The 70,304-nt window shown below is 42.4% G+C and overlaps 2 protein-coding genes and 1 long non-coding RNA gene across 4 annotated transcripts; all 3 read left to right on the forward strand.

Annotated features, from left to right (window-relative positions):
• Window positions 1–9,276: 9,276 nt before the first annotated feature.
• Window positions 9,277–15,569, forward strand: LOC127603965 (small integral membrane protein 32-like). Of its 2 annotated transcripts, none has more exons than XM_052070721.1 (3): window positions 9,277–9,839; window positions 9,947–10,096; window positions 14,245–15,569. In XM_052070721.1, the coding sequence occupies exon 3, from the start codon at window positions 14,269–14,271 to the stop codon at window positions 14,605–14,607; it is 339 nt and encodes a 112-aa protein (XP_051926681.1). In that variant the 5' UTR covers window positions 9,277–9,839; window positions 9,947–10,096; window positions 14,245–14,268; the 3' UTR covers window positions 14,608–15,569. The 2 variants fall into 2 exon arrangements, with proteins under 2 accessions (XP_051926681.1, XP_051926690.1); XM_052070730.1 differs by having other exon boundaries at window positions 9,277–9,773.
• Window positions 15,570–20,185: 4,616 nt separating this feature from the next.
• Window positions 20,186–52,124, forward strand: LOC127597872 (protein diaphanous homolog 1; the record flags this gene model as incomplete). Its single annotated transcript, XM_052061261.1, has 16 exons — window positions 20,186–20,999; window positions 34,954–34,980; window positions 35,538–35,702; window positions 35,906–36,007; window positions 38,267–38,397; window positions 38,520–38,603; window positions 38,677–38,740; window positions 39,326–39,465; window positions 39,628–39,733; window positions 39,853–39,963; window positions 40,106–40,224; window positions 42,210–42,326; window positions 44,840–44,955; window positions 47,384–47,448; window positions 48,296–48,475; window positions 51,693–52,124. Coding segments are annotated over exons 1-16 (2,058 nt in total), but the record flags the coding sequence as incomplete, so codon positions are not given.
• LOC127603981 (uncharacterized) lies at window positions 52,125–60,631 on the forward strand. The gene is made up of 3 exons (XR_007963168.1): window positions 52,125–52,262; window positions 54,714–54,828; window positions 54,985–60,631. It is a non-coding gene; the product is annotated as an uncharacterized LOC127603981 (long non-coding RNA).
• Window positions 60,632–70,304: the final 9,673 nt, after the last annotated feature.

Here is a 70,304-nt window from a genome sequence, read left to right on the forward strand (position 1 = left end):
TAATGATTTCATGTGGGCCACTAAATGGGAGAGTTCTGTTATTTGGAGTGCACACCGTTGTTTTGTCTCAGACTTCATAACTTCTATTTCTGTAACAATCAGCAGGTTTTTATTTTTTATTTTTTCTTCCTTTTGCTGCAATGTGCATGTCTGTGTGGAAAGTGTAAGTGCCCTTGCAGAGTGCCTGCTCAACCTTCTGTTGAGACACAGCAGGTGCAAATGAATATGAAACAGGCCACCTGTGCTTTTAGGGTCGGCCCCTTTTGTGTCCACGCTCATGTCCAAAGCGTCATGGAAGAAAAGTGAGCCTGGCTTCTTTGTGTCAATTAGCACTCATCCATCCATCCATCCATCCATCATCTACCGCTTATCCGGGGCCGGGTCGCGGGGGCAACAGCTTTAGCAGGGAAGCCAAGACTTCCCTCTCCCTAGCTACTTCTTCCAGCTCTCCCCGGGGGATCCCGAGTCGTTCCCAGGCAAGCTAGGTGACATAGTCTCTCCAGCGTGTCCTGGGTCTTCCTCTGGGTCTCCTCCCGGTGGGACATGACCGGAACACCTCACCGGGGAGGCGCTCAGGAGGCATCCGAATCAGATGCCCAAGCCACCTCATCTGGCTCCTCTCGATGTGGAGGAGAAGCGGCTCGACTCTGAGCCCCTCCCGGATGACTGAGCTTCTCACCTTATCTCTAAGGGAGAGCCTGGACAGCCTGCGGAGAAAACTCATTTCAGCCGCTTGTATCCGGGATCTCGTTCTTTCGGTCACGACCCATAGCTGGTGACCATAGGAGAGGGTTGGGACGTAGATCGACCGGTAAATTGAGAGCTTCGCCCTTTGGCTTAGCTCCTTCTTCACCACGACAGACCGATACAACATCCGCATCACAGCAGACGCTGCACCGATCCGCCTGTCGATCTCCCGCTCCCTCCTGCCCCCACTTGTGAACAAGACCCCAAGATACTTGAACTCCTCCACTTGGGGCAAGATCTCCTCCCCGACCCGGAGGGGGCACTGCACCCTTTTCCGACTGAGGACCATGGTTTCAGATTTGGAGGTGCTGATTTTCATCCCAACCGCTTCACACTCTGCTGCGAAACGCTCCAGTGAGAGTTGGAGAGCCCCGTTTGAAGGAGCCAACAGCACCACATCATCTGCAAAAAGCAGGGATGCAATACTGAGGCCCCCGCCTGGAAATTCTGTCCATAAAGGTTATGAACAGAATCGGCGACAAAGGGCAGCCTTGGCGGAGTCCTACCCCCACTGGAAATGATTCCGACTTACTGCCGGCAATGCGAACCAAACTCTGACATCGGTGGTATAGTACCGAACAGCCCGTATCAGGGTGTTCGGTACCCCATACCCACGAAGCGCCCCCCACAGAACTCCCCGAGGGACACGGTCAAACCCCTTCTCCAAGTCCACAAAACACATGTAGACTGGTTGGGCGAATTCCCACATACACTCAAGGACCTTGCCAAGGGTGTAGAGCTGGTCCACTGTTCCACGGCCGGGACGAAAACCACACTGCTCCTCCTCAATCTGAGGCTCGACTTCCTCTCCAGCACCCCTGAATAGACCTTAGCAGGGAGGCTGAGGAGTGTGATCCCTCTGTAGTTGGAAAACACCCTCCAAAACAAAGGGGGACCCCCTTTTTAAAAAGAGGGACTACCACCCCGGTCTGCCAATCCAGAGGCACTCTCCCTGTTGACCATGCAATGTTGCAGAGGCGTGTCAACCAGGACAGCCCCACAACATCCAGAGCCTTGAGGAACTCCGGGCGGATCTCATCCACCCCTGGGGCCTTGCCACCGAGGAGCTTTTTAACCACATCGGTGACTTCAACCACAGAGATAGGAGAGCCCACCTCAGAGTCCCCAGGCTCTGCTTCCTCCAAGGAAGGCATGTTGGTGGAGTTGAGGAGTTCTTCGAAGTACTCTGCCCACCGGTTCACAACGTCCCGAGTCGAAGTCAGCAGCGCCCCATCCGCACTGTACAGTGTTATTGGTGCACTGCTTCCCCCTCCTGAGACGTCGGAGGGTGGACCAGAATTTCCTCGAAGCCGTCCAGAAGTCGGCTTCCATGGCCTCACCGAACTCGTCCCACGCTCTGGTTTTTGCCTCGGCGACCACCGAAGCCGCGGTCCGCTTGGCCAGTCGATACCCGTCAGCTGCCTCTGGGGTCCCACAGGCCATAAAGGCTCGATAGGACTCCTTCTTCAGCTTGACGGCATCCCTTACTGCTGGTGTCCACCAGCGAGTACGGGGGTTGCCGCCACGACAGGCACCAACCACCTTGCGGCCACAACTCAGATTGGCCGCCTCAACAATAGAGGCACAGAACATGGTCCACTCGGGCTCAATGTCCCCCGCGTCCCCCGGAACATGGGAAAAGCTCTGTCGGAGGTGGGAGTTGAAACTCCTTCTGACAGGGGATTCCGCCAGACGCTCCCAACAAACCCTCACTATACGTTTGGGTCTGCCAGGACGGACCGGCATCTTCCCCCACCATCGGAGCCTACTCACCACCAGGTGGTGATCAGTTGACAGCTCCGCCCCTCTCTTCAACCGAGTGTCCAGAACATGCGGCCGCAAATCCGATGATACAACTACAAAGTCGATCATCGAACTGCGGCCTAGGGTGTCCTGGTGCCAAGTGCACATATGGACACCCTTATGTTTGAACAAGGTGTTCGTTATGGACAGTCCGTGACGAGCACAGAAGTCCAATAACAAAACACCATTCGGGTTCTGATCGGGGGGGCCGTTCCTCCCAATCACGCCCCTCCAGGTCTCACTGTCATTGCCCACATGAGCATTGAAGTCCCCCAGCAGAACAAGGGAGTCCCCAGCAGGAGAACTCTCCAGCACACCCTCCAAGGACTCCAAAAAGGGTGGGTATGCTGAGCTGCTGTTTGGTGCATATGCACAAACAACAGTCAGGACCCGTCCACCCACCCGAAGGCGGAGGGAGGCAACCCTCTTGTCTACCGGTGTGAACCCCAATGTACAGGCACTGAGCCGGGGGGCAATGAGTATGCCAACACCTGCTCTGCGCCTCTCACCGTGAGCAACTTCAGAGTGGAAAGAGTCCAACGCCTCTCGAGAGAACTGGTACCAGAACCCAGGCTGTGTGTGGAGGCAAGTCCGACTATATCCAGTCGGAAATTCTCTGCCTCACACACCTGCTCGGGCTCCTTCCCTGCCAGAGAGGTGACATTCCATGTCCCAAGAGCTAGCTTCTGCAGCCGAGGATCGGACCACCAGGGTCCCCGCCTTTGGCTGCCGTCCAGCTCACATGGCACCCGACCCCTTTGGCCCCTCTCATGGGTGGTGAGCCCATGGGAAGGGGGACCCACGTTGCCTCTTCGGGCTGTGCACGGCCGGGCCCCATGGGTGTAGGCCCGGCCACCGCTTGCCAACGAGCCCCACCTCCAGGCCTGGCTCCAGAGGGGGGCCCCGGTGACCTAGATCCATTTATTGCAATCATCATTGGGGTCTTTGAGCCGTGCTTTGACTGGCCCCTCACCTAGAACCTGTTTGCCATGGGTGACCCTGCCAGGGGCATAAAGCCCCAGACAACTTAGCTTCTAGGATCATTGGGACACACAAACCCCTCCACCACGGTAAGGTGACGACTCACGGAGGGGCAATTAGCACTCATGTCAAATCAAATGCACACCCGGAGAGAAACAACATCACAGTATGATGGACCCCAAAAATGTGAACATTTCCACTGACTTACACAAAGCCACTGGCGGTTCTAGATTGTTTTAATTTGGGGTGACGAGAGGTTCAGTTGAAAGGTCCGAGGCTATAACCCCCACATGCACACGCATGCATACGCAAACACACGCATGTACGCATGTCTAATTCCGGATTCATTTTCTGCATCCTCTGGCAAGTTTTATGCATGTCAAGTGAATAACATGTTAAAGTTGAGCATTAACCCAGTCTTTGTGGGCTATGCAATAACAGTTCTTAAATAGGGCTGCCACAAGTGATTATTTCTCTTGTCGACTAGTCCCCAATCGTAGTTTCAATAAGGAGACTAATCGGATCATATGTAAATCATAGCATATGACAGCAACAAACAGCTGCTCTTATATAACCCTCACTAGCTTACTGCTCAAATTATTTACGATATATACAATTAAGAATGTATTATATTCATTTGCGATTAAACTATTCAGCTTGTACCAGCATCACTGAAATGTTTATAACTTAAATGGTGGTGCAACTAAAATTGAAGGCGATACAGGTACTGTGATTAAATATGTTATGTAATATGTAAATGTTCAGTATATTTTAAAATGGAACCATGTAACTATTCACTACACATGTCTATGAATCTCTTTTCAGGTATCAAGCATTTTTTTTATGTCAGAGACAGTGAAATCGTTCAGTCATTCATTCATTTTCCCAACCTCTTTATCCTCACTCGGGTCGCGGGGGAGTACTGGAGCCTATCCCAGCTGTCTTCGGGCAGTAGGCGGGGGACACCCTGAATCGGTTGCCAGCCAATCGCAGACAGTGAAATCATATGAGCGGTGCTAATGAAAACTAAAATAAACACTTGCATTGGTGTAGCTACGCTTGTCCAACAAAAAAGGCCACGACCCAGACCGATGTCATGATTTTCTCTTGATTTCTCCTTCTCCACCAATGATGTCAAGAAATCACAAGATCCTGTGAAAACTACAAGTAAAACCAAGGCCCCAATGAGTCACCGGGGCCGGTGCTAACAGTGTACAATCAATCACAAATCATGTTTCAACAATAAGTCCAAAGTATATTGTAATCAATAAATATAAAATACTAATAAACAAAATAACAATTACCATATGCACGTCCTGAACATGATGTATATATTTCTCTGATGATGTAACGTGTGATCCTGTTACAGTATGTCTATCCCATTCTCTCCACCACTCCTTAATTTAGGTCTTCTCTTGTATTTTTATTCAAATTATTTACCTGTTTGATGACTTAATGACTTAAATCGATTCGTGTTCAAAAAAATTAGAAACAAATGTTCATCAATTTGCTGAAATCTGTCAAACTCACAGTAGTTTGATTGTAGTTCATGTTATGGTTTTTTTTTAATGATGTAATCTCTATTCATCCAAAACGTTTTGCTTTGGGTAAGATTTTGAAGATTGGAACTTGTTTTGGGCTAAAGTCATGTAATGCTCCGTAATCCACAAGTACTGTTGCAGGTCAGGGATGCTCACACTCAATTGCTGTTACAAGCCACAATTCACACAGGTCAGAGAACACAAACCCTTGATTCTGGCCAATCTTCACTGTCTGCCTTCAGGGTCGCCTTTACCAAAGGGCTTACTGGGCTGTAGCCCGGGTACCGACGGTACTCAAGGGCCGATCAGTTAAAAAAACAAAAGAAAAGTTGGCTGCTGCAAAAGGTGACAAAGAACCCCACTCTACAGGAGCCTATAGGGCCGTTCACACGGCACACATTTGCTCCGGTGCTGCACCGAGATATTTTGTTGCGGGATATTTTGCACCGCAGCAAATTGTGTGGAGCGTTCACACGTACAAAGCCGCTGAGCGGGGCTGCCCCACTTGCGTTCACACGGCAGTTTCTGCAGCAGAGCAAAACGACAGAAAACAAACGAGCTGTCGTGTTGGTTCTTTTTAAAACGTACTGTATATACACAACTCAAGCGACTACTGGACCGGCACGTCCTTCTCCTTCTCGGTCTCCGTGCCTTCTGCTCGAGAGTGACCGCCCAAGAAAACGTAAATGAACGATGACTTCAATGACACTCAGAAAAGCAAACACTAATGCGCCAAACTGAAAATCAAGAGAGGAAATCACAAAATAAATTATATGGGGGGTGGGTGGTTGTGAACAAACAACAAAGGAACAAACAACTCCGAGACAGTCCAGTCTCCTAAAAAAGGAAAGATGTCACTAGCCAAGTCTTGTGTCGTTATGAATCAACACATTACGGAAGTCCGACAAAGCACGAAAGCAACGCATTCTCGCCTTATGTACTCTTCACAAGCATTTGCTCTGGAGCTAATTTAATCCAGTTGCGTTCACACGTGCAAATTTACACCGGTGCTGCTTTGCAAATGAGCATTTTGAGCAAATATTATATATCTTATCTATTATATATAATATCTCTGAGGTGGGTCAAATTTGGTCCGGTATAAGCTCTTTTCCGGGGCTACGCCGGAGCTAATTTGCACGTGTGAACGGTCTACTGGGGCAGCCCCGGTGCAGCACCGGACCAAATCTTGCCGTGTGAACAGCCCTTATATCTTTGTGCCAAATGGCCCATTGGAGGATTAAATTCCACATTATTCTGCCATTTGTTTATTTATCAGTCAGTCATGGCATTGCAGCATCTGTGGCCCAATCACACACCTATACCGTAGACTCTGGACATCAAGTGACTGCATTTATTTACGCAGCCATGTTGACAGGACTGTAGCAACGGCAGTGTATCAGTCAATATTCTGTCCAAGTGAATTCACAATTCACTTTGATGAAAAGGTCAGAATGAGATACATGTGAAAGCCGAAATGGTTGGATTTCACAGATCCAGTGATCCCTCGCTATTTCGCGGTTCGTTTATTGCGGCTTCAGTGCATCGCAGATTTTTTATGTTACTCTATGTGACTCGCTGTTGTTTTGCAGCTTCTCGCAGACCGTTTGCGGACTTTTTGCGGACGTCAAATGTATGTATTTATTTATTTTCAGTTTTTATTTTTTAACTTAACCTGTATATGTTTATTGGTTGCTACTTCGCAGATTTTCGTTTAACGTGGGTGGTTTTGATCCGCATTAACCGCGATAAACGAGGGATTACTGTACATCAAGAGTGCTTTTTACAGTTTTTACAATGGCTGATGAGGAGAATTCTGGTGAGACCTGACGATCATGGTCAGGCTTGGAAGGAACAAGTTTCGGTTGCGGGCGGTGTATACTTCGAATCTTTTCATCTTTGAGCGGGCAGGTGGCTGTGGTGCTATTTTGTATTTTACTTTATTCATTACCTTTTTTTTTATTCATTACCTGTTTTGGTCTGAGCAAGGATTGTCGGCGCATGAGTGTACTACTTGTGCTAATTTGGTTAAGTGTAGTTCTTTGTTATCTAAATGTAATACTATTAAAATCTATTCATCGGGTCATAAAAATTCTAGTGTGTGAAACTTTTGATTTGTTGGCGTGTTTATTTAAAAATTGATGAAATGCATAATCACGTGTGCTGATCTGTTCATCAACGATAAATTAGTTGAGCATCTCAGGTTTGGGGCCCAAATTTGGTGGTTAGCCCTGTGGCCTGTGAGTCTGTAAAGGCGGCCCGAGCTCCCTGTACATTTTAACATTCATTTTTGGCTTTAAATCTTTCAATGGTTTTGCCTCTCCTAACCACTCTGCGTCCATTTTAAAAACTCATCCTAAAACACATTTTTATTCTTTGGTTATCGACTCAATGTGAGACTCTGCATTGTTTTAGTGTTTTATGGTGTTTACTCTTCAACTGTCTGCTTTAACTGTCTAATTCTTAGTCCCAGTACAGCAATTTGTATGCAGCGATGGTTATTTATAAAGTGCGCTATGAATAAAGCTGAGTTGAGTATTCATAAACCAACTGCCCCCAAATGGGTTGTTTGCCTATACTGTACTGTATGTGCCCTGCGACTGACTGAAGACAATTCCATCGTGTACCCACCCTCGACTTCAACTCAACTGTAGCTCAAATGAGGACAAGCGATTTAGAACCATTTTCAGTTTGTAAACAAAGCGGATGTCATCAGGATGAGCGCACATTGCTGAAGGAGAAAGAATGGCAGGGTTTGTTATTATGTGCACAAGCTGACTGACTGCGATAGATCGCAAAAATTACTTGAAAAAAACTAAAAACTTTCCGATTCTTATGACCAGATATTCATCTTTACACCCGCGAAATAATTGCAAGCCCTGCTTCGGCCATCGTCAACATAGAGGAGAAATACATCGTCAGAGCTAAATCTACTTGCAAGGCAGGGGGAGAGGTGCTGGTAATAAAGGACCAGGCCAAAACTACACAAACCAAAAATGCTTGCAAAAGGCAGGGACAAAAGATAAACGTAAATTGCTTGTCACAAATGGACAAGAAAAATGCAATTACGGTATGTGAAACAAGGAAAAACCCCAAGTTTAACATGATGACAAAATTGTACATAGGAGAACAGGATACAATATACAAAACGTGACTAGAGGACTACGAAGCAAGCTCACGGACGTCTAGAAAATATAAGCACTTGGTACAAGAGTCGTGAACAAGGCTGAATCATCCAACGTAGAGCTGTCGGCTTGGCGGCCCTTTTAAAGGCAGATGATGATGATGATGCAATACAGGGTGCAGCACTGGAGGAGACACCCAGCGATCCCACCCTACTCAGAGACAAAAAAAGCAGAATCATTACACATAAGAGAACTTTTAATTTGCTGAATCATTCTACGATTCCCAGGGGAAAACTGTCAAAGTAAATATCACAAACAATAATGCAAACGAATTAAGAGCTCAAGTTATACGGAGCGAGTGTGCACTGAAGCTCATAGCTGAGTGAGTGAGCTACGAGTTACCCACTAGCAATAATAGCAAACACCTTGCCATTATTCCATAATTCCTGACAACTTTCTCAGCATTTCAAGGCAGAAGTCAAGCTAAATGGCCACAAGAACCAGATGTGACATACACACAGCAAATGCGGGCATTCCTGATTAGGTCCATGCTCCAGTATGTGCGTTTAATCACACACAGCCATTTGCGCCTCCATTGTTTCAAAAATAATAATAGTAGTCATAATAATGCATCACATGGATTTTGCGTCTTTCTGGACACTCAAAGACGCTTTACAATGGAAACATTATGGCCTGTTGGGAATTGAGAAACACTTTGGCACATTGATATTGTTTGAAACAAGGGCTAGCCACTCCATGCTGAAAAGAACAAATCTTCACAACCACACTCATAAGTGCCTTTTGTTTTGAGTCAGTGATGCACGCATAATTTGATGATGTCAAACGGAAAATGGTCTATTGAAAATGGTGATAGGTTAAGACTTGAGACTGTCACGTATTCATAATGGCATTTATGCATGGCCATTTTTTTAGCTCTTGCTTTTAAAAAACTGCTCTTTCACTTTCTCTCTCTCTCTTTCTATCTCTATTCTTTTAATATTTTGTGTTTGCCATTTTTTTGTAAACTGTAATAACAACTCCATGATCACTACAGAACCGAAAACTCACAGCATTCCTCAATGTTTCCTCTCTCCTCACTGCAGTGTGATGCATTCCCTTTCATGGCCCCATTACAAATAGCTCTTTCAACATCCTCTCATTATTTTGGAGAGCGAACAATTTATGTCTACTTTATAACTTTCCTGTGGCACATCCCTGTCAGGTGACACGCCCCCCGGCACAAACGCACCGATCTGCTCTCTCCCCTGAGTCACAGACATGCAGAACATGGCGAAGATATCGGAGCAGTCCTCCTGCTACTCCACGTATTTTTGCTTTATTAATTTCACTGCTCTCCGCGTTCGGACCTCACCGGAGCATTCATCACATCCACGTGTCTCTGGTTGTACAGCCGTTACTGGAGGAGTAAAACGCAGGTTTGGATAGAGGCAAGATTCGGCGTGTCCTTCCTCCGCGCTCCGAATCCTTCACGCGCTCTAAAGCGCATGCTGGCTTGTTGTGATGCACGCTACGACGCACAAGAAGAAATACGCGCGATCACACATAGAAGGAGCTTCAAGTCAGTTCAAGATCACGACTACAATTTTTAATAACCGTAATTCCTACATATTAGTCGGATTCTTTGGTGGTTAATTGTTGCTCCTGAAAGGAACCTGGATTTTGAAGTCCAGTTTGGTAGGTGTCTGTGCGTTTTTCCTTTTAATCCGACGCAGATACATATGGACTGTGCAGAGCGCAGCCGACAAGCAGTCGCACAGCTGCTTTTCCACAACGCGCCCTCGGCGAGGCTTGTCGGCATCCAACAGCGACCCGACAGGAATGCGGAGCCCGGATTTGTCCTATCCACAATCACCTGTGACACTCCCAGCAGTGCGCACCCACGTAAGTCTTTCTCGTGACGATTGTTATTACAGTATTGTTATAATCTAAGTATTGACGACAATGACGTTTCATAAAGAGTAAAGTCACATGGTGTACAAATCTAGGTCATGGTCCTACAGAATTAAACCTAATATTTGATAGCAAAGCCTGGTTTGTCCATAGCAATTGTTATGAAGTTTAACATTGACCTTGAAATACATTTTGTGTCGTTTTAGCCCTTTTCTTAAGGTAACATTGGGTAAAAAAAAAATATAAATACAGTAAACTGATGCTAGCCTTGGAGGGCAATGAACTATAAACTGAAAAAGGTAGAGCCATGTGGGTGCTCCTGCCAATCAGGGGTCAAATTTAACGATAACTTCTTGAAAAGACTACTGACAAATGATATTGTCCTTGTATACCTGCATGCAGCACCTGGATGTAGTTGTTAGCTCATCGACCTCTCGGTTTTGATGTGCCGGCTTGGAATCGTGTGCAGATTTTGCATGTTCCCTCAGTGCTTGTGTGGGGTGTGTCCAATTATCCAGCTTCCTCTCACTTTCCAAAAAGACCAATCGAAATCAGATATTCTCAAAAGTGTGGTAAACTAGGCCTACACCTAGTGATACTTGAGTACCCTCTAGTGGTATGTAAAGAATCACTGAATTAATTGTTGGTCATGTTTCAGTATCTTCAAGATTTTCTCAATCCAGTACAGTACATTTGTTGAGTACAGTTCAGCTGCATTTGAATTAAATTTTACAGTATGTGCATTTACTTTTTTAGAACTGTTTGTTTTCAAATATTTGAGTTTTATTTTCCTATGTTTAAGCACATTGTTGATTTTCAAATGCCGCACAATGTTACAGTTATATTTATTAGACACACATACCATAGGTGAGTAGATGGAAAAAAGAAATTGCATTGTCTAAAAATTTAGGGGGAAAATGCCACCCTTTCTGGGCAGACTCGAGCCCTGCGTTTCAAAACAAAAATGTTTCCCTTCACTTTCTGCTGTCTGTTTCTAGGTGTACTTTGTAATTTGATTTGAACATATCACATTGATGAGTGATAAAGATCCTCAAGTAAACACTGCATTAAAAATGGTCATCTTATTACAGATTAGTCTTGTTTTGATTCTGAGTGTGAAGTTATGCTCAGTTCAGGGGCAGACTCATTCTAGTGGGGCACAGGGTTGCAGTACACCACAAAATCATCCGGCCATCCATTTTGTAATCCGCTTCTCCCAACGAGGATCATGGGCATGCTGGAGCCTATCCCAGCTGACTTCGGGCAGTAGGCGAGAGACACCCTGAACCGGTTGCCAGCCAATTGCAGGGCACTCATATACAAATAACCATTTGTGCTCACATTCACACCTAAGGACAATTCAGAGTGTTCCATTAACCTGCCATGCATGTTTTTGGAATGTGGGAGGAAACCGGAGTACTTGTCTTGTTTCTGATCATACTTAGCCTTACAGCACTAATGTATTTTAACGTGCATGATGATGGTACTTGGAGAGCTCAGTCTTTTTTGATGGTGTAAAACGTTTGAGAATGCTTGTTTATCTGTCCTTGCCCTGCTATTAACTGGTGACCAGGAAAGATGAACCTTGCCCTTACACTTGGGTAGGTTCCAGCATACCTGTGTTGGGTGATTATAATTATATATGATAAGTTATATATCATACTGCAGTATACTGTAGTGGTAAAAACTTTTACGCGTCAATGTGAATGTTTTCTTTTTTCAATTTGAGTGAATACACAATAGGGTGGGTTTCATCATCAGGTACGCTACATTTATAAATATTCAGTATAGTATATCAAAACCACTAGCAAGATTTGATTGTAGTCATGGGCACAGCCAGAAATTCTTCGGTGGGGTGGCTAAGGTGACAGAAAAGCTCAGTGCTGGTAGCCTCGCATGTGTCCATTATTCTTTATCATACCATCCAAGGTTATGGTTACATGAAATAAAACTTGCACATATCCACAACAATCAGCCCATCACGCTCATAATCAAGCAGGGACAGACCTGAGTAAAAAGCAACATAAATGGTAAATGATAAAAATGGTAAAAATGGTAAAAAAATCTCAGACATCAAAAATTTAGTTTTGGAGTGGGGGTGGCCAGGAGTGCCCTCAAACATGGCCATTCATAATAACATGCATGGTGTGGTCGTGACAAATGGTGACAGGGAACGCTTATCCAGTTTCACCAATGCTAACCCAGTATTAAAACAGCCGATGTAAGCCACAGCTGCTCCATGGACCGCAGATTTAAGATTAAAATTAAGATATCCTTTATTTGTCCCGCACTGGGGAAATTTACAGTCTACAGCAGTAAGATTGTGGGTAGAAAGAAGAAAGAAGAAAAACAAACAAACACCGTTCAATTAAGTGCAATATAAATACAAATATGGATAAGGTTGCAGTGCTATTTACAATTGTTTTTCACATCATTTAATTATTATTATTATTTTTTTTTTTATTCAGCAGCCTGACAGCAGTCGGTAGGAACGAGCGGCAGTATCTCTCCTTCTTGCAGTGCGGGTGTAAGAGTCTCTGTCTATCGGGCAGCGGTGTTCAAACTACAGCCATTTGCCCCCCATCGTGCATCTCTTAGCAGCCTGCAGCAAATACATGATGCATTTTCATATGGCCTGTAATCTTATGGTGTGTGGGTGTTGAAGCGGTGGGGGCTTGCAACATTCACATCCCCTTAACTGCTACGACTGTTTCTACTAATACTGTAAATTGGACCTAACAGAGCTTTTCTAGAAATGCAGAGAAACCACTTACAACTAAAATAGAAACAATATTTCACTTCAAAATGTCTCCTCAGGGATCCAGATCATCTTCTTTTCAAGGAGAACAGTAGCCCTGGCATTAAAATTATTGAAAATGTAAGGGTGCACATCAATCATAAATTCACTACAAAAAAGAGCTAAAATAACCATCATACATAATTGCTTGTTTGATTGGTTTTAGTGTGTTCAGTAAAGTCAGATATGTCAAAGTGGCCCTTTAATTTTTCTGTATGCTGCCCTCAGTAAAAAAAGTTTTGACACACCTGGTGTCAGGATTCTATTTTTGTGACTGTGCGGCACGTTGGGTACCCTGCATAGAGGCGGGTTAGACCCAATGCTGATAATTTTACATCCCCAAGACATATCTTCTGCTGCGCCGTACTGCACAACTAGGAGAATGGTCTGCTAAATTGCAAACAGGAAGTGCATGGAAGCCTTGCACTGATATGTAATCAAGGTCATCATCCGAAATCTGAGCCATAACACAGATTCGCTGTCTATGAAAATAGTGTTATTTGTTTGAATGTTAATTTTTTGGAATGGACAATCATTTTAAAGAGTTGAGAAAAGCTTACCGGTACCCGTTGAACAGCAATATTGCTAATTCTGCATTCATGCTGAATCCTCTCAGCTGCTTGAGGTCCCCTCACTCTGTTTCTGTTTACTAGTCTTGTGGCCAGTTGTTGGGAGACAAGGGATTGACAGTTTTTACTTTATTTTCCCAAGATAAGGTTGCTCAAGGTAACAAGTCGGCACGAGGCCGCGGAAGTGTGCCAACTGTGTGTAGCACCATGTGCACTGTAAATGATTGACACTGTGTCGATCTCACATTCTGGTGTTGGTCAGTTTTCCTCAAGCATGGTGGTTTCCGAAAAATAAAATCAGAGGGCAAAAGAAGGCCTTTTTTGATACCATTTTACCCTACTCAAGTTGTATGGACAGTTTTAACAAAAATGACAAAAAAAATTATTTTGGGGAAACTCCCCTCTATAAGTTAATATTGGATTTTTACATCTGTTCACATTTGTACGACAGTTAGAAATGCTGAAATATGACCTTAGACATTGCTTTTACACTTCATAAAACATTGCGTTGGTGACAGTTTAACCATGGGATGAATTATTTCGATTTCATTTGTTGTCTGGGGAAAATTGTTTCAAATGCCAAACAAAGTGGAGGTCTCACAATGTCTCTGAATAAAAGATGTTCCAATGTATATAATGCATGCCTCAATGTTATGGTCTCCAGTGGAATGCTTTGAACAGATCTTCCTGGCACTATCAAAATTTTGCAAAGAGTGGGTCAGGAAGAGAATTTCTAAAAATTACTGTGTTTTTTCCCCCTTTCTTGCAACCAGTCAGCCAGTGAGCCCACATAGGTCATGCTGAGACAGGTCCTCCTCAACTCCACCAGTACCCCGCACCTCGACCTCATGCTCATGGGGCAGTCTTCAACGAGCGCCACCACCTCTGTCAATGGTGGCTTGGTCAGCGTGGCCGCCCTACTGAGACCCACCTCGGGCCGCGGGGGAGGTGGAGGAGGGCTCCGAGATGGCGAGCTCCACAAACCGGACCTGCTCACCTACATCGTTATGTGCCTCCTGCTGTTTCTGCTGGTGCTGATCATTGTCTTCTTCATCAACTGTCAGCTGCGGAACTCTTTCTTCGCCTCCATGCCGTATGACAGGTCCCTGAGAGAGGCCCGGACGTCATACAAGTAGCCTGCAGTGGTGAGACTCTAGCGCTTTACTGGACCATGATTTGGTTCTCCATATGAAGTTGTTGCCTTTCTCATTTAATTTGGACACTGGACTGTGTGGATAGAAATCCAAAATATGAGCACACACAAGATGAGCGAGGTGAAGTTTAAATCAAAAGATCCAACCGTTTTCGCTGTCTGGCATGGAGCAAACTGGTATGTAATGTTTGAAGATTGGGCCAACTGCGGGAGTAGACCCAATTATTGACTTTCCTACTGGGTAATGGTTCTCTGAAAGCTGAAAACAGCTCATATGTTTGCAACAGACTTGGCTTTTATCCTTTTCTTTTGACACATTTTTCTGAATGTCTCTTTTATTCAAGTCTTCTGAGAAGTTAGAAATGACATTGTGGGCGACCTTGATGAGCTTGTATTTGGTTTTTTTTGTAATGCACAAGTGAAAAAGAATATTTTTGGGAGCCTTGGTCGTATTTCATACAGAGATTATGCAGATATGTAGGTAATTACGACACATACCAATTTTCAAGCAAAAACAATTGGGTTAAACAGTGAAATTTTCTATCATCAATGAATGCAGCTTGAAAATGTAATTTCTAAAATATTTCAGTGCATCTCTGTGGGTGATGTCAGATGCATTGAGATCACGTCTCACTGAATTCAGGGTACCTTCATTTGCCCTTAACATGCAAATAGAAAGGTTGGGCCGGTACCATGCACAATTTCCTGTAGTGAAAGAAAAGTTCTGACTTGCCAGAATTCTGGAATTCATCAAGAATAATGTTTTAGCATCGCCTTGAAAGTTCTATTTTTCATGGCAGCTATTATCCTCAGTATGGAAATGTTTGTTTCATGCAATGATATGACTAAATCACATTCCCTATCCTTCTGTAGATTGTACAATAGTGATTAAATGGCAGTCTGCAAGACAACGTTATGACATAAAGATTTTGAAACCCTCTTAAAGTGCAGTCTTTGTGTCATCGGATGAATGAATGCTGGCATTTTTGTTACGGAGGTCACTGCTGTGATTTAATACAGCCGCACAGGTCATCTTTTTGAAAGCCATCTGGCTGCCGGCCGTACCATTTTTTTCAATTTTAATTAACCTTTCCTCAATTCATAGTGTCAGTGTCGTGAGGAAGTAAGACTTGAGGCTGAAGTACAAGACAACTTGTGAGCAATAAACCAAACTGCAGCACCGTCAGCTTCATTACCACCAGTCGTGCTCAAATCCTCTTCAACCTTGTTGTTGGAAACATCTCTCACATACCACAACGGATAAACGAGTCTATCAGTGTAATCCAGTGCAGACCGCTGTGCATATGTTTTTCAGAGGTAAAGCACGTTTGTATTGGACTCCGGGGATTACGTAAAAACAGGAGAAATAGGGTTATTGAATTTCAGAATTCATTGGGGTGGCACGGTGGACGACTCAGGCAAAACATCTCAGTGCACGCACAATAACACACAAACTAAAACAACCAATTATGAGTAACTACATTTAAACAATACATAGGGCCTATTACAGTGGTGGGCAAACTACGGTCCGCGGGCCAGGTCCGGCCCGTTGCTCTTTTTAATCCGGCCCGCCAAAGATTGGTGCACAATTAAAGTTTGATTGCATTCATTTCGTTTGGACTTGTAATTACAGGTATTTCAACACCAAGTGACGCAGTTACTTCAAGTTACAGAGCACAGGGAGGGAGGGGAAGACGAAGAAAGAGGGAGAGAGTAATGACCATGGAAGAGAAAGTGATATGTATCTGATTAAACGAAGCGGGTAACAAAGTACGAAAAATTCAGGAGATGCCTGGAGTCGGACAAACTCAAATCTACGAGACTTTAAAAAACAAGGAAGCGATTCTTACTCAGTCCGATTCTGGCAATTTCCATGCTCAGAGTGAATTGCTTGTGGCTCGAGTAAAGGAACATTTCCTAGAATGGTTTGATTGTTATCATGTTAAAATCTTTCCGCAAACTGGACCGCTAATAAGAGTCGGAGAGCAGTCAAATGTGTAGAGCGTGAAAAACAGGGGGCTCAGTACACATCCTTGAGGAGAACCGGTGCTGAGTAAGATGGTGGAGGAGAATTACATTATTACTGGCATACAGAGACATTGTGCTATCTTCTTTATTTTCTATTTCTTTTTCTAACTTTTGGCCCGGCCCTCCACAATATTTTCTGCTTCTCATTTGGCCCCCCCGGGAAAATAATTGCCCAGCCCTGGCCTATAAGTTCTAGCTTTAAAAGATTCCTCAGGGAGGATACTAATTATTTTTGTAAAGATTTTAATTAACATTAATTTATAATGTGAGAAACCCCATCCATATAGTGTATAGGAAAACTCAGGTTGTGTGCTTGTCACTGCGTATCATGTGTGGTGTACTTGAGGCGAACAGCACAACACGCCAGACTATCATTGTACTGACCTGTGAGAGGCAGCATGGTAGTACAGGGGGAGCCACAATCCAGACTGATAAAAAAATACAAAGATGAAAGCTTAGTAGCAGACAAAAAAAAGTAACTGGTCTAGCTGACAGCTGATCTGTTGACTACATTGTTGTGGCAAACTCTTCTCTTAATGTGGTGAATGACTTGTGAGACACGTTACACAAACACTCAACCTATCCTAACCAGTGGCTCTTTCATTTCATTCGCCTAATTAGCATAATGACCAAAGTCATATTTGCAGTGTTAAAAAAAACAAGAAAATAAGCATTGGTATTTTTTATTCCTTTGGGAACAGTAAGTTCACTTAGGCAACTACTTTTAAACTGTTCTGCTCATGATTTGTGTACAGCAAAAGCACAACCTTCAATATCTTCATTAATTGGTTATCATTTGTATGTGACACGGCCAAACTCGGTGTTAACCCCAGACGTGAGGATGTACGATTGTAAATAATGAACAGCTTTTACATTTATGATTGGCACGTGCGACTATTTTGTCAGCAGATCATGTGGAATTAAACACTGTTAACACATCCCGCAACACTGAAAAGTCACCCAGGGTAAGCTTTAGAGACAACTAAGAACTCATCCTTTGCTGTCATTGATCACATCAGAGGGAAAATGCTCATATTTGGCCCAATTGGGGGGATGTGTGGACCAGGCTGTAGTTAGCACCGCACTGTGGTTACCTTGCAGTTCACAGTTTAACCACTTGGTAGCGCTGGATGGCTTTTTGTTGATTCCTGTGTTTACAAAGAGACAAAGAAGTGAAACAGGCATACAGATTTGATGGTAGACGCCAATGTAATAATTATAATGCATTTAATGGACCTATATATTTTCTTCTAAAGTAATCATTTCAGTAACAGTAACAATGAGAAATTGAACAACTTGTGCAGAATTTGGCTTACACTTGTTATTCAAAGAAAAACACTTTTACGAAATTAACAATGCTCACTTTTGTTTGACATTGTCTGAGACCTCTTTATTTAATATTTTATTGACTGTTGTGGATATGGTCTGCAGTGATGCAGACCTGTAATGGGTCACGCTGAGAGCTGTTTGTATCCTGGTTACATTATTTTGCAATAATACACGCTTAGCGATTATGCAGTAAGTCTATATATACTATTTGCAACTGTAAGTATAATTTGAAATAGTAAAAGTTCATCAAAATTGAATGTTATAATATTTGTAAATGTTGTGTTAGTGGGCGGCCCGGCAGTCCAGTGGTTAGCACGTCGGCTTCACAGTGCACAGGTACCGGGTTCGATTCCAGCTCCGGCCACCCTGTGTGGAGTTTGCATGTTCTCCCCGGGTCTGCGTGGGTTTTCTCCGGGTGCTCCGGTTTCCTCCCACGTTTCAAAAACATGCATGGTAGGCTGATTGGACGCTCTAAATTGTCCCTAGGTGTGAATGTGAGCGTGGATGGTTGTTCGTCTCTGTGTGCCCTGCGATTGGCTGGCAACTGATCCAGGGTGTCCCCCGCCTACTGCCCGAAGACGGCTGGGATAGGCTCCACCACCCCCCGCGACCCTAGTGAGGATTAAGCGGTTCAGAAAATGGATGGATGGATGGATGTTGTGTTAGTTGATGGGCGACTGGTTGGCATGTCGGCCTCACAGTGGAGAGGTGCGCAGGGGTTCGATTCCGGCTCCAACCTCCCTGTGTGGGTTTGCATGTTCTCCCCATGCCTGCGTGAGTTTTCTCTGTGTACTCCGGTTTCCTCCCACATTCCAAAAACATGCATGGCAGGATAATAGAACACTCTAAATTGTTTCTAGGTGTGAGCGTGAGCGCGGATGGTTACGCGTGCCTTGCGATTGGGTGCCAACTGGTTCAGGGTGTCTGCCTGAAGACAGCTGGGATAGGCTCCAGCACACCCCCCGGCCCTTGTGAGGATAAGCGGATCAGGAAATGGATGCGTAGATGGATGTTAGTTGATATGACAGCGCATCTAATGCCCAGTAACATCGTGCCACTAGACTGTAGAAAGATAAAACAATATATTGAACGATATATACGCATACAGACACGTAATTGAGCTAAACACTTAACCTCCATATTCTAGGGTGATCGTTAACAAAAATGTTAAATGTGTACATAGGTTGGTTAGATACTTTCCTCTTCACACCTGATCTCGCACTATAGATTAATGTGCTGTGGAGCAGTGGTTGATATTTATGCTGCATTTGACAACGTTTGGAAATCATTTCCGAACTCAAAGCGTTTAATCGAGAGGCAAATGTAAACAACGAAGATGGCTGGTTCTGATTAATTGTTGTTCAGGTTCATCACAACTCATTTTGACCTCAGGCTAACCTTTTTCATGATCACTTTTATTTATATAAAGGAATATTTTATCTTCAAAGCATTTCAGTCATTTCACCACATAACTTCATGCACGGAGATAACGGCATATCTTCACACAGTCATTGCAGATCACTTTGTGTTATGTGACGCTACGTCAAATAACTACACTTTTTTAATCATGTACAAATACAGATAAATATGAGTAAATCATCTTGTGAATTGTGTTTTGCCATTCGCGGTCTGTGTCTCCATGGGTTCCCCATTGCCGCGTGACGTCACAGTGAAGTCGGTCAGTGAATTCAGGGTCACCCCCGAGGGGGGGGCTCCAGACTTTCCAACTCGGCCCTGCTCGCGTGCATTTTAACTCTTCGGAAGTGAGGAAAATTCGATTTGACACTTTCCTCGATAGCATCATGAAGTTATGGTATCAAATTGTCCCTGGTTCAAATGTTGGCACGTCACCGGCCTGTGTGTCGTGTTTGCATCCTATGCTTGTGTCGGTTGTCATTGCACGCATACCAAACACATGTATGTCAGATTAACTGAACACGCCTAAAGTCTCGGTCTTACTTTTTAAGCAATATCCAATGGAAACTTTAAGGCGTCAGGATTTGTTAAAACAAGTCGTTCAGGGGGCGTGGTTTTAGCGTTTCAGATTTTTCAAAAACTGATACCTTTTTAAAGGGAATTATAATTATTGCTAGGAGTTTGGGTCGGAAAAACAGCCCATAAGTAGTCTGAAAAGTTTCTATATCTAGCCAAGTGCAAGCAGTACATCAGGAAGCAGTTCAGGTGTAGTCCGATGCTGCCCCCGCCCCCAAACCGCTTAAGGGCGATTGTTAGAAGAAAGTACAGGAAGACGACTGGCTCGGTGTTGAAGTCCTGCCTTCGCTGCTGTCATGCCGGAATTGAAAAGCTGACTTGACGAGTAGCAGGCATGAAAAATCCAGTGGAAGCCTCAGTAGTGCCAGGGCAACATTGACGATGCACCCCTGTCGTCTGAATCAATCTGCTAAAAGTGGATTTTCAGTCGGGAGTTTAACTAGTGTAGCCTAGCTAAAGCTAACGCTAGCTACGTTCGCTTCAAACTTTGGTAAACACAACTCAATTCGTATTAACTTGTGTTGACGTTACACGCGGATGCCGGTGGCTGAAGTCGTGGTTTGTATTTTTAAAGGATATTGGAATGCATATTCTGGGTACGTCCCGACGACGACTCGCAGCACTTTGAATTTCCCTCCTTCTGGAAGACAGACAGAGGGCTTAGCGAAGAATTCACTCGGCGAGTTTGGCTCCGGACCAGATCATTCGCAACTGTGTGCTAATTGTGGCTAGTTATCCATCCGTCGGACCAACCTGGACTCGAGGAGATTATAATCATTGTTTTGACTTGGCCCCTATTGTTTTGGTAATTCGTCAGACCAGTCTTTTGCTTTGAGTGTTTTTTTCTTTTTTTTGCGTCAACGAGATTACCTCCACGCGGAGACTATTTTGACTCCGAGTTGAAAGAAAAGGATTAACTTTACAACTATGGACCCACACACGGGATACGCTGCCTCGGCTCCTGCTCCCAAGAAAGACAAGAAGTCAAAGAAGGGCTATGAAGATGGAGAGGGCAAAAAGAAATTTGTGAGTATCCCATTAGCGTCATTTGCTGGCAAATCACATTGTGTTTGGTTCATAGCTTCTCGGCTCATGTCGCTTGCTTCAATTCGCGTTTTAAGTGAAACTACAAAGCCATCAAGCGTTCAACCTCCAATTGCGTTTATGTATGAACGTACAAACCAGCTCTGTTTGTGCTTTGACACGTTGTCCTATTTCTCAAAAGTATCATACCAGAGGAAGTGTCAAAATAGAAGGAAGTACCTGCCCCCTTCTTCGCACATTTCACCCAGTTCTTTCACTTCAACACATGAATGCTGTATACTGTGTGTGTGTGCGTGCGTGCGTGTGTCTGTCTGTGTTTTATCAAAAAGCTTCACTTGAGTGTTTTTGGCCTCTATTTACTCTATAATCAATGTCGCATATTGAGTGCTGTTGTAACTGAGTTTACCGTGACAAGGTTAGCCCATTGATTCCCCCCTCATTGCCTCATGTGGAGTTAGTATGTGATTCACCCTACATTGGCGTACTGGTGCCTGTTACCAGCCAAGTCTCACTCGTGTTGCATAACTCAGCTCCTTAGTCACGTCTAGCAACAGGTGAAAAGTGATAGCACGAACACACTGACAAATCAGTAACCATGGTGGAGCAACTGGCGTCTCGTGGTCATTCAGTAAATAGTAGAAGCACATATCCATGTTGCAATTAAGTAGTACTCCCCCTAAATATTTTAATATGAGTCACCCTGCCCGGTAGTCTTCCACACATTTTGTTTTGTGCCTGTTTAGTGTAAATGATTCATTAGTTTACTTTTTTTAATTCAGAATTTCCATTCTAATATAAAAAGGTGAGCGAGCTACATACATCACAGAATGTTTTAGGAATGCCAATGTGTGCATATTTTTCATAGAAGTATGAGTAAACATGAGTCATAGACAGAAATCAGTTTTGCCCAGAGCTAACAGAGTACACCAGTCTGTTTTTGTATGATTACAGTGCCCTCCATAGACTTGATTTGTTCTTGACGCCAGCACTCTATTTTAATCTGTTCTGACACAATTGTTATTATGCAACACACACCAGATTTAATCTTGAACTGGAAAAGTTTGGAGAAACACTGTTTAAAATAATCCAACTAAGTCATTATATTAAACAATATTGGCCTACAGTGAGGAACTTTGCTGTCAAATTTAAACACTCAAAAGTGCTCTTCTTCCCTCTATTTCAGGGGTGGCCAACCCGCGGTTCTTTGGCTGGTTCAATGCGTCTTCCCGGGTGGGAAAAAATTATGTTTGCTTGTGTCTTTAGCTTTCGTTCATTTTCAGCCCGTTCCAACTGTTGCTCATCGTGGCGTGCGTGCATATGTGCGTGAGAGCACCGGAGGGCACCCGTGCGCGTGTGTGTGTGCGCGTGTGCGTGTGTGTATGCTTGCATGTGCGCGATGGGTCGCTTCGAAAGTCTATCGTTAGGGAAAAAAGTCCGCGCACGTGGGTGTGTGTGTGTGTGTGCGCGCGTGCGAAGAAGGGTATGATGTGGCTCTTTGCAGTAACACAGTCAAAAAATTGGCTTTTAGCCTCTGACTGGTTGGCCACCCCTGCTCTATTTGTTCAGATATAGAATAGAAAATAATGGAAATTTAATTACCGGTAGTCAGTTGACTGTCATAAATTTTTAAACATTTATAACCACCATAAAAATGTAATAACAAATTAACAGATACTTAAACTCCTCCACTTGGGGCAAGATCTCCCCCCCGACCCGGAGGGGGCACTCCACCCTTTTCCGACTGAGGACCATGGTTTCAGATTTGGAGGTGCTGATTTTCATCCCAACCGCTTCACACTCGGCTGCGAAACGCTCCAGTGAGAGTTGGAGAGCCCTGTTTGAAGGAGCCAACAGCACCACATCATCTGCAAAAAGCAGGGATGCAATACTGAGGCCACCAAAACGGACCCCCTCAACGCTTCGGCTGCGCCTAGAGATTCTGTCCATGAAGGTTATGAACAGAATCGGTGACAAAGGGCAGCCTTGGCGGAGTCCTACCCTCACTGGAAACGATTCCGACTTACTGCCGGCAATGCGAACCAAACTCTGACATCGGTGGTATAGTGACCGAACAGCCCGTATCAGGGGGTTCGGTACTCCATACCCACGAAGCACCCCCCACAGAACTCCCCGAGGGACACGGTCAAACGCCTTCTCCAAGTCCACAAAACACATGTAGACTGGTTGGGCGAATTCCCACATACCCTCGAGGACCCTGCTAAGGGTGTAGAGCTGGTCCACTGTTCCACGGCCGGGACGAAAACCACACTGCTCCTCCTCAATCTGAGGCTCGACTTCCTGACGGACCCTCCTCTCCAGCACCCCTGAATAGACCTTACCCGGGAGGCTGAGGAGTGTGATCCCTCTGTAGTTTGAACACACCCTCCGGTCCCCCTTTTTAAAAAGAGGGACGACCACCCCGGTCTGCCAATCCAGAGGCACTCTCCCCGTTGACCACGCGATGTTGCAGAGGCGTGTCAACCAGGACAGCCCCACAACATCCAGAACCTTGACGAACTCCGGGCGGATCTCATCCACCCCTGGGGCCTTGCCACCGAGGAGCTTTTTAACCACATCGGTGACTTCAACCACAGAGATAGGAGAGCCCACCTCAGAGTCCCCAGGCTCTGCTTCCTCCAAGGAAGGCATGTTGGTGGAGTTGAGGAGGTCTTCGAAGTAGTCTGCCCACCGGTTCACAACGTCCCGAGTCGAAGTCAGCAGCCCCCCATCCCCACTGTACACAGTGTTAGTGGTGCACTGCTTCCCCCTCCCGAGACGTCGGATGATGGACCAGAATTTCCTCGAAGCCGTCCGGAAGTCGGCTGCCTCTGGGGTCCCACAGGCCATAAAGGCTCGATAAGACTCCTTCTTCAGCTTGACGGCATCCCTTACTGCTGGTGTCCACCAGCGAGTACGAGGGTTGCCGCCACGACAGGCACCAACCACCTTACGGCCACAACTCAGATTGGCCGCCTCAACAATAGAGGCACGGAATATGGTCCACTCTGACTCAATGTCCCCCGTCTCCCCTGGAACATGGGAAAAGCTCTGTCGGAGGTGGGAGTTGAAACTCCTTCTGACAGGGGATTCAGCCAGACGCTCCCAACAAACCCTCACAATACGTTTGGGTCTGCCAGGACGGACCGGCATCTTCCCCCACATTCGGAGCCTACTCACCACCAGGTGGTGATCAGTTGACAGCTCCGCCCCTCTCTTCACCCGAGTGTCCAGAACATGCGGCCGCAAATCCGACGACACGACCACACGGTCAATCATCGAACTACGGCCTAGGGTGTCCTGGTGCCAAGTGCACATGTGGACACCCTTCTGTTTGAACAAGGTGTTCGTTATGGACAGTCCGTGACGAGCACAGAAGTCCAATAACAAAACACCACTCGAGTTCTGATCGGGGGGGCCGTTCCTCCCAATCACGCCCCTCCAGGTCTCACTGTCATTGCCCACGTGAGCATTGAAGGCCCCCCAGTAGAACAAGGGAGTCCCCAGCAGGAGTACTCTCCAGCACACCCTCCAAGGACTTCAAAAAGGGTAGGTATGCTGAGCTGCTGTTTGGTGCATATGCACAAAAAACAGTCAGGACCCGTCCCCCCCACCCGCAGGCGGAGGGATGCAACCCTCTCGTCCACCGGTGTGAACCCCAATGTACAGGCACTGAGCCGGGGGGCAATAAGTATGCCCAAACCTGCTCTGCGCCTCTCACCAGAGTGAAAGCGAGTCCAACCCCTCTCGAGCGGCCTGGTACCAGAACCTAGGCTGTGTGTGGAGGCAAGTCCGACTATATCCAGTTGGAACTTCTCTGCCTCACACACCAGTTCGGGCTCCTTCCCTGCCAGAGAGGTGACATTCCATGTCCCAAGAGCTAGCTTCTGCAGCCGAGGATCGGACCGCCAGGGTCCCCGCCTTTGGCTGCCGCCCAGCTCGCATTGCACCCGACCCCTTTGACCCCTCCCACGGGTGGTGAGACCATGAGAAGGGGGACCCACGTTGCCTCTTCGGGCTGAGCCCGGCCGGGCCCCATGGGTGTAGGCCCGGCCACCAGGCGCTCGCCAACGAGCCCCACCTCCAGGCCTGGCTCCAGAGGGGGGCCCCGGTGACCCGCGTCCTGGCAAGGGAAACTGAGTACCATCGATTTTATTTTTCATAAGGGGCTTTTGTGAGCTGTGCTTTGTCTGGTCCCTCACCTAACAAGAGATTCTTGTTCACGAGTGAGGGCAGGAGGGAGCGAGAGATCGACAGGCGGATCGGTGCAGCGTCTGCTGTGATGCGGACGTTGTATCGGTCTGTCGTGGTGAAGAAGGAGCTGAGCCAAAGGGCGAAGCTCTCAATTTACCGGTCGATCTACGTTTCAACCCTCATCTATGGTCACGAGCTATGGGTCGTGACCGAAAGAACGAGATCCCGGATACAAGCGGCCGAAATGAGTTTTCTCCGCAGGGTGTCCGGGCTCTCCCTTAGAGATAAGGTGAGAAGCTCGGTCATTCGGGAGGGGCTCCGAGTCGAGCCGCTTCTTCTCCACATCGAGAGGAGCCAAATGAGGTGGCTTGGGCATCTGATTCGGATGCCTCCTGAACTCCTCCCTGGTGAGGTGTTCCGGGCATGTCCCACCGGGAGGAGACCCAGAGGAAGACCCAGGACACGCTGGAGAGACTATGTCACCCAGCTGGCCTGGGAACGCCTCGGGATCCCCCGGGGAGAGCTGGAAGAAGTAGCTTGGGAGAGGGAAGTCTGGGCTTTCCTGCTAAAGCTGTTGCCCCCGCGACCCGGCCCCAGATAAGCGGTAGAAGATGGATGGATGGATGGATGGATGGAAATTAACAGATGTATAATGAAACTTGAAGGACAGTACCTTTGCATCCTCACACTTTTAACTGTGGTATGTGACAATCATGTGGATGGAGGATTACAACGTGATATTTGACCATAGAGTGTTGGATCAACTCGCCAGAGTTTACATAGAAAAAAAAAAGCTGTGTGACAGTTCCAACCAACCAACCAGCCCACCATGTTTCTACATGAAAAGTACTTTAAAATATGGCTGTGTTGTATTGTGTGCAACATGGAGCATGTGGCTCATCTCCACAATAAGTGGCAACCTCTTGTCAAGCATAAAATCTTGCCAGTATGTGCCTTCATACAACAGTGCAACCACTTCCTAGGGGAACAACCTCAGCAAAAGCCTAATTTAACGGAATGACTCAACAAGTCCTAATGAGAAGGTCTTGAGAAAATGTAGTTATCTCCCTCTGTCTTGATAGATACAGGTATATTTTTTCAATTCTCAAACCACACTCACTGCTCTGTGAGGCTTGAGCTGATGTTGTGTATTTGGTGCATTTCAGTTGCTGAGTCTTAAAAAAAGAGTGTCGTTTTAAAGATGGAACACTAAGGCTAGACAATTAGATGAAATTTACATGTGATTTCAAATTTTGTATTAACACAATCATAAAAACATAATAAAAAAAAGATTGTAGAAACGAAAGGAAAAAAATATAGTATGCACTGCGACTCGCAGTTCCGAGTTTCCTGAGTGCAACATATTTATAGCTACTCTGCCTGAGCATCATCCTGGTATCCCATTTGCTAAGAGGGACCTCTACCGTATGAGTCTGTGTGTTTAGATGGATATATATGTCTATGCAGTGTCCTCATCATTCGCCCCTCGGGCCATGAGGCGTTCCGTTCAGTTTTACGTAAATGTGAATCACCCAGAAAAAGTGTTCACCAGTCAGGCGATAGCTCACTATGCTGATGTTTGCCTTGGACATTTATGGATTATTAAAAGCCGACAAAAGCAAACATCCTCGGGTCAGTTCTTTACAAAATGCCAGGCAAAAACCACTTCTGAGAGAGAACATGAACTAAAAAGGGGGAAAAACGATGAGGACGCATTTAAAAGTTAAATGACCATCATTTTTATGCTTTACTCAATTTTTGGTTGAATACATTATACACAACTCTCATTTATTGTGCAATAATTTAATTCTAACATGTATTTGTTATACATATTTTCATGCATTTTTATGCTTTAGAAAACATTTATGTCTGAATTTTGGGGGGTGGGGTGATGGAACAGATTCGGGCATTTACCTGGAAAACGCGTCTTGACTTACAAAATGTTCTAGTTAAGAAATTTCTTCCAGAACCAATTAATTTCATAAGTAGAGGTACCATTGTAATTGAATTGTAGCCCCTGAATCATAATTGAATCGTAAAATGCCTCAACATTCCCAACCCTATTAATTGAATGCAAAATATTGAAATAAATAAATAATCATGTTCATCGCAATTTCAATATCAGTCCAAATAATCTGGATTCTTTTTCACACTTTCGGCCAGCATTACGGAATACAGTTTTGCTGATAGAAATGGAAGAATATTTGGAGAGGAGGGAAGTCCAGCCTCCCATTTTCTTTTTCAAGCTCTACTCGCATTTTAACAGCATGAGCACATTCTAAGATGCTTAGTGTCTAATTTCTGTTCCCTCATCTGACTTTATTACTCGCAGAATAGGATGCATACTACAGATCATCATTATTGTGATTTATTAGGCTGTCAAGCTTGCAGCAGCATCAAAGGGTGCTCTTTATAGGGTAGATAAATATTGAATGGCCATTTATGTTTTACTTAGGTCTGCCTTGTTCCTGCGTTATTATTCGACAAAGGTCAACAAGGTGGGGAAAAAGGCATTTGCTTTGGTTTATGCTGATCCTGTGTACCTTATCAATGTAAACATATCTTGAGATATAAATGTTGAAACTGCAAAAGAAGAAATGTGATTCGGTGCCAGCCTTCAGCGAAAAAGTAGGCATGCCTGATAACTGTCAGACAGATAATTCGACCGATATGGGGCGGGGCATGTCACATTAATCGGTCCGATACTACACAAAATTAGAGCAATATTAAAAACTGCCTCAAATCCAAAAATGTTGGTCTGGATCCTGTCACTTAAAGTGCATGCTGCATGATGTTGGAAGTCATTTGGTGCCGCTCCACACTGCATTTCATTTCCCCACTCGACTTTATTGGTGCGCGCGACTTAAGAAGTAACAGTGCGTGTCGGAGGGCACCTGTCTTTAAACGAAGGAGGAAAAAAACTAAGCCATTGGTTGGCTTTAGTTTGGCTAGAGCATCTTATCTGAACAGCTTTTGTTTCCTTAAACGTCACAAGACCTTGGAGCATTTAAAAATGTCTGGCACAGCTTGGAATTTGTTGTGTCCAACCTCTGAACATAGCTTTCCAAACTATTAATAGGTACTGATAAGCATCAGAGCTTTTGAGATTGCTCATCACCTTATTGTGATGATGTGACAAGAACTTTGAAAGTAGAAAAACATGCAACTCAGCGCTGTCACTGATGTGAGTTTTTATGTCATCCTCAGATTTCGCTATAAGTAAAAATGTTTTTTTTTTCCTTTAAACTGCAACAGCAGTTATATTGACGTATAAAAAAGTTATTGGTATCAATTTAGAGAAGCAGGAAGCTATTTATCATATTGGTGGGGAAAAAAAATCTCGTTATCCTGCATCCCGACAATGATGATGACAAATAGCACCGAGTGTAATTTCTACCTGCACTTGAATTTTCCTCATTTGCCATTAACTGTAAGGTGTTTGTTTATATTTTAAAGCACATTTAGCGTGCTTTTCTGTTCAATTGTAATTTGGCGTTATGGTACTCAGGGGACACTCAGACTTGATTTAGTGTGCACGAAAAGAACTCCACTCTGTGTGTGCCACTCTATTGATTTTGGATCATCTGTCTTTGATATTCATCTGAAATTCGACAGCAAAGCAATGGATTATTGAACCAAAACCCCCGTGGCCACCTCACTTATGTGCTGCACTTCAAATATCGCTAATAAACACTCATAGTCATCCACTACCACCTCGGGGTTTTTTTTGGGCACTGAACTATTTTATCTGGGTGTTAAAATTGTCTCTTTCAGCCTTACTTGATCTCAACATAGGCAACGAAATGGCCTCTCAATGATTGCAATTATTTGGCCACACATTCAATGTTATCCAGACGGTTGACAGTTTCATCTGAGCTCATCCGCCTACTGGATCAACTTACACTGAATCTGTACTAGTGGACATTGTGCCACTTAGCTACAATAAACACAAAATGTATATGATCTTGGTATTATTTCTTATGATTTCCAAGGGAAATGGTTAATTGCAGAAGCATGCGTCATAAACCCATGTGGTTGTAGTGGTTATGAAAAGCATACACAAGTATGCAAATTGTGTTTTGTTCTCTGTAATGTAAAAGAAATGAGACCAAGAGAAATCATTTCACAAACTTTTCCACCATTAATGTGAAGTGATCCATAAGCTGTAACAACTCAATCTTTTACAGAGGAAAATTAAAAGAAGCAACTGAGGTAATGTGGTTGCACAAGTGTGTAAACCCGCTAATAATGATGTAGCTGTGTGCAGATTTAACCAATCACATTCAAACTCAAGTTAAATGAGTGTCCGCACACACATGCCCACATTCTAAAAGCGCCACTGCTCAACCCTAAATAAGTTGTTCTAGTAGGCTTTTCCTCTCATTTTTCTCGTCACATCTTTGTGTGTGTGTTTGTGTGTGTGTGTGTGTGTGTGTGTGCGTGCGTTAAGTATTTTTTGCAGGTCAAGTATCGAAGTCAAAATTCTGGTATCCTGGTGACACAAGTCGGTGCATTTTCCCCACTGTAAATTTGAAATTATGTCTTGTTTTTGATTATAGGGATTAAATTAACATTTGTCTTTTTAATTCAAAGTATCGAATCAACAAAGTCATTAACATATTAATTATTATTGCACACCTTGTATGTTCTAATAAGTCACATGGCCAAGGTGGCTCTACTTGTTGCTGTCCTGGCAAGTTGCGCATTCCGTCTGTTATACCTGCCACAATAGGAAAGTCTGACTTCAGTTAGGCATGCCTTTATTTGCAAGAAAAAGCAATACATACACGCAAACTGTACTGAGAGTATGCTTATTTATAGGCATATTAAAACCCCAGTACTTGTTCATGCTAGTAGTGTTAAGAATACTCTTGTGTGCATTGTGCATGTGGACCTGCAGGCATATGCGATATGAGGGCTCTGTCAGGAAGTTGTGCAAAAATAGCAAACAGGATACATTCTTATTCTTCCCCATTATTGAATACGCTTATCTCTCCCCACTTGCTCCCTTGTGCAAGGAGGTAGTAGCAGGCAGCTAATAAATATGCTTACACCGCGCTCTCAAAATCCTGGAGGTCAGAATTCTTTAGAGGTCTGGGTGATGTTAAAATCTCAGTGAAGTTTTATGACTTGACCCAGGACAGGTTTGGAACGTTCTGGATCACGTTCCTTAACCTTACACCATCACTTAATTTACATGCACTGCAATTAATTGAAACAAGACAATGGTTTTCTTTTTCAAAAAACATTAAAAATAATACAGACAATATTGAGGTTAGCATGTTGATTTGGCCCTCGTCAAGTGTTTCAGTTTCTCAGGTAACCCCTTTGCAAAATTAATTGCCCACCCCTTCAATAAATGTCTCACCAAATGCAAAAGGTTGGTCAGTGCAACAATGCAATGTTTATTGGTAACAGTTAGCAAGGTTGTCAGGCTTCTTGTTGAATGAATGAATGAATGACTGGTTTATTTCAGTTGTTTACACGGCACAAAAAAAGGAAATAAAAAGATCGTTCTAAACATCGAAACATCTGCAGTGTAATGCTGAGAGTGTGGCGATGTCTGTTGACTGTCAGAGCAGGGACTGAAGTGTTGTCGGACATCTTCAGCTGTCTTCAAGCTTGTGTTACTGACAGAATCACACAACCTATCTTTCACAAAGTCAGGGAGCGTAGTGATTTCTACCTGAAGTCAGCAGTGCTTTCCAAAGTGTGGTTTGGAGAAAATCCAAAGAAAGTATGCAAATGTTCACTCTTTTAGTAGACAAATTTTCACCTTCTGTTTATGTTGTTTGTTTATCTTAGATTATGTTCTTTTAATAATTTCAGTTAGGTGCTTTTTATTACTTTGTGTTTTCAATGTCTTCAACTTTTGTTTATAAATGCTTTTAAATGTTGTACTTTTAATTATGTAAAGCACATTGAGTTACCTTGTGTATGAAATGCGCTATAAACATAAAGCTGCCTTTCGTTTCCTGAAGGATGGATTAATATACATCAACATTTTTGAGGCGCATTTTTTTTTCTACAGAAAAAAAGCAGCTTTCTGTGTCAATTCCTACAGTTCAGTTTGGGTGTGGCTGCCTGAAACCGTTTCCCTTCATGTGACGTAATTCTGCTTACCACATTGCTATGGCAACATGGTAAGCAAAATCAACTCACAGCGTTAGCTGGATTTTACACTGAATCACCAACACCGTCTTATTCTCAACTGCCCTGCATCTCTGATTACAGCAGTAGATCTTCAGGACAAGATGACAATTTTGTGTTGCTAAAATTCAACCTCTGAAGACGTTTTTTTAAATTAGCCCCACCTCTTGGGTGTATCTTGGATATATGGCGGGCATACTTGAATGTTACTTGAAGCACTGTATTGTGTTTATCTTAATGCTCTGCACTTGACTGTATTCCTTGAAAAGTGGTTTTCCTACCAGATACAGTGCCCTCTGTAATTATTGTCATCCCTGGTGAACATGTTAAAATCAATTTTTGTTGCAGAAGCTTGCTCTCAGGTAGGACCCAGGTCGCTTGAGGATTTTGAGATATTGTGCAAATAGGAATGGTCGAAGATCACAATTTTGCAGGAGAAGATTAGGCGCTCTTTTGCTTAAAAGGGGTTTATACAAGATATTAACATTAGGTGTGTTAATAATTGTGTCACACATGATTTGATGTAAATGTATTAAATGTATTTTTTCCGCCTCTAAATAGATATGTAATCTTTTTTTACTTTGGTCCTCGATTATTATTTAAAAAAAATATATATATATACTGTGTATGTATGTATATATATATATATATATATATATGTATTAGAGCTGTCAAACGATTAAAATATTTAATCTAATTAAAAATGCAACCGTCATAATTAACTCAAATGGACTAAAAAATTAATCGTGATTACTCACACATTTTTTATCGTTTATGAATTTCCTGGGCGGCCCGGTAGTCCAGTGGTTAGCACGTCGGCTTCACAGTGCAGAGGTACCGGGTTCGATTCCAGCTCCGGCCTCCCTGTGTGGAGTTTGCATGTTCTCCCCGGGCCTGCGTGGGTTTTCTCTGCGTGCTCCGGTTTCCTCCCACATTCCAAAAACATGCATGGCAGGCAGATTGGACGCTCTAAATTGTCCCTAGGTGTGAGTGTGAGCGCGGATGGTTGTTCGTTTCTGAGTGCCCTGCGATTGGCTGGCAACCGATTCAGGGTGTTCCCCGCCTACTGCCCGTAGACAGTTGGGATAGGCTCCAGCACCCCCCGCGACCCTCGTGAGGATCAAGCGGCTCGGAAGATGAATGAATGAATGAATTTCCTTTTACATTTTTTGTCCTATTTCCCCCCATTTTAATGCTCTCATCAACATGGAATCATGAATCAGTTTTCTATGTGCCAAATGCAAATATTTACTGAAATAACAATTTCGATTTTCAATTTTACATGAACATTTTTCACTTGGAGCAGTTTTTCACACATAATCTCTCACACAATATTACTATCCATCAACAACAGTGAAAACAATGTTTTGTCACACAACAGCTGCTTTAACAGCTTTTTTAATAAAATCAAAACAGAGCAATATAACATTATAAAGTGCACATCTAAGGTAAACTAGTACACAAGTAGATATAGTAGATTTAAACCATGGTTGCATACTTCGTTTTTCTCAAGTTTACTTTGAACACAGCAGTCTGTTTCTGTATGTTTGTTGAAGAATAACGAGACACCGTACACCAGCGTTCATTATGTGCCGCTGTATTGCAAACTGCCCGCCGTACAAAAAAGCGCACGCACTTCCCCCGTGCTGCTGGGGCAAACCATTCTGAACAGTGTGGGTGGGGGGGGGGGGGTTCACTCCCCCTAACACAGTCAGGCTATGTTGATTGTGTTGGTCCATCTTGTGTGGAAGTCTCTCTACAGTTTTTGTGTAGACCTCATTTCGAATGACGACACTTGGTTCGATGACAACACTGGAGACGTTTTATTTTCGCGAGGTCGCTACTACTGTCAGACAAACACAGAGAAGCTCCACCCGCTCTTTTTACATAGACGCAGAACACTGTAACCTTCCACACAAAATAGTTCCAAATGAGTAACAATCGTGTCAGTGGCATACATCTTATACCTGTATGATACAGAGAGAGAGAGAGAGAGAGAGAGAGAAGAACAGATTACTTTGGTCTTGTCAGTGGAGCAATCGGGCAACTTTTTAAAAGTAAACTTTCCATTCATAAACTCTTTAAGTATCCGTTTTCGGTGTCTCATGCTGCCGTGGCTGGCAAAACAGACATGGGCGCGGACTTCTGCAGCGCGCTTGTTGTTTTGTTCTGGTGTATTTATAGAACAACGTAACATCCGCTTGTGACGTGAGCCGCGTTAATCTCGCGAGAAAAATTTTAATCCCGTTAAAATTCATTTAAATTAATGCCAATAAAAACTAAACTGACAGCTCTAATGTATAAATCCTCATCTCACCCCTCGGGTGGTGTCCGTCCCTCATTCAGCTCGGGTCCTCTACCAGAGGGTTCTGCGCAGTATCCTTGCTGTTCCCAGCACTGCACATTTCTGGACTGAGATGTCCGATGTTGTTCCCGGGATCTGTTGCAACCACTCATCTAGTTTGGGGTTCACTCCCCCAAGTGCTCCGACCACCACAGGCACGACTGTCACCTTCACCTTCCAGGCTCTCTCCAGCTCCTCTGAGCCCTTGGTATTTCTCGAGTTTCTCATGTTCCTTCTTCCTGATGTTTCCATCACTTGGGACCGCTACATCCACTACAACGGCTTTCCTCTGCCCTTTATCTATGATCACGATATCTAGTTGGTTCGCCATTATATATATATGAGAAGCTAAAGAATCCATTTAAATTGGGGTTGCCATTAATTATGGAAGGCAGTGTATTGAAATGGAGGTTATTTTTGCTGTTTGATTTTTTTTTCCATTTTATTTGAGTATTATTTTCCCTATTGTGCAGTCTGTATTTTTAAATGAACATAGAAAAAAAATCCCATAAAATTGCCTTTAATTTCATGTAATTTCAAGTAAAAATGCTCTAATGGGATAAACTAAATTTCCTGTATCCATATTTACATTTTTGACCATATCACACACTACGTAATAGGCTGTACAAATTCTTAGATGTTGTGTTTTACAACGTCAAGCTCTGTTTTATGTACTCGTACACGGTTTCGTGGACATTCTTTGATTTGGGTACATTTCCCAAACCAATTTTATTGATAATCGAAATGTCTTAATCATTCAGTCAAACTGGGGACAGATGAGGTCACGTCTTTCCACTTGGAGTGCGTTCTGGCCAATGAGGACTCAAGATGAAAATGTGTACGTGTAGCCTGACATCTTGTGGACATAATCAGCTATTACGCGCACATTCATAAAACACATAGCCCTACTTCTACTGTTAAGACACTTTGTAATCCAATTTATCTGCATAATTGCCGCTTTAATACTCTCTTTGCTGTGATATCAATTTATGACTTAATATTCATCAATGCTTTGATTAGAATTTAACACTTGTATAACATTGCCACAATGCCCCCACCTGTCCATCGGTGAATGCCTTAAATTATTGTCGAGTCTTTGCTTGTCAACACTTAATTCTGTCAAATTGGTTTTCTCCCTTCTCACACTCAAAATGCCTCCCTTGTTGTCATGGTTTCCTTCTGACATCAGTTTCATGTTATCCTTTTTTTATGACAATCGTTTCCTCCCTTTTGCTCATTCTTCATCCGTAGAAACTGAAACGTCTGATTCCAGATGAGGTAGGTTTTGTAACTGCCTGCCCCCAACACTAGTCTGCTTGCCTCATTCACCTTGTCATCTGTAAATCAACAAACTCACCTTGCCACTCTTTGTTTGTCACAATCTAATCCACCCTAACACACTTGTTCAAACGTATTTGTTGTTGAGTGCACTCAAGTTGGGTGTGCATGCTTTTGGAGATGCACCTTAACTTCTGCAAAGTTTATACAACTAATTTCCGATTTGGCAGTCAACATTGCATACACTGTGTGCACCCAAGGGAAATTAGTAGTTGTTTAATAACAATTCCTTTGCACCTGCATGTTCCGTCAACATGTTGACTTTGTTTGGCAGTTTGTTGTGATAAATATTTTAAATAATCCCTAATCAATACAAGAAGTTGCTGAAATGAGGTTTCCATTGATGTACAAAACATCCTAAAACACTTACTCTATGATTTTTCGGGTCATTTTCTGACTACGAATTGATTAGGGATTGCTTGCTGCCTGTTTCCTTTTTGTAGCTTTTCATTCTCAACTCCCCAGTCTAACTTATGCCATGTTGCCTGCAAATCTAGTTGGAACGTTTTACCAGCATGAGGATAAAGAAGGACAAGGAGAAGCTCAGCCATGTGACAGGTCACCGTCATTCTGCAGCCGCCAACTATGAAATCAACGCGCCCAGTGCCATGCTGCACGACCATACAGATGAATACGTCCTCGAACTTTTTGAACAGATGCTGGTGAGAAAGCCATTTCACTCTCCGTCTACTGTAGCAGCATATGGTGTTTCAGAGACGTGATCGCTATCGAATAAAGACCCTTCTATCTTTTAACACCTTTCATAGTAGTAAGTGAACCTGAATGTTTGAAAAGCAGATCGTGTTTGTTGCCTGCTCATGTTTATGGATTTTTCATCATAACCAATGTCATCAATTTTGTTTAGGTGGATATGAACCTGAATGAGGAGAAGCAGCAGCCTCTCAGGGAAAAAGACATCACAATTAAACGTGAAATGGTCTCTCAGTACCTGCACACCTCGAAAGCGGTCAGTAAATAAAAAATCCAGCCTATTAAGTGACTTGGGACCCCTTGAGCATTAAAATTCAACATAATTCGCCAAGTTTATCCTTTTATCTAATTTTGAGACATGATTTCCGTGATTAACTCGGATCTCTTGCCTTTGTTCAGCAGCTGTAAACAAGTCGACACTTACTTAGCAGCTACGCCAAGTAGTTCACACGACTACTCGTCCCGGTGCAGACGGACCACTATTATTATTTTGTCCTTCGTTATTTGTCCACTTGTTACCTAGTGACTTAGTAAGCACATTCTCCAAACTGTTTAGCTCCTATGTGGCTGTACAGATTTGGAAACTATGTTAAATTTAGTGGTCGTGTTGCTAGAATAGCTCAACTCACGTTTGACACGACCACAGTATATCTCTTATCCTCGTTTAGAACTATTTCTCTTTTAGTTGAAACAAGGCGCCTCCCTGCTGGTTGCATTTGGGATTGGCCATTTGGGAATGTGCATGGCTGGAAGTCACCCAACTTACGCTGAGTGATGACGGCTGTTTAAAATTAAAGAGATGTTCAAATTAAATTCATGACACATATGCTGTTGTTAGTTCTTTTTTGGACATATAAAATTGTTTTTAGACTTTTTAGCAGTCCAAAAAAAAAAACCCCTACACGAGAGCGATTACTTTGTGATTAGATGGTCGAGGAGGCAGAGACGTAATTTCCGCCTCCTGGTGCGAAGTCTTTCCCGTTTGACACGAGTCAAGGCTAAAAATAAGTGAGCTTTCAAGCTAACCTATACACTGTGGCAGCACTGAAGGACCCTGCAGTGAATGAGGTTGTGTTTTCTATGTCTTATTTGCGGCTCCTGTCAATTAAATCATTGCTAGATCACGCAAATTATGATACCACAGTCGATCACTGAACTTGCAAAGTCTAGCCCAATGCAGTCCTTAGTCGCCCTATTGAGGTCCCACTATATCGTAGCTTTTCAAATTGTGCATTTCTAATTTCATATTGTGGATTTTTCCTCATATTGCAAAGACTTATGGTGATCATTTTTCCACATGGACCAATGTTACTACTTAATATCGTCGCGCAGCAATAAGCGCCAGGCAGGACGAAAGCATGCATACAAGAGGTAGAATTTCCAAAGGGTGGAATCACTTCACACTTAAAAACAAAACAAAAAAAAGTAGAGTGCAACGTGTCTACTGTAAATCAGAACTGGCTTACACAACCGCACATCTCCACTAAACTAAACATTATTAGCTAATTTAATGGAGCCTGCCACCGCTAGTACTTGGAATTAATTGTCGTCCATCCAAAGGTGGTCAAGGATAGACACAGCCGCTGGTGCACTTAAATACATTAAATATAAATCAAATATAAAATGTAAATAAATTAAACATGAAACAAGTATGTTTATACACTAGCTGAGCTGATAACACCCGCTCCACTCTCCTTTAAAGTCACTCAGCTACGCAACAGGGTAGAACGTAAGGAAGGTCAGCAAGTGGGTAAAACTAATACCCCTCACCTCACATAAAATGTTTTGTGTTTATATTATGTCAAATCTATTTTTACACATTTAGTCTGTAACTGATGGCATGATTCAATATAATAATCGAATCTTAAAGTATTCAATTTCTGCAGCCCTAAGAAAAAGTGCATATTGTGTAGGAGCTCATTAGAATGTGGGGATGGTTATAAAGCTTTTAAATATATGTAAACAATAAAAGAAATATATGGTAGCTATTTCGCAGATTGCCCTGTGATTGGCTACTCGTTCAGGGTGTACCCCGCTTGCCGCCCGAAGATTTTTGGGAAATAGGCTCCAGCATACCAGCGACACTCATGAGGGGAACTGGTTCGGAAAATCGATGGATGGATGGCTGGCTGGCTGGATAATTCACCTTTTTTTTATCTGTTGTGGGAAGGTTCTCGAACATAACCCCTGAAATGAACAAGGTACTACTGGATAACCCCAGGCAAAAAATGCTACAGTGTTGGGATTCCAAACTTATACCCATGAAGTCAGAAATATATATGGGATGCAATTCTTTATTCATTTAACCATTATAGCTGTACAATATACTCCCCGCTGAGATCCAGAAGAACTTGCCGATCAAAATGGTGCTCAGCTAATCTTTTTAACACCATAAAGAATTTACATGTCCTTTATTGCTACAATTCAAATTTTTATGATTTATTTACTTAGGTCGAAAATCACAAAGTTGTACACACTGGTCTCACTGCTTGTTTTGGTGTTGTTGGTTCATCAGGGCCAAGATCAGAAAGAAAGCTCTAAGTCAGCCATGATGTATATACAAGAGTTGAGGTCAGACTACCGGGACTCACAGCTACTGAGCTGTCTGGAATCTCTACGGGTCTCGCTCAATAACAACCCTGTCAGGTGATGAACCCATTTATACTTTTTGTGTCGATAGCCATAGTCATTAAAATAAATAAAAAAAAACCCCACATCATATAAAACAAGAATACATTTTCCTAATCGAGTGGTTTTGTGTCTTGTAGTTGGGTGCAGAATTTCGGAGATGAAGGCCTGGCTCTTCTGTTGAACCTGCTCAGAAGACTGCAGGAAGAAAAAGACGAGTATCCGTAAGAAACTCAAACCACAGAGAGTGCAGTTGTTTATGCAAATGGTGTATTTATTAATATGTCATCCTCCTAGAATGATGGGAGTGAAATGTCAACATGAGATCATACGCTGTCTGAAAGCCTTCATGAACAACAAGGTAAGACCTCCTTATTACCTCCTTTAAAATACACAATCCTTGTCGTTGGGGGTGGCCTTGAAAAGCAAAGTTAATGTAGCAAAAGTTTGCATTTGCAAAGAAACATTATGGGACAAGGAACCGCTCTTGTCTCCCAGGTGTTGTTTGGTATTTGGCAATTATTCCACCAGAGGGTGGAATAATTGCCAAAGAGGGTGTAATAATTTATTCCAAAGGTAAAAACAAAGATTGGCTCAACATTGTAGTGCTGTGGTTCTCAAATCTCAAAAATACTTGACACTTGTGGTAACATCATGATAGATAGACCATCAAAAATGAAGCTGAGTTTTTTTTCCGTGTTATGTATTTATTGTTACACCATTTCAACATTTACATATCACGGCAGTGATAGCAGTACACTCTCTTTGACGATGCAATGTTTAATGAACAACCATGCCGTTTTTGGAGTTTCCTGAAAAATGATGATTTTGCAGGTATGAGGATTCACCAGCCATATGCAAATTTGTTGACTTCACGACTATTCAGCTATCCACTGTGTGATCATCTTAACCTCGCTAATCCCGTATGTTCTCTCCTTCCCTTTAGTACGGTTTAAAATCCATGCTGGAGTCGGATGAGGGAATTCCTCTGCTGGTCAGGGCCATTGACCCAAGGGTGCCTCATATGATGGTTGATGCTGTCAAGCTGCTCTCTGCCATCTCCATATTGGAACACTCAGACAATCTGTAAGACATTTGCATTGTTGGAAACGATTGGCTTTGTGATGTTCAGCTTGAATAGTTTGGAATCTTAAATTGCTTGCCAGCACAAAAATGTCACCTTTTCAAAACACTTGATGCATGTAATCACAGAAAACAACAAAGTGCTCAGTGCTTATTTTTCTGCAGTCATGAGCGTGTTCTAGAAGCCATCACAGAGGAGGCAGAGAAACGGGACATTGAAAGATTCCAGCCTCTCCTGGCTGGCATGAAAAGTTCCAGCATCACCCTGAAGGTAGAAAACGTACACAATGGATAGCAAATCTTGACACCATAATACACCTGCTGTGTTCTACTTTGTGTGTTTTTGAAATGGTTATCAATGGTTTATCTCACCATTTTTTTCCTTTTCAGGGTGGATGCATGCAGCTAATCAATGCATTGATCAGTCGGGGAGAGGAGTTGGACTTCAGGATCCATATTCGCTCTGAACTTCTAAGATTAGGACTGAGAGACTGCCTTAAGGTAGAGAAAATACAATACATTTTTAACATTCACATTTGCATGGCTTTACTGATGCTGCCCAAGTTAAAAGTTCATATGTTGTGGTAAACAAATGTTGAAATGTTGAAACTGATTGAGTTAACTTCCATTTCTGTCTTTACAGGAGGTGAGGACAATAGAAAACGAAGAGCTCAGGGTGCAACTGACAGTCTTTGATGAGCAGGCCGAAGATGACTCGGAGGACCTTAAATCGCGCCTCGATGACATCCGCATTGAGATGGAATATCCTTTTTGGTTGAAATGGTGTCAGACCTTACCAACAAAAGAAGATAATTTAATGCATGTGGTAATTATACTGTCCATAATGTTTTTTAGTTTGAAATTGTACAAAATCACTTTGCCTGCTCTCAAGATTACCTGTCTCTGAGTCATTTCAAATGAACACTGTGCTCAAAGATGCAGAGTAGGGCTGCCACAATTAGCCGACTAGTCACGACAACGTTAACGATGAATATTGTAGACGATAAATTTTAGTTGGCGAGTTGTTTATGTATTTATTTGTTTGCCACTTTGTTTTTCTGGCCAAACTGGCTCGTCTCCCGCTTCTCCCGCTGGCTGGATGCGTTTCTGTGATTCACATGTGCAGTGATGGTAATCTGGGTCATCTGTGATGTAAACGGAAGCATTGTGGACAATGCAATTTCATGACTTGGCCTATGTTAGCAGCAGAATCCGAAAGTTAGGGTGCACATCACACAAAGTACTTGATACGATGCAAACCTGCCTTTCATAGCAGCACGGCGGTGATGAACAAGCGTCTCAAAAGGAAGCACGTTCTGTCTGAAGCCTAATTTCATTTCTGAGATACAGACGGTCTTGATTGAAGGCTAACATTAACACACACAGGCCTACCGCATGTGTTTGATGAAACACGATGTCCTGTTGAATGCTAACATACTGCTGCATCTACTGTGGATTACGGAGGCATTAGTCAGTGATGCTCGATCATCTAAAATGGAAGCAAGCTTTGGCTGATGGCTGATTTCAGTTCTGACATGTGTCTGTAAGCTAACTGGAGTTAGCACACACATATGTGTGTGTTTGATGTAACGTCCGCCAACATTATTTTTGTGTCTACTATGGATTACAGAGGCATGTGTCAGTGAGCTCAGGTTTGTTAACAACCAAAACAAAGTTATTATATGCCAGTGGTTGCCATCAAAACAGGAAGTGAACACATGGTTGCATGTTGCATTCATGAGCTGCGAAATCAGACCACTGTGACCATGACATATTTTCCACAGGCCCTCAACGGCAACACATAACAATAAAACGCAAAATTGAGTTCATTACAATATTCTAATTTGTAGTAATTAACAAAAAAAAAAGTTCCTCCTCATTCAGATTTTTTCCTCCCAGGTGCTTCGCACATTTTGATTGTGTAGATCAATCTACTATTCTAAATTACCGGTATGCGTACGTGCGAAGGAAAAGAAAACGTTTTGACAAAGTAAATAAAAACAAAAGTCAAAACCAACGCAAGTGTTTATATTAGTTTTCTGAAGAACAGCACATTTCAAGTATTTCTTTTGGTATTTTTGGATAGTTTCATAGTATCAGTGCCACTCTGCATAGTTTATATTTACAGAAAAAAAAAAATTAAGGCCACAGTATCGCCTTCAGTTTAAGTTGATTCATCATTTCTGAACATGTTAGGAACGCTGCTGCAAGCAGCAAAGTTTAAGCAAAATAAATTGTACATGGATTAAAGAATTCAGTGTGTGTCACATCATTTTGTCCACAAAAATATTTCAAATTCTGTGCCATTATATCAGTATTGTTGAATAGGCTTTTGACACATTTTCTCAAAAAATTCCGGAGTTTAAAGGGCTTTTTATACAACTTGCAGTTACAGTTTTCAACACCAGGTGTCTCAAAAGTCCACATTATAGTCGCAATGAAATCTGCCCCCCCCCCCCCCCCCCCACCGCCCCCCAAATTTTAGTTGTTCCTTATTGGACTGAATACCTGAATTGGAAATTAACCTTAAATCCTGCTGTATATTTTATGTTACACACCATAAACAGACAACCACATATGGTATATAAATGTAAACGCAATGGAGAGTCTAAATATTTTTGGGATGACAGATTGGACAAATGCTTGTGTTTACTTATCATAGCAATTTGGGTGCAAATAGATCCACTTGCAAATTGAGCGCCTCACGTGACTATATGGACATTTTGCCTTAACTGAATTTGTTTTACTGATGTGAGGGAAGTGTTTGACATTCTGGTCAACACGGTGAAGGACTCCAAAGCTGAAAGCAACTTCCTCTCCCTGATGCAGCACCTCCTGCTGATCCGCAATGATTATTTGGCCAGGTAGTGCGCACGTATACACACACTTCACAATCAGCGTATCAATGCATTTTTTTCTTGAAGGAAACATCTGCATATCAAAGCTGTGATTTAGTGTTTGTATTTTTTATAATACTATACAGTACAACCTGATTTACATAGCGCTTTCACAACAGCTGCAACTGTAACAAAGCGCTTAACAAAACAGTTAACATGAAGTAAAATAATAAACAACACAAAATAATAAACACAATACATAACATAAAACACGGACAGTTGTGCAATCCTAACCACTTTTCACGGTTTTTAAGCAAGAGTCTGAGTTTTGAAATTTTATTTTGAGTAAGTAGCTCTTACTTATTAATTTATTAATTACAGTTCCTATCAAGAGGTCCAGTATGAATCTTTGAATCGTGTTATGTGGTATTGATCTGAGTTTGGTTGCTGTGAAAAGCAGAAAGAACCACCAGATAATAATCGATGCATCTCCCAACCACCTGTGGCTACATATTTTTGTGTTATATTGCTGTTCTTTAACTCGGGATCCGTCTTTCTTTTTTATTTTTTTGCTTTTGTTATTCAAAATGGCAACCGGACCAATTCTTTTTTTTAATTCATTTTTAAATAAATTGAAACAATTTCCCATGAGTTTCACATATTTGTTAGTAGTTTACAAGTGTTCATGACATTATTTTTTAAAATGCTGCATGAATTACATACACGAATCAGACAACACTCATGTGGGTAAAAGGGGCAGTAAGCCGCAAGTTTGCAATATTCTATTCTTCTTCCAAAATAGTATAAAATCTTTATACCCTTCACTGGCTCATCAAAATGAATGCAATAAAATAGCTATGAAAGTTTTCAGTGTGTTAATAATGATGAGAATTCAAAGAGTAAATAGTTTGATGGCTTGCAGTTCAGTGACTCATTCCACATTCATTCATACATATTAAATATATTTATACAAACTTATTGGCAATGACACGCTGTCTCTCTCTCTCGCTCACACTTGTAAATGTCTGAAATTACATACCAGTTCGATTTTAATAGAAATGAGTTCCCATCAACCCTTATCTCCAGCAAAAGGCTAATTCATCTCTCTGTTTCTTTTGGAGCCGTAGCTATACAAATGTAGAGGAAAGCAAGATATCATTATTGATTGACACAGCGGATGGAGCTTTATATTACGTTGTGTGGTGCATCTGTGAACATATGTTAGCATGAATGGAAGAACTATATTGTTCTCTAGCAACACCAAAAACGACCATGGACACAAAGTTAGGCAGCTCTTCACATTTTTACATTCAACTATGTTGTTGTGCGGGATGATGGTTGACTGGTTAGTGTGTTCACCACAAAAGTGCAGAGGTTCAGGTTTGATTCCCTTCCTCGTCAACCAGTCACCATACCTTCCTGTCTGGAGTTTGCATGTTTCCCCGTGCCTGTGTGAGTTTTCTCCAGGTTCTCCGGTTTCCTCTCACATTCCGAAAACATGCACGGTAGGTTCATTGAACACTCGGATTGTGCATGGGTGGCAAACAGTTCAGGGTCTATCCCGCCAACTGCCCAAAAACGGCTTGAATAGGCTCCAGCACATCCACAACCCTATTGAGGATAAAGCAGTTCAGATAATGGAAGGATTGACAATGTTGTGTTCATTTAATGTTTTTTTTATTGTTATTTACCAACACGGACAATGAAATACTGTAATTCAAATCGTTACATCCAGGTGGCTCAGTGGAATGTAATACTGTACAGGTAGATTAAGATATGATTTTCAAAAGATTGGGATTAAGGCACGGGTGAGGCAGGCCGTAGTGTGAGTTTGTGGGAAACATAATTACTTACATTGATGAAAACAGTGCAGGTAAAGTGAAAGTACACTTTAAGGCGGTACCTTGGGGAAGAATGCAGGTACAGATGTCATCTGAGTGTGATTCTGATTCCAACTACGGTTTTCAAAAAAATGACACTAGGTGTCTCTCTCGCTCCACGCTTAAATTTTTGTTTAGCTGAAAACACACACATACACACACACTTCTGTTGAAGTCTGGTGATTGAGTGGAGAATATGCCTTGCAAAAACATGGTAAAGAAAGGTAAGCAATGTAGGCAGAAGGAGTAAATAACCTGCATGTAAGGTGGTCAAGGAATAAGACCCTTCTAAAATGTTTTGAGGTTGAGCTGAGTTGATGAGTCACAGTGCCATGCTTCTGTATCAACACACACACACACACACACACACACAGTCAAAAAGTAAAAAAAAAGAAAGTGAAACTGACATGTCGTAGCACACTTCAAATCCCGGTAGAAGACAAAAATAAAAGACACAGTATACGCCTTTGTACTTGCTCCTACCACCATTGTGTGTAAACTAGGCCATCGTGGGTTTATGAAAACCATAAATTGCATTAATTGTCATGAGACATAGCAAACTCATACCCCGCTTCTAGACACTTGTCTGCCCCTCCCATGTTAGTGTCTTTCTGTTTCTCCTAATTGTTTATTTGTCAATCTGTCACTCTTTTCCCTCAGGCCTCAGTACTACAAGTTAATAGATGAGTGTATTGCTCAGATCGTGCTTCACAGGAATGGAGCAGACCCGGACTTTAAGTGCCGCAACATCAGGCTCAACATTGAAGGCTTAATTGGTGAGTTGTGAGAAAATGCGCCACAAAACATGTGCTTCTCTCAACGACATTTATTTGGGATATTATTTTGATGGTGATGAAACATTTTTGCATTAATCACTTGCATTGTCATATGTGAAAGAAATTAAAATGTGCAGCAACCTCATCCATGTTGAATGCAAGGCTGATTTGCTCAAGACAACCTTTGTGTCTCTGAATGAAACATTTAGCAACTCGGGCATACCACAGGGTTGCGCCCTACAGAATGTAATCGCGGCCTGTACCACTCATTCAGTGTAACTCCATACACATAAGACAAAACAATATAGAATAACATTGAGTGGCACATACTTTTTGATGTCTGTTCGGGAAACTGCCAAGCTGATTCATGTTTGTCATTTCCTCTTTACTAATTCAGCACAGTCAATAATATGGTGCGGTGTCAAAATTATACATTGAAATATTTAAACTACAAATCATAATTGTCCTCTTGAGGCACTTTGGTGCACTGCAGCCTGATCCAGCTCACTTTGAGAGGCGGGTAATATCCGGAAATGGTTGCCAGCCAATTGCACTTCACCTATAGAGTAACAGCCAATCACATCCACGCATATGGACAATTTTATATTTTCTGTTACGCTAACAGATATGTTTTTGGAGTGCGCAATGAATTCACAGTTTCCGGAGAAAACACACACACACACACACAAGCACAGGCAGAGCATATGAACTCACTCGCTGGACAGCCAAAACCTCAGGACTGTGAAGCACCCATGCTAACCCAAATATACTGCGCTCCTCATTTTTATAATTGCCCATATTTAACTAAAAACACGGGAGTGTCATAGCAGCATTGAATGAGTGTGTAATTGGCATATTTATTAAATTAGAAGTTATAAATGAAAAAAAAATCATTTCCCTAAATCCGAACTGGGTCATAGGTAGAATATATCTGAGTTTTTTGCAACCTCAGTCTGAATGGACAGTCGCAATAAAACATAAACTATAAAGTGGACGTTAGTGGTGATCGAAGTAATTCAGCCATGCAGACGGTTCATTTATTATACGTGGCAATGATGTAATGTCATCTTTACTACATATCTTCATGAAATGAGTTAGAAAAGCCTTTGGTCTTTCCACCTTAAATATTTCCACCTCCTCCCACATCCCTCCTCTGTCGATATGAAATGATGGAAAGATTAGAATCTACACATTGGACCATATTTACTTCCATAAACACTACGTTGTGAGTAATGTCAACACTGCCTCTATGCATGCAGGTCACGTTGGGGGCACATTTGACTCACACAACAGACAGACAGACTTTATCATATGAACAAATACCCTAATCAATTGAATTTTACACAAAAATCTAAATTTTGTGTAACCTTCAGTCTGTACGTAGCTGGGTCGTTAATGTGCGGTCAAGAAAAAAACAAAACATCATAATCAACAAAATGAGCGTGGCAGTGAAGCAGGCAATGTCTCCAGAGTTCAATAGTCCTTTATGAGCAGGTCTCAGTTGTTCACAGGAGGAGGCTCTAATTACGTCTAAATGCGTGCACACACACACAGCCTTTCTGGCCCCCTTAAAGGCTGCTACAGTTATTATCAGTGGAAAGCAGACCAATTCTGCCCCACATGCATTATTTAGTGTTTTTCTTTGAACTCGGAAACTCAGCACAGTTCTCCCCTCCACCTCCTTACATTCCATCTCTCTTCATGCTCTCTGTTCGAAGTTTGTCCCATTTAGCCTTGCCACCATGACAGAAAAATCCCTCCCCCATTATATGTCCAATAATCATATAAAAACGGATGACACAAATGCTGCTCGTGGGTTCCCATATTTTTGGGGCTATTCTGACAAAATATGTTTCTCATTTTGCTCTGTCTTACTTGCACCGAATTGACTTGAATGGTTTCTTTTTACCCACCAGCCATTCTGTCATTGCAGAAAAGCTTTCACATTATGTACTCCCCATTCTGTATGCTTCACTTGGTGTGCATTTATATAATTTTCTTCTCTATTTGTAGTTCTTAAAGTGTGTCCTGTCATTACTCTGTTTCATCCAGCTGTCTCTGATCCAGTCTCTGGGGCATTAATCTTCATGTTAATTCGCCCTTTTACTGCACATGTTCAATAAGTCCTTGAGCACTGAACCACCTGTCGACCCTGTAATTACACTGTCAGAGGACCCTACGAGTGACCCAGAGTCCTTTTCACTTTTTTTTTTCTTTTTCAAATCGATTATTACTCAGACTTATCCATGTACATTATGTCAGTTTAGGTTACCTTATAGCAATCTTACCAATCTTGCCTACAGACATTGTCTGTTTTATAATTGTTAACTTACCGCTCACTCGTCGGCAAATTAGCACCTATTGTGTCTATACTGTAGTTTGTGTAACTCACCCCCCTTTTTTCTTCATTCATTCTGTTGGTATACAGACAACATGGTCGACCAAACAAAGGTGGAAACCAGTGAAGCCAAGGCGATTGAGCTTGAGAAGAAGGTACAATGCACACACATGAATTTGCTTTGCCTACAAGCCTTTATAATCCTAAAGGCCCAAAAGATAATAGATTTCTCCTTCACCAATATTATGTCGCCAGATTTAACAACATTCTGTGTGGCCAGTATTTGACTGACAAATGAGGGGAAAAAAAGAGGAGGAACGGAAGATGATGAAAAGAATGAGTGTGTGCGCGTACATGCACGCACGCTTGACAGCTATGAGACACAAAAATACACCTAAAGACTAGCATCACACACACTCTCGCATAAGGGACTAAATGCTTCAATTGCAGTGTGCTGCTGTTCTGTTTCCGTCCCAGTGACAGGATAATTGCAGAGGGAGCTGAAACTAGCCCTGACTGTCACACACTGGATCATATCAATACACTGCAAAAATTAACACGCACACATCGCAAACATTTTTTTGTCATTGGCCACCCACACATATTAGCTCTAGATGTGTGTGATGGGGTAATTGCACACGTTCTTTGGCAGGAATTAGGGATGAGGCTGTTAGGAAGCTGACAGCCAGCGTAAAGAATCTGCTGCCTGCAAAGTCAACAGCTAAGTCTGCTTATTTATTTGTGTATTTCTGTATTGGCAAAGCCTCTTCGAAGTTATACTTAATACACACTGATTCTTTAATGTTGACAATATTGACAGTTAAAACTGTAATATTTTTCTCATTCTATCCCCTTACATTTTTCTGCTCAAGTCTCAGAAGTTAATGTGAGTGGGGATCGAACTAACTGCAGCACTCAAGACCATTTGTGGTAGTACCCATTTATGCCATCACGTAAGGTCTTAAGACTGACCCTATTATTCCATTTCCCTATGTGCATTAGCTGGATGCAGAGTTGACCGCACGCCACGAGTTGCAGGTGGAGATGAAGAAACTCGAGGGCGACTATGAACAGAAGTTGCAGGAGCTGAGCCAAGAAAAAGAGCAACTGGCCTCCTCCAAGCATGAGCGGGAAAAAGAGAACCAGGGTCTGCAGCAACAGCTAAGCACTTTGCAACTGCAGGTACATGATGGCTTTAATGCCGCACACATTCAGTCACAGATCCGACAGTCTATTCTAGAACATGAGGATGGTGACCACAAATGGATCAAAATATCTTGTATAGGTAGTATGCATAAAGCTTTAAAATATATGCTGCATAAATAATCTCCTTCACAGATTTTTATTTATGGCGGAGAGCTGTGGAACCCCTGTGCTAAATGAGGCAGTCCGACACCAGGAGTATTTCACATAACTGAAAGTGTTTTAAGTTTGTCTTAGACTGGGGTCGGCAACATGCGGCTCCAGAGCCGCATGAGGCCCCTTAGCGCCATCTAGTGGCTCCCTGGAGCTTGATGAAGTTTGGAAATGGAAAAAGATGTGGGAGGGATGCGCAAGGCAGGTGGCTGTTGCAAAAAACGTTTTTTCATGTACAATTCACGGAGGGCACTGGCAAAGAGAAACTGGAGGGCTGTGAAAAGCATTCTAAAAACGGTGCACGTGAACTACGATGGTCAAAAACGCTGCAAAAGTGCGTCCCATGCCTCCGCGTCAGATCTCGAGAAAAGTAGGTATGCAATGCGTCTGTAAGTGTGTTGTGTACGTGCGGGTCGATCGCGGTAGGTTGGTTGAACGAAAAGTAGATCTTCGGTCAAAAAAGGTTGGGCACCCCTGCTCTACAGAATGCACTGCACGGAAAAAAACCCCCAAAAACATTTAATCATGAAGGCTCATCGTGTAATCGTAGCAAACGTAGTCATTTTGATAGTAGGCTAATAAAGCTAATACAGACATAAATACATGTTGCATCTCAGAAAAAAGGAGAGCTGTGGAGCTTTTTAAAACGTACACTTTATTTATGCTTTTAACAGTCTCGACAAACACAGACATTTCTGCGTCCAACTCCGTGCCTTCTCTCCTCTCGTTCGACTCGAGAGGCAGGCGTTTAAAGACGGCCTCCGAAAAACGGAAATTAATGATGACTTCAATGACACTAAGAAAAGTGAAAATAATGCACGACACCAAAACAGAAAATCAAACGAGGATGTCGCAAAATAAATTCTATGGGGCGTTTGTGAACACACAACAAAGGAATAAATAACAAACAATTCTGAGACATTCCAGTCTCCTACATACATACAGCATGTGTTTCCTTCATTGAAAGTTTTATGGAAGTTTTTTTTTTGTTTTTTTTGGCGGCTCCAGACTTTTTTTTTTTGTTTTTTTTGTTTTTTTTTTGCCCTATATGGCTCTTTCAACATTTTGGGTTGCCGACCCCTGTCTTAGACCACTGAAAATTGTGGTTTGACAGGGTCCAGCGTTAAACCTATTTTAGTGGTGGTCCTGTCCAGCCAATACCACCTTGCCCAGTGTGTCTCACGTGCTTTTTTTCATGCTGTATCTATGCTGCATTTGCATTGAGCTGAGAAGAGGAGTGGCTCCTCCTCCTCCTAATGAAACTTTTTACCTGACTTAGCCTTTAAATGTCTTACGGCTGTGGTTTTGTGAAACCTCTTAAATTAAAGTTCTGTTGCATATTGCTCATGTTATTTCAGGTTTATTGGCATTTCCAATGACATTTCAAATCTGTGTTGTTTGATTTTTGGACATGCGTACAGCAAAATCTGCAAGAATCGGTACTTTTTTTGAGCTCAGACAAATATATTGTTGAAGAGCTGTTGCTGCCAAATAGCTTTGCACATCCACCTGATCGTCGAGCGTCCTTGTGGTTTTAAATGATTTACTCCACTGTCACTAGTTTCTCTTTAAAAGCAGGGGTGCCGCGATAGGATATTGTGAAGGGAGCTAAATCCAATTCATTACAGGTGATAGGCACAAGGCAAAATTTACTTCTACATACCGTATTCATCTGATTTAATCAGCCGTCATGGGTATATTATTAACCACACAAACAATACGTGTGGCATGGCTTTTATAGCTATTGGTAGACTTAGAAATAGCACTTTTTCCTGAACAATGTTTGAAAACTTTTTTTTTCCTGGCTGTCAGTACCAAGCTGCGACACCAGCTGGACTCTGCTGCACTGTGATACCCAAACTCAAACTCACTAACATTCCAATGACCCAGAACAATCTGCTGCTGGACTTATATGCGCCACCACATACATTTCTTCCTGTGTGAGCCTTTTTATTTAGACTACACAATCTCCAAAATGAGATTCATCCAGGCTTTGAGAGCCAGGATCATCCTCTTGCCACTCAAAAGCCCAAACATTCGCACATGCTCACAGAGTTGTCCAAAGCATCAACATCAAACAGGCTTTTTAAACTAAGATGGCTCCCCTTCTTTCTGTTTGAGACACTGCCCACCGAAGATTTCTTCGTATTCAGCCATCCCTCTGTTTGATGCGACGCCCAACTCTTCATCTGCTGCCTCATTACAGAAGCTTGCCTCTGAGGCCCTTAAAGTCTGTTACTGTCATCTTTTCAAAGTCTGATAAAACAACTCTTTTAATCAAGCTGCATATAAACACATTCTGTCATCGCTGAATAAACGTAGTATCTTAACTTCCATAAATGCTTCCTTGAATTGAATTGAACCGTCGTTAATCCGAACCACACGCCATCCACATTAAATCATCACTACTATCAACCGTTCTGAAAGTGGATTATTAGATAGTATAAATTTTATTTAGGAGTGTTAGCAAGTTAGACAATCAGGACTCTTATTGTTAATGTTATCATTATTATTAATTGGGTTTCCGGCTTGGCACTGTGTCATTTAATCTCTTAGCCAACGTGGCTAAACAGAATAAAAATGTTCTTAAATGTAGTTAGGCAATTTTGACCCACGGCCATTGCCGGAGTGGCATATATGGGAACTTTTTACCATGTCACTTCCTATTTCAACTCGTTAGTGGCGGTGTGGCGAACAGGGAGCACAAGCCCTGGCATCAACATGTCGTAGTTTGTCAGCTTTTTTTCATAAACTCTTCACACATTTTTTGAGGATTTAATCCCCAGCTATGTTTTCTATGCCTGTCCTCCATTCTCCTCTCATCTCTCTCAACACACTACTCTGCCCAGACTTTAATCCTTTTATATGTCAACTCCATTTCCTCCTTTTGTTCTGCATAATCTAATCACTTTTTTTGGCATGCACATCGCTTGGAAATGGCAGAAATATGATTTAATGGACTATAAAGCAGACTAGTGATTATTAAACATAAAAGATGTCTTGAAAATAGCATTCATTCTAGTGCATAATTCCTTTCATTCAGATTGAAACACTATCCAAAGATCTGGAAGAGGCGAAGACTAAAGTTGTTACAGTTCCTGTGCCAATGCCTGGTGTGCCACCTGCCCCTCCTCTCCCTGGCCGCACTGGGGATTTGCCTCCACCACCCCCACCCCCACCCATGCCAGGCCATTCAACCCTGCTACCAACGCCACCACCTCCTCAAATCGGCATACCTCCTCCTCCGCCGCCCTTACCAGGGATGCCAGGCCCTCCACCTCCACCGCCCTTACCAGGGATGCCAGGCCCTCCACCTCCGCCACCCTTACCAGGCATGCCAGGACCTCCACCACCTCCACCCCTGCCTGGCATGCCAGGACCACCAGGACTGTCACCTCCTCCACCCTTGCCTGGGATGGGACCTCCCCCACCGCCTCCGCCACCAGGTGGTCCTGGTATCCCTCCACCACCTCCAGGTCCTGGTATGCCTCCACCTCCACCGCCTGGCATGGGAGGCTGGGGACACCCTGCAGTAATTCAATTGCCGCATGGCCTCCAGCCTAAGAAAGAGTACAAGCCTGAAGTGCAACTGAAGAGAGCCAACTGGAGCAAGGTTATATTGAACTCATTTATGTTATTTATACATTACAATTGTATCACAGTTAATATATTTTATGAAGACAACACTCACAATACATCTTAGTAATGTGTTCTAAAAATTAAAAAAAAATGTCATATATACGAACTACCCTTTGCTGGTATCAAAATGGGCAATGAAAGCAGTGGAACTTAGAAAGTTGAACACACTCACTTGTTAACTGGTTGATGGCATTTTAGCTACCCATAGGAAAGATGAAGGGAATTCATACATTCCAGTATTAAACTAAGGCCATCCAAGCATTCCAAATTACAGCATGATACAAGTATAAAGAAAAGTTTCACTCAATGTTAGACAACTGATTCTTGATGCATTCTGCAATAGGGGTTGAGTGACTTCCAATTTCTTTGTAATCAGTCCTAAGATGATGATGGTTCAATCAAAGTGGAATAATCAATGATGTTGTTGATATTTTTTTCAGTCAACTCGCTGTGCACGTTTTCGCCGGATACACAAGTTTGCTCACTCACTTTCCCCAAATCCCTTCTTGAAAGTCTGAAATGAAGTACAGTATAACATTTTTAACAGATTTCTGATTACGCCCATGATAACAGTTAAAAGATTGCGATTTATACTTTGGAGTGGCTTGTCTAAAAAATCCGTTACAAAGTAGGGTTGTCTATATCAGATCGCCATGATCGGAAATCAGGGCGTATCATATGATTTTCAGATGATTGGATCAGCTGAAAAAGAACATATTTTTAAAAATATTATTAATTTCTAAGTCAAGAGTAACATATTTTAGTTTACCAGATTTGAACCACTACTGATTTGGAGCCATAAAAAAGGAAAGGTACATTTAAAAATATATATATATTGGTTCATTGCGACAATTTAGATGTGGTCTTTTTATTTATTGCATTGCAGAGGTATTGGCTCAGGACTCGTCATCACCAGATACCAAACATTAAGTTATTTGGACTCTATTCCGGGTGCAAAAAATATGATGGGGAAATCCCTCGTACAAAGGAAAATCGGCTTTTAAAAAAGGGAGTTATTAGAGTGTGTTATTCTCATGCATGTGTAACTTGAATTGTTGCAAGAGTATACATTTCTGACTGCCTGTGAGACCTTGAAGGTGTCTTGAGTGTGATTGGATGGTTAAGTCAGTGGTGGGGTGATTGGAAGGACAAAGAAGAGCTTGCTGTGTGTCTGCGGATGAAGGCTTGGGTGACACATGAATTGTTGGCCACATTTCACAACAAGCAGTTTTCCAAAGTCGACGATTCTTTCAAATATTAACGACAGCATGATGATGGCTGAAACCAAAATTGGGTTTCGACATCTGACGAAATTCTGGTTGAACTACTTTCTGGGTCGTTCAACCTGTTCCACTTTTTATTCGTATATTGAAAATTATATTCTGGAGTTAAGTTTGACAGTTTTAATTAGCCCAGTGTGGTGTTGCACGCATCTCTGAGTCTTAGTTTTAATAGTGAGTTTGGAATGTACAGATACTTGCCTACCTTTATCTCATGACTATCCTTCATGCTCTCTGCCTCCCTCTCATCTGTGATGGTTAAAACATCAAAATGGCCCTCTGTCTTCCTTTAGCCTCAAGCTACTGTTTAATGGCTTCGGCAGACTTCATCAATGTTTAGCTTGCCTCTCTCTCTCCTCCTTGCAGTCTGGAGAGTGTTTGACGAGGATGTCACAGAAAATTGCTTTTTAATAAGCCTTCTTCTAGTAACTGCTCCACCGAAAGATAATTAAATCGTGGTGAGAGAGGACCGTATTCTGTTGTAATTTAAATTACCTTTTTTTTTTCTTTAAGGCTCAACCTGCTTTTTGTGTGCCCCATCGCTTTTCTGTGATATCTTTATGCTCATCATCCTTTTGTGCATCCCCGTATTACTTTCTCTCCCCAACATTCGGCCTTTTCCATCCTCCTACGCCCTTTCCCTAAGGCTTCGTCCATAATGAAACGCCTGATATCTGTCAATTTACCACCAGTGCTTTCACTCTCTTCTTTTCATAATGAGAACACTCAGAAAGTGATGGAACCACATGCAAAGTTAATTGTAACTTGTGACCAGAATAGAAAGTGCAGAACAGTGGGGGTGCAGAAAAAGTGCATCCCTCTTTATTTCTTCAGACTTCTAAGTGAAGCTCTGAAGCAAAAGCTGCTTTGTGGTGCAGGCAGCGTGCAGATTAAAATGAGTGCTTGTTCCCTTTCTTCCTCCTCTTTTCAGCCCCCCTTCCTCTATACCAGCATCCCCTCCCTTTACTACAATGCCCTTGTCTCTTTGTTTATGGCCTCGCTGTTTGTAGTTCACAACTTGGCAGGTGCACTCGTAAACACTATTGTGAACTAAGTTTGATTAGTTTCTGAAACATTTTTATTTCCATGTGGCATGCCATCTGTCTGTCTCATAGTAGTGTCTTAACATCAATTTCTCCTTTTAGATTGGACCCGAAGACCTTTCGGAGAACAGCTTTTGGATATCTGCCAAAGAGGAGAAATATGAAAACAATGAGCTCTTTGCCAAACTCACCTTGGCCTTTTCCTCGCAGACGAAGAGTGAGTGTGTGACTGCTTTGCCTACTTACCGTCATCATTCATGTGTCATCGACATCAATGTTTTTCTCTGCTGCTCACTTCTCCCGCATTGTCCTCTCTCTTCTCTCCCCCCCATACAATGTGTCCATTTGAATCCTCCTCCTCTTCTTTCATCAGCTACAAAAGGTAAGAATAGTCTGAACCAGCCGCTCTTTTCATTTCCCATCTCATCTCACGATTCTTCTCTGCCTAGAGGACGCAACACACATTTGTCCTGAACACCCTGTCAAAACAATATCCCGCATTAGTTTGTGTAAAAGTCACCTACACGTGCATGCGAATGGGATCCTCCTCTCAATGACTTGTGCTAGATCAGATAAATTTGCACTTCAGGGATTTAGAGGAAAGATGGACTCTGGGCTGAAGGTGAAATTCAAGATAAGTAGAAGGTCGCTTCGACGTGCCACCTGCTGTCCTGCACAAAAAGCTGACACTCACACAAGCACACCTGCTCAATCGGATCACCTTGTCCCAGTGTCACCTAGCCTTCTGCTCGAGCTCCTCCATATTCATATCATAATGAGGACACTATCAGCTCATAAGCAGTGTGTATACATGAGGGTGTTTTTGTGTGAATTAATCTGACCTTCGTATATAGTCTCTCTCTCTTACACACACACACACACACACACACACTTACACAATGACACGGACGTGTCATGAATAACAAAATGGACACCTGCACACGTGACTGATTCTGGCACTTGATGTCAGTTAAAATGTCACCATTGGCAGCTGTCAGAACTTCATTCACCTCTCTGGCAAATCGTAACATCCCACTGTCACTCCTTAATTTCACCCCCTCCCGACTCCCCATTTCTATGACACATATACCGCCACTACCATTTTGTATAGGCCAAGACAGCCGCCTATTCCATATGTCTAATCACCTTTTCTCTGGAAGCTGACTGTAAAGACACCGCACCCTTTTCATAAGCTCCCACATGTCTGTTTGTGTGCGTGTGTGCACGGCATTGGCATTCTACGAAGTAAGAGGTCAGAAAATTGGAACTTTTGTTGAACCCAAGAATTATATAAAATATGTCTGGGGTTCAGGCGGCATTCAATTAGTATGTTTTTTTCTTGGAGAATATCGATGTCAGTAGTGCCACATTTGAATACTAGTGAGATAGAAAAGGGCATAAAAAAGTCTAGTGGGAACAGGCAAGATGTGAACAAGGTCTGTATGCCTTTGAAAACGACTGAGTCTTTTATTGAAGCTATTGTGTAAACATCTTTATGCATTATGTGCTTTGAGTGCAAATGTAATTCTACCCACACACTCCATTTGTGTACATGTTTGTGTGGCCCTATAAGCAAAGAACTCCAGTTATGCAGAGTGAACCTTCACCCCACCTCGATCCTCGTCTTACTTAAATGGCCTGCTGCATTCTTCCCGACCTCCTTATCCCTCACCTTTGGGAACCCAGTTTCATTCCTCTTGATTCCTTCTTCGGTGCCCTTTCTCCCGCTCTTGCGCCTCCCTTTCCTCATTATGCCGCCAAGGCAGAGAGACACTACACCAAGCCATCACTCACCTTTACTGACCCTTCGTTCTTTCCATCAACGGCCAACCAGCACACGCACCCACGCCGACAACATGCATGCTGGGGAATACTGTGCTCAGTGCGGGGTTATGGCTTATGGACTCTGAACCTTTTGGCAGGGCAGTGATGGGATGGTGGCAGTCACGTCCACTGCCTGCACAGAATCCTTGACTTGCATACCACATACGATGTGGCCATTTGCTCAACATTTTGCAATAACAAAATGTTGGAAAAGGGCCAAGGATATATAGATTTCTGCTCGAATCTAACTCCCCCCCCCCCCCCCCCCCCACCGACAAGAGCAAAATATTGACAAGCACCACTTAAACTGCCCAGGGACACAGAGCATTCATTATCTAGTGTTTGTGTGTAATTATTCTCTTCGCATCGAGAGAGAATCCGTCATCAAGCACTTTCTAAACGTGCAAGTTATGTGTGGTATTATGTTGGTTTAATTCTTCATTTAAATTAGATTAATATGCCTGATCTCATTAAGCTGCTGCTGTTGACTTTATACACGCACACTCACTCACAGATCGTCTCCCGGTGTTTTCCACTCATTCAAGGATGGAGCGAGCGCATTATTAGCAATATGTGTTTTGTTCTTTCTCATTAAACTGAGTGAGAATTGGGAAATAAAAAACGCAAACGGCTCTGCTTTTCATCGGGTGGTCGACAACATTCTTTGATATAATTGTCGACTTCATGCAGGTTGCTTCTATGTGGAGCATTGTACTGCTTTGTGTGACTTTGGTAGACAATATTTTCCTGTGCGCTTTGTGGGTGGTTTGCTCTCTCTCTTGCTCTGTAATCAGACGCCTGGTGTGATCGTATGTAATAATAAACAGCTCAGTTCACATAGCTACATGCGGGTGCAAGGCTTATACTACTGCGAATAAGCAATGAATGAATTTAAATCCCCATTTAGGGGGTTTTGATTGTTCTCTACACCAGTGTTTTCTTTTTCGAGCCAAGGCACGTTTTTTTTTTTTTCATTGAAAAAATCCCGCGGCACAATACTACCTGAAAATGTGAATTTTAACAATTAAGTGTTATATTGTTACTTTCAGAATTTTTTAATGAATAAATTAACGGAATATTATAACACATTTAACAGGAATCAAATCAAACAAAATTGCAATAATTGGTGCATTTGTTTAAATAGCAAGTAAAATTGAATCAATTAGAACGTTAACAGAATCCGATTTTATTTCTGTGTGACAGCCGGTTCTTTTTCTCCGGGTCGTTAGCGCTCTCCCCCAATATTGTACCAATCCATGATCCCATCTTGAGTCTTTGTATAAATCCAACATCATTATAATGACTTTTCTGCTGAATGTGTCACTTGAGGTAGTCCAGCTTGCATTTAGTCCGTATTTTTCCATCTGAAAATTTGCTTACAACTTTTGTGTGTTTTGCAGAGCAGACGTTTTTCACTTGAAAAAGAAAATATCTCACCCAGTTTCACTGCTTGTTCTTCTATTTGCACATACGCCGACAGCCATTCCAACTTAAAAGAACCGCAGTTCATTCTTATTTTGGTTTGGGGAGTCGACGTATCACATTCACTGCCTGATCGTTTCGCCATGACAAAGGATTAGCATCAGCGTCACTTATCGCCGCCGCACTTTTATTGTTATGGAGCAGAGAACAAGCGCAAGTACTGTCAATGCCATGATTGGCTGTATAGCATCATTGCATCATATCGGATGATTGGCTGGACACCTGTCACTCACTGAATTACACAGCAAATTGATACAGAAAAAAAGTTACATATCTCATTCATTTGCAGTGTGTTCACTGCGCTGGATAGATTTTCTTGTGCGCTGAGAGTATGCGACCAGTGTGCAGTTGCGCAGCTTAGAGAGGGAACATTGGTGACGTTGCATCACCAGTAAACGTAAACCTAAATTAAAGATACCTTTCATTGTATTGCCTCGTGTTGGAAACTGCACTTGTCTCGAAGCACAAGGCAATTTCCTAGCTGCTGCTGCTGCTCCCTACCGGTATGGAAGAGTTCTACATGATTACTTTTCCAGGCGATTGACTGCACAGGCATACATAATGTATAATTTCCCACGGCACACCTGTGTGCCACATCACAGGATTTGAAAAACACTGCTCTACACAGTCCTTTCTTCTCTGTGTCTTCTACAGTGGCTGTTTTATTGTTGTTGGAGAAAAATAATATGCCATTTGATTCCAGTCTGTACCTTTTGACGCCTGGATCTCATCTGTAGTTAGCAACTAAACATAAAGGAAATTTGGGAACTACTGAACAAGAAGATGGCTGGACTGCAGGAACGTTGCTGATTAATTTGAGTCAGGAGAGAAAAGGAAAAAAAAGGGCCAGGAGCATGTAACGATTATTAATCCTCATAATGGGAGGATCATTTTCATTTCCCAATTCTCTGGACTGTACGCTCTTTTCTTCCTCTTTGTCTCTGTCTTAATTACTACATTTCTGTGGTCTGTTGCAGTAAGGTGACCTCATTTTTCTTCACTGGCAGAATATCTCCAACTCAAGTGAGGTTTTATACGGTCTCGTTTCACATGCAATGACAGCGTCCCACAGTGTAATATATAATCGTGTCATATATTCTGTCCCTTTGCAACACAAATGGGTTTATTACAGACAGATGCAATGGTTTTCGTTGGAGGAGGTCCACATGTTTGTGTGCTTTGTTCAACAGAGTAGGCGGCTCAGCGAAGCCACATTTGCAAAACAATTATAAGCCTTTTGATCTTTCTGTGTTATACACACATACATACACACACACACACATTTTGTTCCTTTTAGATGTCTATGTGTACTTGGTTTTCCTTTCAAGTGTGTCCAATTCATTTTTCACCTTAATGAGGCAGTAATTGATAAATAAGGGCCCTTGTGTGATTGCAGGTGCACATGCTTGCCTTTGGCTTCTTGGGGGGCTTCAGCCAATCGGTTAAGGGGATGAGAGATGGAGCTCATTAAAGGCCCAGGCGCTATGAACAATTATAGCCCAGTGTTGTTGATTAGATCATTACAGCGTCTACTTAAAATAATTAACATTGGGCTGAAGGTTATTCTCGGTGAAAAGAAAATAACTGTTAATAAAAGATGGTGAGCAAACTCCAATTCATCTTGATGTTCTTTTGAAGTGCAACAAATGCAATGTGGGATTTGTACTGAATCATCACTTCATTGGTTATGGAAAATAATGTCACAGAGCACGTCTGCTTTGGTCAGCTTGAATCCTAAATGTTTTCCATTTGCTCTTCTTCATGACTTTAGCTGCATATTTTAAATGATGATCTTATATTGTTGTTTGGTGGTTTTCTTAACACAAAAAGTACCAATAAGCATACCATAAAGGCACCCGATGGATAAGCAATATCATTAAAAGTAGTACAGTAGTATTGTTAAGCTTACCACTACCCCCATCTCTATGTTTATGATGGAGAGTTTCAGTTTACGGACCATGTGGAAGCCTTCCTAGAAAGATTTAAACACATGAAATTGCTCTTGTGTAAATTACCACTTCTGTACTGGCTGCTCAGTACAGGATGCCGAGCTCAGAAATTATTTTTGTCGTGCGTGCACAATGGTCGCAATGTCAAGTTATCAGACATGTAGTTAGAAATTAATTCTGTATCTTGGACCGTGTGAGTGGACGCACAAGGAGTCACACTAAGATCGATCATCTCGTACTGCTATGAAGAGCACAGTCTGACAAAGGGAGCCGGGAGCAAAAAATGAGTCCAGTCTGCAGGGAAACGGTTTGCGGACATGCAGGACGACAGCACCCATGTGGGGGCTCGTCTCGGAGCATGTCTCCATAGGTACAGCAAACAGCTCCCACAGCGAGTGCTCTTTCTGGGAGCTTCTTCTTTGGTTTATTGGCTTTTGCTGTTTGGAGGCAGCTGTGCGCTGCCTACAACAAGTACATTGTTGCAGTCGGTGTTTGCATTCTGATTTTTGTTTCCATTGAATATTTTTTCAAAGGCATTTTGCAGTATATTAATATTGACCATGTGTCGATTGCAATAATATTGATCGTGAATCACCGCCCAGTCTTGGTCACACTATTTGGTCAATGTCTAGCAACAAATGGTGGGGCCACGAACGCCATTTCACACGATGCGAAAAACAAAAAAGACCACATCAAACTTTTCTTGTTGTGGTTGTGAGGCCAGATTAGCAGTCTTTGATTATGTCTCACGACACCAGCTGATGATGCTTGTTTCGGAGCTCATAACTCTAAAAATGTCTGACGTTTCTGTCGGGTCCCTATCGGGTTACAATTGTATTATTCTAACTTCAGCAAAAGTCGACAAGAAGTAAAGATAAATGGAATGGAAACTATGTTCAGCCTTGAAACGTTTTAATTGTATGACATTTAGTATTTAGTTACAAAGTACATGTATGATGTCTTGTTAAAATGTTGCTAAAACATTTCCTTTTTTTTCCTGCCTTGGAAGTTCACAGTGAGAGCCCTGTGAATAAATCATGTGGCGCTGAGGCGACAACGGAAGACAGAAACAGGTTAATTCAAAGGTTGACTTTCTGTTTTATAGGTTTTTTTTTCCCCAGCTTTCTTATCTTTTTTTATTCTATTGTCACACAGACATGACAATTCAACAAATTGGGACTTCACGTTGCACAAATGAACTGTACAAAATTATTGTAAATAACGTATCTGACGGCCCTCTAGAAACTGATGCACTATACCTTTCTTAGGACTCACTTCATCAGGTTGATTTGTTGGCAAATGGTAGTCTTGTCGATAATGGAATGCCAAGAATACTAAATATGCCTTTTTAAAAATGTTTGTTTTTAGAGCCACATGCCAAAAACAACAAACTTGGAATTTTGGATGTCCTCTATTACTGCCCACGTTGTGCTACATCATTGTCCTCTTACCATAATTCATTGGGAGGTTACTATATATTATGTTGCAATGTCACCATTTTCAGAGCATGCACGCATAAGGGCTGCCTCCACCGTTAAATAACACCTCCTTGGCAAACTGAACTTGACACATAAGCCTGATGGAAATGTGGCATATATAAGAAGTTACCTCCTGGACAATTATTGTCAATGTTGGTCCCTTGCCAACAAGCATTAATTTAGCTTATCTGTTTTCGTATTTCTTCTTAGAAATTCATGGTTACCAGTATTTGCTCTGACAACATGATTTGTGATAACTGGCTTTTCAATTGCAGGCATTTGGGTGGGGATGAAGGGCTTGTTGTTTATTAGGCGCCTTATGGGTTTGTGTATACATTTTGGTGTTTTTGCGTGCACTATTGATCAAGTTTAAATCTCCGGTATACTGTTTAAGTACCCCCGATCAGTAGTAGTGCATTAGATTGGCTTTGCTCGAGCTCTAAGCCTCTGTGTGTATTCTCGGTGTCGCAATTGCGAGCACTCCCTTGTTCACCATCCTTTTACGGTTGTCGAAGAACCACAAAACGACGCTCATTCATCAGGCCTTATCAGGTTGAAACACATCTGTGTGCCCACACAGGCTCCCGCTCACATATGCAAACAGAAGCGCGCACATCTGCATAAACATGTAAGCACATACAGATACACAGAGACCCACACACGCAAACATACACTTTTGTCCCACTCATTCTCTTCAGTCAGTCACTCCATTTCATCTCGACTCTTGTTTTACTTGCAAATAAACAAAGTTTACTCCTACTGTAGCATCGCCACTGTTTGTTCCTAATCCCCTTGCTGTTTTTTTCCCCTCCTCCTCTGAGATTATCACGTTTTTGAATTGCAATAGTCCTCTTCATTTCGCTCGCCCTCCTCTTCTTGATAACCAGTCAGCCGACCAGTTTTCAAATCTGCAACACCTACTAGCATTTAAATGTATTCAATTATATGACATCTTAGCGGCCTTTAAGAGTTTGTCTGTGTATTTTGTAATCTGCATGTACAGGTTAGATTGAGCACAAAATTTTGTTACCAACAGTAAATATCTGACATGTTTGCTATTCTGTGTATTCGATCTTTAGGCCATGAAGGGAAAAAAGTCATAAAAATGCTTTGATGTAAGAGTCTGAAGCAGGAAATCTATACATACTGTATTTAGAGTCCTTCCGTGCACTCCTCTTTCATGTTGGGCTCCTTTTGGTCATAGTAATGTATTCTTTTGCATTCATATGTACACCCACGCTGGTTTTATTATGTGTGATGTTTTTGTTTGCTTTGCTGCATCTATGCGGCATTGGGTGTTCGTCAAGGTAGAGGTGTTTTCATTTTGATATTCATGGTGTATCAAAGGAAGATGAGTCAAAGCTAAGCCATTGCTATGATTAGAAAGCTCACTCGACTTGATGGTAGCGTGAGCCGTACAAACAACCCTGTTTCCTTCCTGTTTAAGATTATTTGAAATTGCAGGTAACACAACAGCAGCTCTGCTGCTCTATTTAAGTGCCATCTCCCCGGTGTCCTAGTTCTCACCCATTCTTGAGGAGAGATAGAGTGCAACAAGCGCACGTTCAAAATTTCTGGGCGTGACCTTTTACTCTTTGACGCAAATGACACACGTATGCAGAACCCTCATACTCCTTCAAACCCCTATCAAGGGGAAGGAGATTTCAGAATCTTATGTGTAGAACATCTCTCCACAGGAACCAGACATATCTCAAGGCTGTTGGATATTTGAACCCTTGACGCACACAAAGAACCGAACAATCGTTACCCAGCAACCACTTTGTAAAACGTTGCAAGATTGCAGGCAAAATGCAGCTACAAATTGTTGTTAGTGTTTTTTTTGTTTTTATAACAAACCTGTCAGCCACAAGATGAACATTTATTCAATACAAAATGTGATTATTATCAGAAATGTGTCAATTGAACTGTTATTTAATTGTGGTTGTATATTTCAGTGGTCATGAACACAACTGCCTCCCAAATCCACTTAAAAGAAATATTCTTAATTTATTGTGTCGTTTACATAGTGTCGTAATATTAGCTATCGATTGTATGTCTGAAGACTGTAGAACACACAGTCACGCATACAAACACTCAAGACTTCAATGTCACTGATAACATTAAAAAAATAAGTTAATTGTAGTGTAGTTTGTAGTTGTGTAGCCACAGCGCAAATATGGGTAACCCGGTGGCATTTACACGAGGCCACGCTCCATTTTCTGCCCTTCATCTGCAGCATTCTACCTTCGGCATTTTACAATGTCCTGGTGTTCGCTGGCACAGGAGTTGTCATGGATTAGGCCAGTGTTTTAGTTGGAATGCACATTTGATAAGTGCTACTTTGCTGTGTCTGCGACAACACAGTAGGGTGTGTATGTGGGTGGACTTGGATACAGTAGCCGTGGTCTATTACGCGGTATCTGCATATGTTGTTTTCTGTGAGATGTAGGTTCTGCTTTGCCCAGAAGGCACCTTAATTTTTCACCATGTTGTTACACTACACTGTTCTGTGTATAGATGTGTACTTCTACACCCTCTCCCTTTTCATCTGCCGCCCCTGTCATCATCGCAATCCCCCTCTGCAATCACTACCCACTCCTTGCCACACACGTGCATGCATAATCAAAGCAGGGCTCTCTAGATTAATACTTAAGAAAATTCCCTTCAGGCGTTTTCGTATTTTGACCAGTTTCAGGTAGAGTCTCTCCCCGCGCGCCTCTACCTTCTCCCTCCCAGCTTTAAATTTTTAACCTCCCCTCTGAATAAGATATGTAGTTGGTCTCATGGGGAAAGTGAAAGGAATGGAGAGGTGGTCATGTAATGAAAGGAGGAGGTAGGTGAGGAGGCTGAAGGGAAAAGATTTTCCCTAAACGCGCTTTCCCATTTATCCCTGTAAAACTTCACTCTGTATGTTCAATAATGCATGGCCATTTCTCAGTCACACACCCACCGCTCCCTTTCTTACTCATTCTGGCCTTCCTTCATCGTGATCTTCCCCGAGTGCTCATCACTGCACCTAGCAGATTGAATGTAGGGTAAAACTAAGATTGGCAAGGCAGGGTGGTGGTAGCAGGGCTTTGGGGACCACTAGTGGAATACAGACATCCCTAATTTGTCATCCCGGGGAAGGAAGTTATAAATTTGGAAGTGTGGGAGTTGACTTTGGAGTGATAGCAGTTCAGCAGGGCGAAGAAAGCTTCACTGGTCTTGAAAATAGCATTTTAAGTTTCACAGGGAGTATTTTTCAAAAATATTTCCTGCTTTTTGCTCAGTGTACTTTTGGAGAATTGTTACCTCTGTGTTTCAGTGGGAATACAGAGTAACTTCCCATTTCTCTACTTGTTTTGTCTCTAGACAGACAACAAAGGTAGGGCACAATGGTAGGGCACTGCAGGCAGGGTGGGCAAATGCTTTGCTTTTTGACCTATTTGTTGTTACTTGTGCGCTTTTATTGTCTAAGAGCTTGACATTGTCACAGAAAGCATTATTTCCACCCTTGTTGTTTGCGACTTCACTCAATCTTTCTCTTTCCCTCCACACTCCAAATAGGTTATTTAGGTCTTGGTACTTAACTGCACACAGTTAATGGTCAGGCACGCACACACACACATACATATACACAACCAATAGGACTCCTTAGAGATTGGCTACTTAATACTTCATGGCACTTAAAGGCATCAAGCAGCCCTGTGGTGCTCCAACGAGGCGTAGCGTGCATGAAAGCCTGTTAATTTTTCCCAACTCATTCCATCTTCCCCTTTGTCATGGCTCCTTGCCCTCTCCAAACATTTGCATCATCTTTTTTCATCCTACTCTGTTTACTACTAGTACTAGACCGTATGACAAAGTATTTAGATATGTTCATCGTTTAGTGGAAATCGACTGACACTTTCTGGAATCATTACCTGTACAGCTGGGGTTTTAAGGATGCTGAACCAATACCGTATGAGTTACTAAAAGCAATGGTGGTCACTCATTTGTGCATCAAATTTGTCGTCACGATGTCTTGTCACTTTTGGAAATTCTGGGTGAGAAAAAAATATAGAGACTCTTGTGTTGTGATAAGCATGTAGTCCAGCAGTGTTTTCACTTAAAGTTCATTGTTTAATGTGAGGTGTTCTTGACACTCAGTATGAGATTGAGGGTGGTGGGGGTGGAATCTGTGTTCGTGTGAGGCTAAAAGGGTGTTGCTGAATAAGTGATTTTGTTTCTTTAGAGTTAGAGTGTACCATCTTTCATTTTCCAAAATCACACACACACACACACACACACACTCATCAGGTTGAATCCTAGCCTTGTCATGCTCTGTTCCGTAATCCTGTTTAGGAGGATTAATTAGGAATTAAGGAGTGTAATGTTTTATGATACTTGATCTGTTCACACTAGTGCTCTTTCCTCCACATGCGTTGTGTGCTCGAGAGTGTGTATATGGGCAAAACGTTACTCACAAAACTGAAAAGTAATTTCCAAGATTTGTCTGACTTTATTCCTTTTTAATTCTGCTTACCCTCTGTTCCTTTTATTGTACTTTAACTGTGGCTGTGGAGCTAATCGAAATAAGATCACACTATTGATGTGCTTCCATGTGACTGGACCCTATGTTTTCTATTACATTTTGGGGAATTGGAGGAAGTTGCTGCAAACCAATTCCAGTGAGTGCAGTGGCAGGGGTGGGGGTTATGTTTACTTTGGTGCAACCTTGTGCATGTGGGACAAAATATCATCATGCTACAGTATCAGTACACCAGCATCAGATATAAATAGCCTGGGAGTGTTTTATTACAACACTTTCAAACATTAGACTACTCTTAATTTAATATCAAAGGAAAAGCAAAGAGTGAATCACGTTCTCTTGAATAGAGACTTTGGTTTTGTTTTGCTACTTTACTTTACATGATAACCTGGGAATAAGGAATGTGGTTTTTTGAGATGATTGAAATTGTTGATGTTGATTGATTCACACAATGTAAAATAATGCGAGCGCCTCAACGATCATACCATATGCATATTTCAGTGTAACCTGTCAAGGCAACGACAGCAGCAATATGTTTAAACATTTGAAAACATTAAAGACGGGTACAGCAAGCAATCTCTCTTTTCTCATTCATGAACAACATAAATGTGAGTTTTCACCGCCCACCTCATTTTTACGAAAAGAAGCTGTTTCAAAAGGTCTGCTACTCTTTTAAGACGTTGTGTGCCTGGTACACCTTTGTGTGGTTCATTTTGTTTCATATTGATTCAGGTAGAACTGCTTGAAATAGGTTTTAAGCCCTTTAGAAGAAACAGAGTAGCTGTCTTTTGTGCTTGAGTCGAAGCTTTCAAGTCGTGCCCCGCCCCCGCTACACTCATTTGGCTGTTCATTTATTCTCCACTGTGTCCATACTCTGATACAAAGATTTTGAATTGAGATGGAGTGAGGGAGTGGGGGGGGGTCATGCTCATAAACTGAGATGCTTTTTGTGGACCAGTCTGTCCAGACTCAGTAAGGTAAGTTGGTATTTGATGTTTTTTCCATTCATGGCTGATTACATTTTCAGTATGTGGCACATGGAGCACTCAGTTGTTTCTTCCTCTCTTTCAGTCATCAGGCAAATATAATATAAACACGCAAATATACCAGGCTACCTCTCAACTCTCTCCTCCATTTTCTCCCATAATGATCTACACAACATTCATTTGGGCAGGAGTGGATTTCCCATTTTCAATCTGGGTCTACCAGCAACCACACTAACACAATATTATCCATCTAGCGTGAGTTTATTGGTCTCCTTTTTTAGTAGTCTGCCTCCAATGTCTTTTTGTTCCTCTTTTCTTCCCCTGCTGGCCTTGCTCCCAATTTCCTCTGACGCTACTGGTAGCCTTGTCTCAATTAGGCATGTGCAAGTATCACCCTACTTTCGCATGGAAGACATTTAGTTTTATTTTCCTTTAAGTTCTAAGCTTCTTAGTCAGTGTAGGTACTTCATTTGTCATTTAAGATAATTAGACATAGGATGTGGCGCAGACTTGTGTTTTCAGGTCTCGACCAAAGCTGTACTCCAAACCATATTAATTGTAGTGCATACTTGCTCAGATTTAATCAGTCTTTTGCTTATTTTTCTATCACTCTTTTTATGTATTTAAATATTGTACATCAAAACATATGGTTCATATTTGTTTGATTTTTGTTTTGGAGGTATGAGTCATGGAAGGACCTTTTTTCCCATTATTTTGGTTAGGATAAAACATTGACGGTCGCTCAGCGAATAATGTATGATTCTTTTTGTCTTTTTTTTTTTTGTGGGGGAGTATGTTTTAGACTGCATGGTTTGCTAAGGTGTGTAATTTGGTGTTGCAATGGAAGTGGTACTCAACTAATTATTCCTTTAACGTGCCATCTGACAGAAAAAAAAATATTCAGAAATCAAGGTGGATGCATTTCATGAATCCATTACAATTATTTTTTCCAGGTCAGTATATCATTGTAATATCCAGGTGAAAGCTGAAAATGATTATTTCACAAAATTGTATTATTTGAAATATGGCTATGTGTGTTTCTGGGGAAAGACTAAAAAATGAAAGAATAACAAGGGCATCTCTTCCTCCAGGCAGTTTGGCCTCGAACACTCACCAGCCTGCTGGTGCTGAAACAGAGAACCTTCTGCCCCCTTTGTAAACACACACACACACACACACACACACACACACACTGAAATGCCAGGGGCAAGTGCACAAGCACGCACAAAGAAAGTTGCATGCATTCAACACACACACAATCAAAGTTTTAGTAAATCATCCTCCCCCATCTCTCCTAGTTATCATTGCATCCGATCTTTAGCCATCTCTCCAATCTGTCTCTGCCTCCTCCCGACACTTTCTATTCCCATATCTTGCCTTGGAGACAAACTCCCCTTTTTCTTACTTTCTTACTCCTTCATTCCCTTCTTCCTTATCTTGTTTCTTCACTCCCTCACACATCCAGACGCTTTAGGTTACTTCGAGGATGCTTCTCCTCCGCTCTCTCCTTTTGCATTTCCCACTATGGCTTCACATACACACACGCACGCGCACGTAAACATCTTCGTCTTTTTCCTCCGTGCTCCATGTCTCCCTCTCTTTTCAGCTTTAGTTGTAATGCATTTTGAAAATGGACTGAGGCAATGAAAGTGAAACAGAACACGTTTGACTGTTAAATGTGCGATTCGTTTCACTCCTCATTGAAGCCTCTATGTGCGTGAGATGCATGGTCGTGAAAATGTCCATGTTCCCGTTGTGGTCTTAGCGAGTGATTTTGCCATACTTGCAGCACCCTTTGCTTCATTCTGTGTGTAGTACAATGCGTTGGTCTTTGCACATGTTGCGACGCATTGATGCTCTTCAACAGTAAGTTTCTCCCCTTAACTCCCATATGCACCCAGTCTGGCCAAGCATTAAACTGCATGAATTATACAACAGACAGGCACATTGCGTGGAACACGTGTGACTCTGCGATGCATGTTAATGGAAATAGTGTTAAGCCATGGGTGAAGGATAAAGAAAGGAGGGAAAGAGTGTATGCGCAGAGGAACTTCTACCTTCTAGCATGCTTTGACCCGCATGGATGTCTCCCCTTTATTGTCCGTCACTCCTGCAACTCAAAACACTCCTTTGGTGCCTTGTCAGAATGATTTTGAATAAACTGTAGTCTTAAGCTAGAGAAAAATAAATAAACTGTGCGACCACTTATTATTTGTGCGGATGAGTTGAAACGATAAATAGGTAGAACACCTGTTCGTCATTGCTGTCATTCTTATTTACATAAAAAAATTAATGATACGGCTCCATAGACATCCAGCCTTGCATAAAGTATAATCATTAATGTTATATTATTACTCAGACTCTCTGGGTCAAGGTTCGGTCGCTTAAGTAGGGCTCTAATAACAGCCATCTTAAAAGCTGCTGGTTCAGTGCCAGAGGAGAATGATGATAATATTTAAGATGGAAGGTCCTAAAATGTGAATCTTCAGATTAGTACGAAATCTAAATTATTGCCATTTTTGTGCGTCGCATCATCTATTATCTGCGAGAAACCAAAAATATCAATTATTGTTTGAATCGCTGGGGTGAGAGGTGAGATTCATACCAATGCTAAAGGCACCCATAATATGTATATTATCTGCGTGAGTCACCAAGTTAGCCACAATTTTTAAAAAAATTATCTAAAAAAGCCATAGTACAGGTCATGAGGAGGGGAGATAACTGCAAACTAAAACAAGGATGCGGATTACATAACTAGAATGTTTCAAGGCGTTGTTAGAACGAGGGCTAAATTTGAAAGCAGATTCGGAAATGAGGGATAGGGCTTTCGAGGAGGGTGATCTGCTATTCATTAGACTGATGTTCAATAAAGTAGGCTGATATATACTCCATCACAGGATTCCTAATCTAATTTTCATAAGATTGCATTGCCTGGGTCCCATATTATAATTAGCATGATTATCAGCGCGGCGGGAGGTTACGATTGTAGGAATTGGATATTTATTTGTTGTCACTCGTGTCCTATTATTGAGAGTGACACCGTGTCATCGATAAGACAAAAAAGGAAGAATTCCTAAACGTGTCGTGGAGCACAACTTCGGTGAACATTTCAATATGCAATATTGCAGTGGGTGGTGAATTAGTATGTGGAACGTAACACTCTAATCGACATAAAAAGCTGTGTGTGTTGTCAGAGTCTGGCATAGCTCTTGTTAGCTCTCCCCTTACAGACTCCATGCCTGTTCTTACAGGCTCACGAATTGCCTGCAACAGTGCTTTCTCTAATGTGGACTGTCATGGAGGGCTCAAACAGTAATCAATGTTTCTCGAAAGAGGGATGGCGCCTTCCCAGTTCGGGTGAAGGCCGTCCAACCTCATGAGGTTGGGTCGGCCCCAGAAAGAGGGCCAATTATCTATAAACTGATCGCTCTCTCTGATCGCTACAAAAGCTAGTCAGCCAC

The sequence above is a fragment of the Hippocampus zosterae genome, chromosome 1 (genome assembly GCF_025434085.1).
Source record: "Hippocampus zosterae strain Florida chromosome 1, ASM2543408v3, whole genome shotgun sequence".
In the NCBI taxonomy this organism is placed as follows: Eukaryota; Metazoa; Chordata; class Actinopteri; order Syngnathiformes; family Syngnathidae; genus Hippocampus; species Hippocampus zosterae.

What these genes read in the sequence shown, in the direction of transcription:
- LOC127603965 (XM_052070721.1), top strand. Translation starts at nt 14,269, where the DNA reads ATGCTGAGACAGGTCCTCCTCAACTCCACCAGTACCCCGCACCTCGAC.